Source organism: Macrobrachium rosenbergii, chromosome 56, assembly GCF_040412425.1.
Source record: "Macrobrachium rosenbergii isolate ZJJX-2024 chromosome 56, ASM4041242v1, whole genome shotgun sequence".
In the NCBI taxonomy this organism is placed as follows: Eukaryota; Metazoa; Arthropoda; class Malacostraca; order Decapoda; family Palaemonidae; genus Macrobrachium; species Macrobrachium rosenbergii.
The window spans coordinates 52,520,038-52,592,126 of record NC_089796.1 but is presented as its reverse complement, the minus strand read 5'-3'; the positions used below and the strand labels follow the sequence as shown (position 1 = coordinate 52,592,126).

Here is a 72,089-nt window from a genome sequence, read left to right as displayed (position 1 = left end):
TACAGCCTTTTAACCAGTTTTTGAAAATTTTAAAAATATTCATCAAAATCAAAGAGGAAGCCCCCCTTAAGAAACTCCACTAAAAATTCTATGTCGCACGAGGCGAGAATTTCTAATTCCTACGGGAAACCCAAAATCAAGTCATTTTGAGACCTTATATTAGTGTATTTCACACACATCTAAGCCCTTACGGGACTGATCCTTCCAGTTCGTTAGAACAATTCCTTGATTTCACGCTACAGCCGGCCAAGTCCGAGCGTGACATAAAATCCAGTTACGTCTTCCGAGACATATTAAAATTCGTTCACCACGAACAACGTCATCTTACTCAGACATATTAAATTTTAACAAAGTCTCCTCAGACTTACTATTCAGACAGATCCATTCTCCTGCAGTCTGAACAATTGAGTGTTTCAGATTCCTGCAGTTGAGTCTTTTCAGACAACCTGAGTCTTCTCGGACATATTTGACTTGCTAGAGGGTCCAGTCCATATAACCATTATTTCAAGATGTCTACTGCCAGAGCCCAACAAAATGAGGACTTCAAATTCTTCATGTCCGCTGGAAAGGACATGGGACTATCAGGGCAAGCTCCGAGAGACTGGGTTCAAGAGAGAGTGGACGATGCCAAGGCGGAGAGGGAGCTAGAAGGGCAAGAACGAGAGAAAGAACGGGAAGAGAGAGAGAGAGAGAGAGAAAGAATGGCCCAAGAAAGAAGAGAGGAGAAAGAATGGGAAGAGAAGGAGAAAGAATGGCAGGAGAGAGAGCGGCAGCATGCCCATGACCTCCAGATGTTAGAACGACAGAATGCACCCCTTTCCTGCGGCGGGAATGAGTGCCCTCAGCCAAGCTCACTCATTCATGCCAAAATGGACAGAGGCCGAACCTGAAGTATGGCTTGAGAGGGCTGAAAGAGTCCTGGAGTGGTGCACCCTCTCCCCCGTGGAACTCTCCCTTGTTCTCACTAAATTCCTGGGAGGGAAGGCACTCGTTGCCTACCACGCCCTTTTGGCAGAGGATAGGGGAAACTGGGAAGCCGTACGCCAAGGAGTTACGAAGGCGTACGAGATTACCCCCGAGTGGTGGAGGAGACATTGGAGAGAGCAGCCAAGAGAAGCAGGCCAGACTTGGTCCGATTGGGCGTACCATTCTGAGCGGGCGTTAGCAAAATGGCTCGAGTCTGAAGGAGCCACTAGCGCTGCCGAGGTGCTCGAGAAATTTAAATTTGGGCATTTCCTGCGCTATGCCCCTCCTGCCCTGGCCACTCATGTAGTAGAAAAAGCCCCAGCAACACTCACCTAGTGTTGCCAGATAGCAGACATGTGGGAGACTCACCACCCTCAGGAAGGTTCCATGGGGTGGAAGATAAATCCCCCATCCCTCCTCAGAGCATCAAATTCCCATAAGAATGGGAACTCGGGCAAGCCCCTAACTTGCCATTATTGCAAAAGGACGGGGCACTCAACTGATCAGTGCCAGAACAAGCAAACAGCGCCTCTTTCTCCCAGAAAACCACCTAAAAACTAGCCTGTGCCCTCCACAGGGGCAGCGCGGAAGGACTTTAGCCAAACCTTTTGCGCGGCATACAAGGTTTATGGCCATTCTCCCTTATGGGTGAAATGCCCTAACAATAACAAATCAAATACTCCCACCGTCGTCTTGGCCGTCATGAATTCCAAGTTCTTGGGCCCTCCTGCCGAAGGCCCCATATATGTGGCCCCTCCCCGAGGCAGCTACCCCACGCGCCGAGTCAAGGCATTTGACGACTCTGGCGCGCAAATCTCCCTCATGCAAAGGGACAGAGTTCCCTATGCAGCTATCGTCAATAGGCGAAAACTCGTCGCGATCAAGGGAGTAAATCAATTTAAAATGATACTCCCTATGGTCCAATTGAGAGTCACAAGACCTCATCAATCAAAAATTTGCAATCTTGCAGTAGCAAGCCATCTCCCCGGAGGCTATGATGTCATCCTGGGACAGGACTTTCAGTCCCCACAGAAATCACGACAATCCAGGGGTCCACATTCCCCAACTCATATCCTCCACCGCCTGTTCCCCAGTCAAGACTGGCACCCCCTGGGTACCATGAGGACGTGAAGTTCCTACCAGTGCCACCTGAGTACGATGTACAGTGGCCCCCTCAATCGATTCCCGATCCAATTCCAGTGCCCGGTCCTGCCTCAGTGCCAGTGCCAGGGCCCCACTCAAATCTCCCTCCCGAAGATGCCAAATCCCTGCCAGTGCCACTTGCATGCACCGAGCTGTGCCGAGCTCCGTCTGTCTTGACCGACGAGCACAAGAAACCTATGATAGTGCCTGACCCTGCCTCAGTGCCAGCGCTGGAGCACAACCCCGATCTCCATTCAAGGGATCCAACTCAGGACCCCCTCTTTTCTCCTGGCCTGGCACCGCTACCAGCATTGGTACGAGAGATGGTTCCTCTTGACCACAGCGGAAGTTCACCTAAAGGTGTGGCCTCGCAACCCATGCCTGAGCTGGTCATTGATACCTGCGAGTCGTCCACGCCCCCGCCGACCGTTACTGCTCTCTCACTGCCATCCTATTAGCTGTATAGCTAATAGGCATCCTATTAGCTGTATAGCTTTCTTCTCTGGTATATCTAGCAATATTTATACCTAGAAATGTGTGCTATATGGGACATTTCACTGGGCGACACAGGTCTTCACCCAGAAATAGATTTTCCTTTGTCAAAATCCCTTATTTAGCCTGGCCCTTGAGGGTTAAAGGATATTTATACTGCGAGAGAGAGAGAGAAGGGCGTGTGTTGAACTGGGGTATTTTTACATCGGTCAGCTGTTTTGTGATTTTGAGGGATTTTACTTTTAACATTTTATTGATATTTTGCTGTGTTTACATTAATATTAGTATTTGAACATTAGTGAATAATTTTTTTATCATAAAAAATGTATTTATTCACGAAAACAAAATGAAAGTACAGTAATTAGTGAATATTGCGCTACGAAAAAATCCGCAAATTATTGAAGTTTCCACAACATATTTGGAGATGCGTTCCGCAGAAAAACCCCTGATTAACTGAAGGTACAAATTCTGATCCGCTATCTATCGGGGACCCAATGTTTATGATAGATTTTACTCTTATGAAACATACTTTGGCCTTATTTTTATAAAATAAATGTGTTTTCACATTCAGATTAGAGATAAATATTGAGCATGTTAGCTTTCCAGTTTGTGAATTTTGAACAAAATCGTATGTAGTCATTTAGTATGACTTATGAGCATGTTAGCTTTCTAGTTTGTGAATTTTGAACAAAATCCTATGCAGTCATTTAGTATCACTCATGAGCATACCTGTAAATGAGATACATATATGATGAAATCATGTTTATGGGACGAAATTCTAAGCCACATGATACATGAGATTGAATGATACATGAGTGTATACAACATACTTCATTTGTTTAATCATTTTGCCCTATCATGGAAGGTGTGTTTGTGTAAAGCACCCTGCATTTACAAAGTTCATATGGCATTTCGTATTGACGACTGTCCAAAGCAAATGAATTTTGAGAATGCTACTAAAAAGTAGCTGATCGTTTTATGTTTCATTGGAATTAATAATTTTTCATTTCACCTCAATATCACAGAAGTTTTGCTTGTATGCTTGTGTGTGTCATGTGTGTGATTGCCTCTACATATTGCATATCATCAATGTTGACTTCATCATCTCTACTTAGTGTGTGCATTCATGTGTGTGTGTTTCTTAGTGCAGTATCACATTTGCCCATTTTTCTTTTTAGCTTTGCTTGATTTATTGTACACTACACAAGAGAATATTTTATCACTGTTGATATTTCATTTGTAATTTTAAAAAATTAAAATGCAAATTTGTAGATGTTGGCAATGTGCTATTTATAACTAAGTCTTGCCACAAGCCAAAGTGAAGGAGTATGTGGATACATACATTCCTTATGCATACAATTGCATTTATCTTTTGTGTTGTAAAAATAAAAAGTGAGACAATATAGTAAAAAAAATGAGAATAGCTTAAATTGAAAATAAGAAAAAGGGAAGGAGTGTGTGTGTGCTTGTGTGTGTGCGTGTGTGTGTGTGTGTGTGTATGTGTGTGTTACAGGCTTCAGTGTAAGTGATACCTCAGTTGTTGTTCTCTCTCTCTCTCTCTCTCTCTCTCTCTCTCTCTCTCTCTCTCTCTCTCTCTCTCATTTTTTGCTTTGTGCTTGATGTATTTCATTATAAGTTCCAGTACAGTAATTTACATATATATATATATATATATATATATATATATATATATATATATATATATATATATATATATATATATATATATATATATATATATATAAATGGATGTGTGTATGCGTGTGTGTGTATGTTCATGTGTATGTTCCATTACACTCTGTCTGAAACGCATCTAGCAATTTCAACCAAACTTGGTAAACATAATGATTTACTATCTCAAAAGAACACTGTGTGGGTAGGACATCACTGGCACCAAAGGGGGTGGGAAGGGGGTGACATGTAAAAATAACTGAAAATGACAGATATTAGTGTCTAATCCATAGATTTCGAGGTTGCTGAGATGAATAGTGACACTCCCAATGCCCTTTAAGTCCAAATTCAGCCCTGATAGGAAGGGGGGTGTGGGAAGGGGGTGAAGTAAAAATAACCGAAAATGACAGGTATTGTCTAATCCATAGTTTTTGAGGCCGCTGAGATGAATAGTGACACTCCTGATGCCCTTTAAGTCTAAGTTCAGCCCCGATAGGAAGAGGGGGTGGGAAAGGAGTGACATGTAAAGATAACTGAAAATGGCAGATATTAGTGTTTAATCTATAGTTTTTGAGGTTCCTGAGATGAATGTGACACTCCCTTTAAGGGGAGCACACGCTTACATAGAAATAATGCTCCGATTTTTATGGAATTTTTATATGTTATACATATATATAAGGTGATGTTCCAGGAAAAATTTGAGAGTGATCGGATGATTATTTTGGATTTTATTAAAAATAAAAATAAATAAAAAAATTAAAATGATTCACCTCCTTCATTTTTAGAGCTATTGCAATGCGGCTTCATACACAGAAAGTATATCACTGTATGAAAAAATAATGGAAGAGGTTTTCTACTTTTCCTTTTTTTTTTTTTGGATGGGGCGAGGGGATTTTCCCCAAATTTGTATAATTTGATTATCACCGGTTCCTCGTCAACCTAAGAAAAAATCTAGCCCCAAACAAATATTCGTCTTTCTTTCCTCTTTCCAATGGTATATTTAACTTTAAAATTGGCCTAAAAATAAAAATGTAGTTTGCGTTTGAAGTGCAAAAAAGTGAAAACTGAGAAAAACGACCGTAAAGATCAACAAGTGGTTTTTTTTTGGCACTCGTGGAAAAAACTTACCTTAGAGCATTATTTTGGTTGATTTCTGGCTCCAGGTCACCCCCTTCCCTCTATAAAAAGGGGTATTATTCGCTCGAGGCGAGGGTATCATCAAGTACCACCTGACTCATTGTTGCCTTGTTTGAAACTAAGAAACTAGAAGTTTAGTAGCTACCAGGCTGATATTCTTGACTCATTTTCAGTCGTTTTTTTCACTTGTTTGGTCTTTTTGGTCGTTGGAGTTTGATTTTCAAGCCTTTTTGTCTCTCAAATGAAGAACTTCTTCTATACTTTCACTTGTGCCAAACGGATGTGTTAGCAAGTTGAATTTCTCATAGCCAAAGTTGTGTTCAATTCCCTCAATATTTATCTCACTCAATTGATGGTACTGAGATTTTCCATTGCTAATTCGCTTTGCTGGGGCACTAACTGTAAACCTACACGATTGGCACTTCATTAAAATATCAGTATCCCATCTATTGGCAGAGAATTCGACCTGAACTTTACCCCTGCAATTTCCTACCTTGCACCTAATACCCGACACTATTTTATCTAACCGAGATTTGATATAATGAACTTGTCATCATATACTCCCTTTTCATCATCCTTTATTCATTTTATCAACTGTGAGCGTATTTTTGAAGGTGAAAGTATATAGATTGTATTTAGAGTTACTGGATGTAAAAAGACAGCAAAAACACATGAAATAGTGAAAAAATTGCTCAGAGTAAAAGTGTCCCACCACCCGCTTTCAACGTATGGTGGCAACCCTGTCTCCTACCACGCATTCACCATGGAACAAGCCATTGTTGTTGCTAGACACTGCCAGACGTAGGAGATAAGGTGATATAAAAATCAAAATAATGAATAAATTAGGCGAATAAAGGAAAAAATGACAATAGTCATTAGGAGCCAAACGTCAGCCCTACCTCACCGTGTGGGGGGCGAAGGCCCAAAACCCCATCAATTTTAATATTTCGAAAAAATGCTTTGGTCACGTGATAACGAAGGTGTTGCTCATGTCTTACGGCCATTTAACCATTTTTTTTTTAATTTCAAAAATATTCATAAAAAATCTAAGAGTGCGCTCCCCTTAAGTCCAAGTTCAGGCCCGATAGGAAGGGGGGATGAGAAGGGGTGGGAAGGGGGTGACATGTAAAAATAACTGAAAATTACAGATATTAGAATCCATAGTTTTCAAGATCACTGAGATGAATAGTGACACTCCCAATGCCCTTTAAGTCCAAGTTCACCCCTGATAGAAAGTTAGGGTGAGAAGGTGGTGACATTTAAAAGTAACGGAAAACGACAGATTATTAGTGTCTAATCCATAGTTTGTTTATGAGACTTACCTGTCAGATATATATATATAGCTGTATTCTCCGAAGTCCGACAGAATTTCAAAAAACTCACAGCATACGCAGTGGGGCCAGGTGGTTAGTACCCATTCCCGCCGCTGGGAGGCGGGTATCAGGAACCATTCCCGGTTTCTATTCAGATTTTCTCTGTCGCCGGTACTGTCAACATCTGTTTTCAGTACCTCCGTCTTTGGATTTCGTAAACTCGTTATTTTTCACTTAAGTATTCGATTTGACTTTTGGTTTTATCACGGCTGCATCGTGATTGGATTGTGAATTGGCATACGCTTTTGTGGACTGTTTTTTGGATTTGATTTTGATTGCTCTTTGAATGATGTCTGGATCTAGTTCTGCTAGCTTCAGAGTATGTTGTGCGAATGAGTGTAAGGTGAGGCTACCGAAGACTTCGGTAGATCCTCACACTGTATGCACGAGGTGAATATTAAATGATCGCTGCAAGGAGTGTGAGACTTGCCGGATGCAAGCTGGAAGGTGTTTGTTGCCTATATCTGCAAGTTGGAGCGTGATAGGATCTGGAGGTCTTCCTCCAGGAGTGCTAGTAGAGTAAGGATATTTATTCCTCTCCTGTAAACCTGAGCTTCTGGGGGGGAAAGCAATTAGATCCAAATTTAAGACAATTTGGAGCGGAAGGTGATACTTTCGCCTAATTTATTTTTGTCAAGTACTTGCTTCGGCAGTACTTATACTAAAATTGGAACGTTACAAATTATAAACACCATCCGTGCTCTGGAATCGAAAGTGATTTCTCTTTAAAGTGCATTAAGTGTTGTGATCCCCGAAGTGCAGTGGAGGGGGCGTCAGATCGGCCGTATAATGCCTCTAGGCCTGGACCTCTGTCGGACTCCCAGGACTTTGGGAGTGGGCAAGTCGAAAGCCTCAAGAGTGTTACGCAGACCCCCACCGATCTGGTGTCCTTCGGCAGGACCTGTTGACGCTTCCCAGGCTGCCAGGATCGATCGTGCGCGTGGTTTTATCCTGAAGGACTGCTTTCGTCCTCTCAGATCGCCCCATAACGCTTCTAGGCCTGGACCTCTGTCGGACTCCCAGGACTCAGGGAATGGACATGTCGAAAGCCGCAAGAGGGTTATGGGGGCTTCCCACCGATCTGGCGTCCCTTCGGCAGGGTCTGTTGACGTTTCTCAGGCTGCGAAGGATCGTGCTCGTGCACGTATCCTGAAGGTTTGCTTCTCGTCCTCTGAGGCGTCCTCCCCGTGCAAGGGGTGGAACTCTCGGAAGGACTCTCGCCCGCTTTAGAGAAGCTTCAGAAAGAGGACGCTTCACGTCCTCTTTCTCAAGGCGTATTTTCGTCTTCTTTGAGTGTTTCGACGCTTTTCCATCGGCTGCAGCGTGACGCTCCGCAAGCAGCTATCCTGGACGCTTCTGTAGCTGCTCGTCAGGACGCCCCTCTCGCTGCCGTGCACGACGCTCGACAGGACGCTCATCAGGACTTCTCTTTGGTTGCTCGTCGTGACTCTTCAGAGCAATCAAAGACCGCTCGCTGGATCGCCATCGTGGCGATCGGCTGCAGCCTGACGCTCCGCAAGCAGCTATCCTGGACGCTTCTGTAGCTGCTCGTCAGGACGCTCCTCTTGCTGCCGTGCAGGACGCTCGGCTGGACGCTCATCAGGACGCCTCTTTGGTTGTTCAACGTGACGCTTCAGAGCAATCAAAGACTGCGGGAATCAAGCTCCCTTCTGCATGTTGCACCTCAAGGTCTTCGTTCTCCCAAGGACTTGGGAGACTCTCTGGTTTCTTCCATTGAAGAGAGAAGTCTCTTGTGAGTCGGAGCCTGCAGACCTTGAGCAGCCTCCTACTTCCTCGTCTCACGGTCTACCAGGTGTTAGCCGGTCTTCTCAAGGACTTGTTTGGCGACAAGTTCAAACCCTCGGCTCCTCTCTCTCTTCCTTCGCAGTTAACTTCATCCAAGACGATGAGAGCGTCGGGGTTTGTTAAGATGACTTTGTCTCTGGCGACGAAGAAGGCCTTCAAGAAGGTTAACACCTGGATTGAGGAAAGAAAGACCCAAGGCAAGACTTCTTTTACCCTGCCTCTGTCCAAGCTTTGCGACATGGCAGGTTTGTGGTACTAGACCGGAGAGGACGTCGGCTCAAGTGTTCCTTCGTCGTCCCAGGGGTCTCCGCTACCTTGGTCGACGCGCCTAGAAGGTCCTTCCTATCTGCAACCAAAGTGTCGTGGACTTTGTCGGAGATGGATCTCCATTTAAAGGGACTTTTTCGTCCCATGGAAGTCTTTTATTTCCTGGACTGGTGTTTGGGGACTCTAGACGTTAAGATTAGAAGTTCCTTCTCTATCAGCCTGAGGGAGCTGTCCAGCGTCTTGATCTGCTTGGACAAGGCCGTCAGAGATGACTCGGAGGAACTGGCTTCCCTCTTTTGTACGGGCCTCTTGAAGAAGAGGGCCTTGTACTGTAACTTTACACTAAGTCAGTTTCTCCGTCGCAGAGGGCAGAATTGCTGTTCACCCCGTTGTCGAGCCATCTCTCCCCCCTGTCTTTGATCAAGGATCTCGCCGCCAGCTTGAAGGAGAAGGCCACTCAAGATCTCTTGGCCCACTCGTCAAACGCCCGGCAGTCCCTTTGTCGTCGTCGTCTGGTCAGACCTCCAGGAAACAGAAGCCCTTTCATAGAGGAGCTTCTTCCTATAGATCCTCTCCCCAAAGAAGAGGTCTTTCCAGAGGCAGAGCCCCGCCTAAACCTAGGGGCAAGAAGTGACCTGCAGCGCCTCCAGACGCCTGTAGGAGCCAGGCTTCTTTCGCTTATGGAGCCTGGAGAGCAAGAGGGGCGGACTCCTGGTCCTCCTAATTATCGAGAGGATGCAAGATCCCCTTTCTCGACACGCCACATCTGTGCACGCCACCCAGGGATTTGTCGCCCTTCTACCATCAAGAGAAGCAACAGCCCCTTTTCGAGTTATTAGTGCAAATGCTCGAGAAAAAGCTGTGGAGCTAGTCCTGAGCTGGACTCCCAGGATTCTTCTGCCGACTGTTTCTAGTTCCGAAGCAGTCGGAAGGATGGAGATCAGTCCTAGATGTCAGCGGACTGAACCGTTTCATGGCGAAGGGGAAGTTCACGATGGAGACGTCCTAGTCTGTTCTAGGAGCATTTAGACCAGGAGATTGGTTGTCTCGCTGGACCTTCGGGACACCTTCTTTCACGTCCCCATACATCCCCAGTCGAGGAAGTTCCTGAGGTTTGTATCGGGGACGAGTGTTCCAATTCAGAGCTCTTTGCTTCGGGATAAGCACAGTCCCTATAATCTTCACGATCATCATGAAGAATGTGGCGAGACGGCTTCACTTAGCGGGCATACGGATCTCGCTTTACCTGAACGATTGGCTCTTTCGAGCCTCTTCACAGTCAAATTGTCTGGAGGACCTGAAATCGACTTTGAAGTTGACGAAGTCCCTAGGACTTTTAGTAAACGTAGACAAGTCCCATCTGATCCCGACGCAGTCCATAGCGTTCTGGGGATTCAGATGGATTCAGTGGCTTTTCAAGCTTTTCCGTCCCAGGAACGGCAGCAATGCTTTGGAAAAGTCCCATCCTACCTGGGGAAGGAAACATGCCTGGTGAGGGAATGGTTGAGTTTGCTGGGGACCATTTCCTCGCTGGAGAAGTTGGTTTCCCTGGGAAGACTGCATCTCAGACCCCTCCAGTTTTTTCCTGGCAGAAAACTAGATAAACTAGGAGGATCTAAAGGAGTCCCTGAGGATCTCTCCCGTAGTCAAGGATCTCCTGAGGTGGTGACTCGTCCCCTCAAAGTTGGCAGAAGAGGTTTTCTCTACACCTTCAGAGCCCCGATATAGTGTTGTTTTCCGACGCGTCCAGGGAGGGATGAGGAGCAACACTAGGGGGGAAGGAAGTGTCAGGCACCTGGAGAGGGGAACAGGTGTCCTGGCACATCAGTCTCAAAGAGTTTAGGGCAATTCTGCTGGCCCTGCTTTTTCTTCGAGAGCCAAGCTTCAGGCCGAGTGATACAGGTAAACTCGGACAACACCACAGCCCTGGCATACCTCAAGAAACAGGAGGAACTCACTCCCAGTCCCTGTTTGCCCTGGCAAAGGATTTCCTGCTTTGGGCGCATGCTCGGGGTATCACGATCCTTTACGAGGTTCGTGGCAGGAGTGGAGAATGTCCACGAGGACCTTCTCAGTCGGGCAGCGTCATCTTCCGCCGACCGAGTGGACCCTTCATGAGGAGGTGTGTCAGGAGCTGTGGAGATTATGAGGAAGTCCCTTGGTGGATCTCTTCACGACATCCAGGACAAGGAGGCTTCCTCTATACTGCTCTCCCGTACTAGATCCAGGAGCAGTAGCAGTAGATGCCCTCGTCTGGGATTGGAAGGGATTGGATCTTTACGCCTTTCCTCCCTTCTAGATTCTGGGAGGTCATCAGGAAGTTCTGCAGCGCCGGAAGGGACGCCAATGATGTTGATCGCCCCTTTTGGCCAGAGGCAGGGTGGTTCACAGAGGTCATGACCTTCCTGGTGGACTTCCCAAGAGCGCTTCTCCTTAGAACCGATCTGCTCAGACAGCCCCACTTCGAAAGGTACCACAAAACCTCCCCGCTCTGAGTCTGACTGCGTTCTGACTATCACGAAATTGGCGAGAGGGAGGGGTTTTTCATGAGCAGTGGCAAGGGCTATCGCCAGCGCCAGGAGACCCTCCTCCAATTTGGTGTACCAATCTTAGTGGGCCAATTTCAGGAAAGGGTGCAGAAGCAAGGGGATTTTCCTCAACCTCGATCTCTGTGCCTCAGATAGCAGACTTCCTTCTTCATCTTGGGGAGAAGGAAAAGCTGGCAGTCTCGACAATTAAAGGACGTTGAAATTTGCTCTCGACAGTCTTCAGACAGAGTTTTAGACTTAACCGACAATAAGGATCTTCACGATCTCTTGAGGTCCTTTGAGACTTCTAAGGTACCTCATCCGTGGACGCCTTCCTAGAACCTGGATATCGTCCTAGAATTTTTGAAGTCGGTTACATTCGAGCCTCTTCATTCGGCATCGCCCAGGAATGTGACAAGGAAGGCTTTTTTCCTAACTGCTCTGGCTACAACGAAGAGAGTTAGTGAAGTTCAAGCCATCAACAAGCACATAGACTTTAGAGGGCATAAGGCCTTATGCTCCCTTAGCCCTATGTTTCTCACCAAGAACAAGAACCCTTCTACCCCTTGGCCCAAGAGTTTTGAGATCAAGGATATAGCAGAAATTCTTGGGCAAGAATAAGAGAGAGTCCTGTGCCCTGTCAGGGCTCTCAATTTCTTCTTAGACAGGACGAAAGGAGGCAGAGGCCCGTCGGACAATTTGTGGTGTTCTGTCAAAGGCCGGACTTTCCGATGTCCAAGAATGCTCTGACATTCTTTTTAAGAAGTATGTTCAGGGAGGCTCATTCTACCTGCCAAGACAGACCTCGGTGGCTTTCCAGAAGAACATGTCCCTTAGCGATCTTCTGGGTACCACCTTCTGGCGAAGCGATTCGGTGTTCGCCTCACATTTCTTGCAGGACGTGAAGACGACATTTTGAAAACTGCTACTCGCTAGGACCATACGTTTTCGCATGCTTGGGGCAGAGAGCATTACTCTTCCTATCCTTTAGAGGTTAGGAAGTATTTTTTAATCTTGATTTTGTGTTTTTATGGTTGTTGGGTTAGCCACCGGAGGTGGACATCCCAGTCTTTAGCTTATACTAAGTTTTATTACTTAGATAGGCTCGGTCAGGTGGTTGGTCGTTGCTCCTTTTGCCCTCACAGTATGGTCTTATGATCTAGTCCCATTGTGGTCACGCCCCCGTGGACAGATCATCTAGAACTCACCAGCTATATAGGTCACTACCTTGCTGGAGACTCTAGTAAAGCAGAAGCAGGCTTGGGTGACAGTATCACGAAGTCAGCTATGCCAACAGGTAAGGAACCAAGGCGTCAATCGCCTACATATTTTTGTTTCCTAAATCCTATTCTCTCTTCCCACCTCCAATGGTGGGATTCAGCTATATATATATCTGACAGGTAAGTCTCATGAACAAAATGATATTTTAATAATAAAATAAAGTTTGTTCATACTTACCTGGCAGATATATATAATCATAGTGCCCACCCTCCTCCCCTCAGGAGACAGTGGCACTAGAAAATCTGAATAGAAAACGGGAATGGTTCCTGATACCCGCCTCCCAGTGGCGGGAATGGGTACTAACCACCTGGCCCCACTGCGTGTGCCGTGAGTTTTTTGAAATTCTGTCGAACTTCGGAGAATACAGCTATATATATATCTGCCAGGTAAGTATGAACAAACTTTATTTTATTATTAAAATATTTTTGGAGGTCGCTGAGATGAATAGTGACACTCAGGATGCCTTTTAAGTCCAAGTTCAGCCCCAATAAGAAGTGGGGGTGAGGAGGGGTGGTGACATGTAAAAATAAGTGAAAATGACAGATATTTGTGTCTAATCTGTAGTTTTCAAGCTCGCTGAGATGAACAGACACTCCCAATGCCCTTCAAGTCCAAGTTCAGCCCTGATAGGAAGGGGGGGTTGAGGATGGGTGAAATATAAAATGGCAATTAACAGGAAAGGGAGAGAGAGAGAGAGAGAGAGCTTTAGAGGGAGAGGAAGTGAGAGAGAGAGTAGAGAGGGTGTTGGGAGGAGAGAGATTTTATTGGTTATACAGAGTTTTCCCAGCCAGCTCCGGGTTGGTCAGCTAGTCCTTTAATAAAATGTGGAAAAATTATAGATGTAAAAACATAAAGCAAAACAAGCTCTAGCAAGTCAGACATCGACATAGCCCTCCTCACCCATCCAACACTACATCCCTACCCCTCCCAGCTAGTGAAACTACTCCCCAGCTCCACCCACCTATCTAAACAACCCCTTTCCAAGTGTGTTCCTGTAAACAGCTTTACTGCCCCTCTTCTCCCATAGTGCCCAACCATCTGACTCCCCTCCCTAACCTTGGAAACTTCTCCGGGTCTCCCCCAACTCCAAACCCTTTCTTTCTTCATGAGTGTAAGCAGTGTTACCAACATTTTCCTGAGGCAGCGCAGCATTGCCAGCCATTGGAGAGTGGTTTATTTATTTTTTAAAATATATATATGTGATATACCATTGGTCCTTGGCCCCTGATCAGGGTATGTTGGATAATGAAGATCTGCATAATGGAAGGATTACTGTATTGAAGTGTTTGGGGCACCAGAAATTGGCTTTTGCCCAGTTCTAAAATGTTTCTTAGCATGTTGCCATAAAAGTTGTTGAGTGATCTTAAAAATGAGGTCAAGGTCACTCACGCTGGTATCAAATAATGACTCAGTCAAGAGTCCAGACCTGTATTAAATGAAAAGATCTGAATACAGTAACAGTGCTGTTGGAATTATTGTTCACATGCTGTGGGTGTGGCATCTTTTGTCTTATCCCTTGGTGCAATTGAATCAAGTGAATTTGTGTGATCACTGACACTGCCAATAATTACCTCCTCCCTCAATTCTCCTAGTGGAGCATGGCTTATCTGTCTATATTCTGTAATTACTATTTCAGCTACTGTTCTATTGAGTTAAAAGAGAGAGGTGTTCCTCATGTCAGACAGCCTCAAAATACGTCTGGTCACAACTACCCAGATTTACTTAATAGTAACTAGTTATCCTCAAACTGCATGTCTCAGAGCAGTGTTTCTTTAGCTCTGCTGCCAAGATTGGGAGCTCACTTTCTACTTCTGTTGTCCATGAAACTGGTAACCTTCCTTTTTTAAATTGAACATGTTTGTGAAACATTAACACATAAATGAGTTTTTATAGAACTGTGTACTTTACTGTCTTTCCTTTGGTTGTTTATGAGACAATTTTAAATTACATGTGGCATAGTTATATTTTACAGTCATTGAAAGAAATGTTTTTTCATGTTGTGCTGTATATATGACTTAATACTCAGGATGATCCATCTTTTTTAGTTTTGTTGAATATTATTAATTGATCATCTAATTGCTTTGAAGATGACAACTTTTCATTATAAAGGAGTAAAGTTATATAATTTACAAGCTGTTTGTGTGAAAATTCACAGCATTGATGAGTATCTCATATTTCATTTCAGGAGAAAAATGAGAGTGAGAAGACCTTCCTCTTAGAAACTATACCAAGAACCCGTGAAGTTGGCCAGTCTTGGTTGTCAACTATAGTTACTACTCTCTGGGCATCGATCTTCAGTCTTGGTATTATAGCTCATCACCAGCCAGGTTTAATTCTTACTAATGGTCCTGGCACTTGTGTACCCATATGCCTTTCTGCTTTATTGTTTAGAATTTTAGGCATCTGTCATAATCGAATTGTTTTTATTGAAAGTTTGTGTAGAGTTAAATCCCTTTCCTTAACTGGATTAATCTTATATAGACTAGTTGATGATTTTTTTGTTCAGTGGGATGGATTAAAGGAAAGGTACCCTAGAGCAATTTATTTGGGTCGCTTAGTTTGACTTAGTTTTTGGTTTTTAGATAATAAGCATAGATCCATTGTGTAGCAAGTACAGCATGTACAGGATGTACTGTACTGTGGATGAACCTGTATGTTGCATAAGTCTGGTGTTTGAAAGCCAAGATCTACCAAGTATTTAGTATCTTTGATACATACTGAATTTTTTAAAAACCAGATCAGCTTTTCCCTAAAAACTCATCACTCATATATGCCCAGAAATTCATGGTTTTCAAACATTCCCAGACACTGAATTCTGTTGTTTAATGGATGGATGAAGGTTGCCTATCAGTCACCTTCCTCACTTTTCATGTAGTCCAGTTATGAGGCTGAAAGATCAGAGGGGCAGGGAGGAGGGAACCTTGTATATGAACAGTGAGTTTTTGTGAAAAAAACTAACTTGGTTTTCCTAAAGAATTAATTTTGTTTCATATCAACCTCAATATTTTTATATTCTCTAATAAGAATTGTTCGTAGGAGGATACATACCTTTGTCTTTTATATGAGGTAGTTTACTATCAACAGGGAAGAGATTAAGGAAACCACTCACTTACCTGACTGTCGACCTTTCTGTTCCTTCAGCCATTGTCGTCACAGAATTCAACTTGGTTATGAAGATACCACTTCTCGACCCTCCCAAAGTCCATTGAGAAAGGCCTTCAAAGTGAATGCCATCTGGATACTATCCCCATGTATGACCAAGGTATCCTATGCATGACCACCAACACCCTCCAGCCCCTTCTACCTGGAGTCCTCACCAAACGGATTTATAACAAAAGCTGTATCACTGACCGATGTGCGAGGGAAGCAGCTAAGGAGCTGCTGGAGAGAATGTCACTATTCCACACTGACAAGTATCACGAAAAGCTAGACGAGAGTCTGATGGACAGCAGTAAATTTCAGTGCATCTCTAAGATCCTTGTGGACAACATGAAGTGTGAGACTTATAGGATAATCAAGATGGCCAACACCACTCCCAGTACCCTTCTCCTCCCTACAATTATGCAAGACTATGGCCTTGGCTATATTTATGGGAATGAGAAGATGCAAAAACCAGGTAATCCTTGGCATCCCATTACTAGCAGATTCCTGCCCTGATGAATGCCATTCTGACTGTATTATCCTGATAGTCACAGCCCAAAGTCTTCCGTAGCACCCCCTAGAGCAGAAGTGGGCAGACTACAGCCCCTGGGCCAGATGCAGCCTGTGACACACTTTTATCCAGCCCTTGAGCGTTTACAAGAAGGTTTTAATGTTTAGGCTGCTTGCCATAATTTCCCTGCAATTACACAATATACCACTAAATGGCGCACACTGTACACAATGCAGCCAACCATAGACCTATCCAGGGTTCCCAGACGTACCATAATTATCATAGAAATATGATAATTTGACCATCTGTACAATAAACAATGCCATATGTATGATATGCGATAATTTCCATTATTTGGCAAATAATATTCTGGAAATGCATGATAATTTGAAAATTTTGTACACAGGGAAAAATAAATATGTAAACTGTGTTCTCTCTCTCTCTCTCTCTCTCTCTCTCTCTCTCTCTCTCTCTCTCTCTCTCTCTCTCTCTCTCTCTCTCTCTCTCTCTCTCTCTCTCATCAAAATCAGTGGTTATGAGTCTTGGAGGCTGGGAACCTCGACACGTTTTGGAGCATAAGCTTTGTTTTTGTTAAGTTTGTTTCATGTCGTGAACACATTTGAACCTATCTAACGTTAGTCAATCTTGCCCCACTCGCCACTGTAGTGTAGATTTGAGATGAACAATGAAACTATGAATGGTCAAACAAGTGAAAAGTCGATAGCGAGTGCCGAGTGTTTAACAAAGAATGGACAACAAAATATTTCTTAAGTGAAATGTGTTCAAAAGCCATATGTTTGATTTGTAAAGAGAGCATTGCGATATTCAAGGAGTATAATATCAACCGCCACTTTTCCACCAGGCATGCTAACTACACTAGTAACCTTTCCAGTGATGAGAGAGCCTCCACTGCTACAAAGTTAGCAGCTAGTTTACAGGCTCAGCAGAACATTTTTACCCGTCAATCCACAATTCAGGAGTCGTGCACAAAGGCAAGCTATGTATTGGCATACAAGTTGGCAAAGGCAAGTGAGCCATTCTCCAAGGGAGAATTTCAGAAGGAATGTATGATTGAGACTGCTGCATTTCTATTTCTGGACATCACAAGCAAATTCAAGAACCTCAGTCTATCTCAGAGAACAGTGACTCCCTGTATAGAGATAATTGATGACAATTTGGCCAGTGGATTAAACAAGAAAGCAGAGTCTTTTGTGTGGTTTTTGTTAGCTCTGGACAAGAGCCATGACATAAAGATCACTGCTCAACTCTTAATTTTATCTGAGGGATTAATGAACATTTTGAAATTGCTTAGGAATTTCTAGCCATGGAGTCCATCAAGGGCACAACACGAGGAGTGGACTTGTACTAGAAGGTGTTGCAGGTCATCAAGAGGTTGAAGCTACTTTGGAGTAAACTCCTCAATATCACCACAGATAGATTGCCAAATTTAACATGAAAAAATGTTGGATAACTGAAAAGAATTCAGGATCGGGTGAAAGAAGATAGGCCTGAGTTAGAGATAATTTTCCTACATTGTAGTATCCACCAGGAGTCCTTTTGTAAGTCTGTTTTGCATTTTAATCATGTAGTGAAGGTGGTTATAAAATGCATGAACTTCATTCAAGCGAGGGGGCTTACTCAGAGGCAGTTCGTTAAATTCACTGAAGAAACTGACACTGATCACCAGGACTTATGTTACCATTCCAGTGTTCGTTGGCTAAGTTTGAGAAAAGCATGCCAGCTTGTAAGGAAACTTGGAGAGGCCATCGAGTCATTTTTGGTGTTAATGGGGAAAGTTGATGATTTCTCCAACCTGAATGAGGCCAAGTTTCCAAAAATCCAACAGGTAGCACAGTGGGTAATGGTGTTTTTTGAATCAACCTATGTGTGCGTGAGCAGACTTTCAGCATGATGAACCTCAGGAAAGGACGTCACAGAACCTAGCTCACTGATGAACACTTGGGAGCTGTCCTGTGAATTGCCACAAGTAAAGTGTCACCAAACTTTGATGCTGTCACAAAAAGGGGTGACCAACTGCACTGTTCTGATTAAATGGTGAGTTTGTTTTCTTTACCATTTTCAGTAATGGGTTACATGCAGAAACAGGTAATGCTATTATGCAGGGTAATGTAGGCCTAATTTTGTCTTGTGCTTGTAGCCCGGCCTGTCTGTCAATTTTCAAAACCCAATGTTGCTCTTGAGCCGAAAAGTTTGCCCACCCCTGCCCTACAGGAATCATCACTTCAGTGGGCGTGGAGTCCCTTTTAACCAGCATTCGTGTAGACGAGACAATACAGATAATTCTCATTCATGTCTACAGACTCCACCACACCACTGATAATCATCCCTGAGCATGCGTTCCATACTGTTCTCACCCATGCCCAGAAGGATGATGTAGCAGTGGGTTCTCCCCTTGGGAGTACTCTTTGCCAGTTTCTACATTTGCACCGTACGACATGTATGTTCCACCATGAAGAAGCTGTCTACGTCACTGCCACCTCTGAAGAGGAAGTAGAACTCCTTTAACAAGCTTTCCACATCCACAGCTGGCTCAACTTCACCATGGAGTACAACCATGACAGTTGCCTTCCCTTCCTTGACATCCTTGTAGAACAACAAGAGCAGTGCTATTACTCAGGTGTACACCCATCTGATGAACTTCAGCATGTGTCTGAATGGGGAGAGTGAGTGCCCCAAGAGATATATGCACACCACCATCAGTGCCTTCATCAGGAGAGCCCTCTTGCACTGCTCTTCTTGGGTGGACATGCATGCAGAGCTGGATCATGTTTCCCAGGTCTTTATTGACAGCTGACACACTAACCGAGAAGTCATGAAAAGCATCATATGAGCCATGGAAAATTGGTAAGACTCAGAATGCTGTCCTGCTACCCGAGAAGCTCTTGTAAAGATATATTCCATGGGATTATGTAACATTGTTCGAAAACAATTAATCGAAAACAATTATTCGAAAACAGTTATTCGAAAAACAATTATTCGAATGGAAAATTGTTCGAAAGAAAGTTATTCGAAAGGACAATTATACGAAATGGTAATTATCCGAAATGTAAAATTCTTTATTTAAACAAATGTGTAAAAATACCAAAAAGGATGAAATCTTTTAAGTATGAATGTTATTACTAAAACTATTAAAATAGATTCATGATAAAACAGATTTACTTATAAATGCAAGTTATGCGCTACAGCGCAATAAATACTCTAATACTGAGTACTCTTCAAAGGTTGCCACTAACTTTTTATCCTTTCATTCAAGTCACGATATTTCTTGAACTCTTCATATTTGTGCTTCCTGCTCTTACTTTTGCAATGTGAATTTCTTGTAAACCCTGCTCTCTTTTTAAAGCATCTAGGAACTTCCATATTGTTGGATGATGAGATGACATTTGCTGTAAAAAAGCTCTGTGCCATCCTTCAAGTGCGTTGTTAGTCCTAGGCAAATCAGTATTGACTCTCTCAAAACAAGACCACATACTTATTTCAAACATAGGACTACGTCGATGACGTCTTGAAGGACGACCAATCCATGAATCTTCAAAATAATCTAAAATAGGATTTACATCTTGAGGATATATATCTGAATCTAGTAAAGCTTCAAATGATTCAGTAACTTTGTCAACGAGGACAAAGGCTAGGGCTAACAGCATTCGAATTTTTAAAGCAAATTCGGAATCTGTATCGTATCTCACTTTCAGACCACAATCACATATCTTTCGATACAAGCACTGGCCTAAGTGGAAAAGGCATCCATAATGAGAAGCTGTGCTGAATTCTTCTTTAACGGCAGTTATAGCTGCAAGTTCAAAGTCTGAAGTTATGGTTGAGACTTGTAAATTTGGAACCATAGACTTAATTTGAGCAAATAATCTTCTATAAGTTTCAGCCCTTTTATCTGGAAGTAAGGCGTAGACCACAGGAATGGTGTAATTATTCTTCACAGCATGTACAGTATATAATTGTTCAAATAACTGAGGTACAGTTTTAAATGTTCCGTCCACTTGTAAATTTCCACTCTTCTCAAGTAGACTCAAATTATTCTGAGTTGCAAATATAAGCACTTCTGTATTGACAGCATCACTGGAATGGTTATGTTCACGAGGAACTTTAATCACTTCACCATCATTGGTAATTGTTCGGCTTTTGCAATACGATGCGAACTTATTGCACTTCCAATATATCTTGTTACCAACTTGCTTGTCTTTCACGAATAGGAAACCATCGATTTTAAGCATAGGCTTGCCTTTTTCACTTGAAATGTATTCGGCCATCACTGAAGGGCTGCAGTATTCGAAGAAATGAAGTCCTTGGTGCTTGATGTCCTTCACGACGTTTATTACCACTAAGAAAATCGGATAACGTTCAAACAAACATTTGAACTAAGAAAATCGGATAACGTTCAAACAAACATTCAAACAGTTATTTGCCTATTTGAACAATTGCTTATTAGAGTAAGGTTCAAACAACATTTCGAATACTTATCATTTTCAGTATAATTGTCCCTTTGAATAACTTTCTTTGAACAACTTTCCATTCGAATAGCTGTTTTGCAAATAAATGTTTTCGAATAATTGTTTTCGATTAATTGTTTTCGAATAATTTTCATGATACGATTCCATGGGAAATACAAGGGAAACAAGTGTGCCCTTCAGACCATTGTGGAAGGGAACATCTGCCCCACAGACTCGGGAAAGAAATTGAAGCCCCCTGATCTACTATAAAAACAGAAAAATTACCAGCCTGGTTTTAATAACAACTTGGTTCCCTCCATGCAGGATCTCCTAGAGAGAACCAATGTGGTCTACTGTTACAGATGCCTTTTCTGAAGATGCATTGGCTCCCACATTGGTAAGACCATTGTGCTCCTCTCTAAGAGGATTTCTTACTGTGTTCAAGAAGGCCCTATTTATAACTGTGCCTGAGCTGCCCATAATACCAGAATTCAGTAAAGCGATATAATTTTAAATACAGTATTGAAATCATTGATAGCACAGCACACCATTGCTATCTCCTCTGCTGAGAAGTTATATGCATCAAGGAGAGACCCAGCCTCAGTACTACATAGGAGACTCTTCCTCCTGACAGTGGCATGTAGGGCCCTGCTTGCCAGCATTCCTGAGCTGAGCAAGCAGACCAGTCAGGAGCTTCTGTCTACCAACTCCGACTTTCCCAGGACTCTTTCCCAGGACTCCAGCTCATGCACATGGAGGGCAGAACCATCAGCATCCGGGAGAAGGCTTTGTTCAAACTCCCTAATCACCTGGCAGTCAGAGAATTCAGCACTACTCTCACCGATGGCACTGGACCCCTTATGGAGTCCCCGTCCATCAGAACTGCTCTGCTTATTCTTAAGATACCTTTTGAGACAAGTGAAATGTTTAAATCTCAAGAAAAGGCCATACTGCTAACTTCGGACATCTAAAAATGACCCTCTGGATACACCTACTGGATACCCCTTACCCAAGACTACAAAATCCAGTCTCCGCAGTCAACTACCATCTTAACTATATTTCTTATTGCCTGCAGTATGGAATAAATTCATTTGAACTTAGAACCTCCCTGTTATTCCTTTATAGTGAAATTTGAACATTGCACAGATTATATTAAGCACTGATATTAAAGAGAAATGAATCATTTAAAGAACTGAAAAGACATATAGGATCAGTTCACCCAGTACAGCTATTGTTTTCAAAAACACATCATCATTGTTGTTATTATTATTATTATTATTATTATTATTATTATTATTATTATTATTATTATTATTATTATTATTATTATTATTATTGTTTTGTTAAAGAGGATGGCAGTGTGAGAGAGCTCTCCTGATGAAGGCGCTCTCTCACATTGCTCCTCTTGGAAGGACACACACGCAAACACACACACCAAATTAGAACGTGTTGCCCAGGTTTTAATTAACAATGGGTATTCCAACCAGGACATCGCAAAATGCATTCATAGGAGTATGGGCTGTCCCCGGTTATCAGTGGGGGTTCCATTCTGAGAGATGTGATGATAACCAAAAATCGGTGGTTTTCGGAGGCTATTTTAGCGATTTTCGGGGCTTATTGGTGCCAAAAAGAGCCAATTTTCGGTTATCAGCACCTCGGTTAGGTATGTGTCAGTGCCAATACCCAATTATCGGCGCTGATAAGCGGAAATCGAAAACTGGATCACCGTTTACCGAGCCCACCGTTAACCGGGGACTGCCTGTACAGTATTGACAAATGGTACCAGCAGGAGCCTCTCCCCGCCGCCCTTGAAGACGTCACTCTCTTTTACAAGAGAGTGTTCCAAAGGAAATACAAAGAGGACGAGCGAGCTCTTCACAATATCATAGAAGAAAAAACGTCTCCCATATGGACCCTGCAAAAAAGGTTAAATTTGTAATTTATTACAAAAGCAAGAAGACCAGCGGCTCGATCATGAAAAACAACCTGGCCTTGCAGTGCAGGATCCCCTGAAGAAAACCAACATGGTCTACCAATACAAATGCCCTGTTCAGGAATGCCCCAGCGCCTACATTGGGATGACCATGATGAGATTTTCCAAGAGGATCTCCTGCCACGCTCAGGAAGGTGCCAACCATAATCACGCCAGGTATATCCACAATTTTAGAATAACCTGAAAGGACATAATTCCTAATATCGGAATTATTGATAAGCGACAGACCACCGCCGCCTCCGCCTCCTGGGGGCCCTACACATCAGAAAGGAGAGACCTAGCCTCAACACCATGCAGGGGACATCCCTCTTCCCGACAATGGCATGTAGGGCGCCACCCGCCAGCCCCGCAGAGCCAGACGAACGAACCAATCAGGTGGTGCCCCAATCCACCGACAGTGACCTTCCCCATACTACCCTCCCAGTCTCCAACGTGCGCACGCGGAGACCAGTGCGAGCATTGACCTCTGGGAGGCGGTTTGGCCCAGGGGCTTAATCCCCTGAAGCAGTCAATGAAAATTCAGCCCCCACAACACGGGACACCCGGGACGCTATAAATACCGTCTGACGACCCGATTCCAACCAGAACAAGCCCACCCTTCCTTGAGAATGAACCGATGATACGGTTGGAAACGTTGGGATTCCACTGCGCCCTTAGAACAACGACGAAGATTCTGCATGAGAATACAACAAATCCCAATTTCTGGAAACTCTACGGCGATCAAACGCCCCTTTTGACTTCCTTTTATATTATGCAATAAAAATTAATACTTCAAGAAACCAGTCCCTATCCAGACTATGAACATTGGCCAGTTATTAGCAAATATCAGCTCTGATGAGGAGAAAATAATAAGAATTGAGAAGACTATATATAAAATCAATTCCACTGATGCTGCCATCCTCTTGAACAAAACATGCTTGAAAGAGGGTCTGTTACTTTCATATATTATTATTATTATTATTATTATTATTATTATTATTATTATTATTATTATTATTATTATTATTATTATGTTGTTTGTTGTTGTTGTTGTTGTTATAAATCTGGGAGATAGAAATGGCAAAGTTTTTTCAGAATGATATTAAACAGGAGAATCATTGCTTCAAGAAAATATTAAATAAAGCCTGTAACAGAATTAGTTTTAAGTTCAAACCAGTGCCTGTGTATACAGTGTGGATTGAGAAAGGGAAGGAGAAAGAACAAGAGAAGGAATTCTAGAGATCCTATATATTCATCAGGAACTACCTTTGACTTGGCTTCTGACAAAAATTAAAAAAGTGATGGAGGATTATTTTTGGGATGAGGAAAACTCAGGTGATTTGAAGAATTTGGTCAGCGAAGCCTTGCAGATTTATGTTTAATGTAAAATGCCAGTGTGAGAAATTTGCCTCTGGAATGGAGTTGGCCCCCTAGTTTTTTTGCATATAGTTTGCATTGTTATTCTTAGCAATGATTATGCTTTTTATCTTTCCCAAACCTGAATAAATAGGCAGGGTCAGAGTCTGAAGGGCATCCATCCATAAAACATCTACTAAAAGAAATAAAATGAGCAGTTCAGTGAGTGTTGGAAGCTCATGGGAAGAGGCTCATTAAAACAGTGACCCCAACTAGGGATTGAGCTGAGGAGAAGATTTTAATAAATCTGTACTTTGTTGTTGGTCCAGTTTAGTCTGTCATGGATACTTGAAAGAATTAATTTTTTTTTGTTTCTCTTTGGCAGCCTGTTGTGTTCAGATATATTATTATTTGAGCCTTTTTAAGTTTCACCAGTGTTTGTACAAGATACGGACAGCAAGACATTAGGGAGGAATTTGCAAGAGAAACATTAATGAGTCTCTTATGTTCTTTTTCTGCGGAAGTGTAACTTCTACAGAAAAGCACTTATGGTTGCCATCTCCTCCTCAGTCTTTCAACTGCTATGAGATGGGGGCTGTTGGGAGTCTTCTCCTGCGGGTCATCCTTTGGAAATTCACAGTAGCATTCCTTTTGCCAGTAGAGACGCTGGTCTTTGGCCCTTCACTGAGACTGACACACAGAGAAGCTTAATCGTGAACCTTCTTGGTTTACCTTCAGCATGATTTTAAAGGATCTTCAGGGAAATCCCTCATTAGGCTTATTTAAGGATTAAAACATCTAGCTTTTGTCTTTGGAGGATATGGCAGGCTAAGAGAGATCTTGATGGAAGGCTGAAGAAGCACAGGCTCTTAAGCTACCTCTTTCTTATCCAGTCACAAGTTTGGTCATGCCTAGTCATCCTGTCAGCTTTCAGGGAACAGTCACTTTCATCCAACTCTCCCCTGGTAACAGTCAGTGCTTGGGAGGATGTTTGGAGAGTAGGGAAGTTGCGCTCTGTCTGACTTCAAGGATGGTGATCATGAATGTATCTAGACAGTCTGTTTCTTCTTGGTTGTCTTGGCCCCTACAGTAACTGATATTTTTTCTCAGCTGATTCTGAGTGTTTGCTGGAGCTTTCTATGGTGAGTCTGAGTACAAAACAGTTATTCTCCTTTGAAGAGTCTTTTGACTTCAGGTAAGAGACATCTTCCTTTGGTTCTTTCTTTAGCACAAACCCTTCAGTTCCTTTGTCTTTTGGTTGAGGGACAGCCAGGTTTGAGAAGGAAACATGTTTACTGTCTCTCGCCCTTATGTCATCCAGTTCTTCTCCCCTTGTTTCCATCCTCTGGTACCTGGCCTGCAGGCTGTTAAGACAGATATTTTCCATGAGTTTTGTTATGAGATTATGTTTTCTGTTTCTCATTTTATCACTCCCTAAGTGTTGCTGAAACAGACATGATCAGGAATCTCCCTTTGCCATTCTTATAAGGTTAGAACCCTTGGAGCAAGACAAACTGCTGGAATTAGGTGCCTAGTGGCTACAAATCTTCATGACTAATGAAAGGTCATGAAAGCAAACAAGTACAGTACAGCACCTTGTTAATCTTTAATTTGTACTTGTCAAAACTCTTCAGGATTTTACCTGAAAATAAATATACTCACCTGACTACATACAGTAGTGCCATGGAAGCAGATACAGTACTCTTAGAGTTCCACACTAAAGATTATGGCTAGACGGTTATGACATTTTCTTGAGTTTCCTAAATCACAGATGAATGGCAGTAACATTCTCTTGATTTTCTTAAATCATAGCTTGCAGTAATACTTCATTAAAAACATGAGGCAGTAGAACTGAGAAAAGGATAATCCTAAAATGAAAAAGCTCAAAACTATGTAATTTTCTAAATTTCAGTTAAGTACAATGAGAACTAATTTAAGCTAGCCTCCTGGCCCAGGCTAAATTGTCAAGATTATCTGTAGCATTGTCTAGTAGCTTGCTCGTAACTCCAGCTGCAGCTACTAGCATGTTTAGAAATTTCTCATTAGAATCAAGCCGAAGTTTCAGTTCCTGGAGAGGTTTGATGGCTGTGGTGAGTAGTCAGCCAACTGATAACATCTTGAGTTTGCATCTGGAAGGGAGAAAACTTGTAGGGTATCCAATACTTTACTGAAATATACTCTAGAGCTCCTTCCTTGCATACACCATGGAAGTTACTCTTGAAAGTTTTGTCTGCCCTTCTAATCCCATTATCTTGCAGGTCCAGCCTAATGTTTCATCCTTTTGAGATATTTTAAAATCCTCTCCATCATCTGACAATAATTTCCAAATCCTCCCATAGTGTTGTCTTTTAGGTGCAGAATTTAAATCTGAAGCTTTTAATGAGTTGTGAACCTGTAGTTTATCCTTCTGAGAAGTGGTTTTATTTGTTGTTGGAAAATGAGAACTAGTTCTCTAATACTTTTGGGAAGATTCAAGCACCATGGCTGGTGCTGTTCAATGCTAGATGGAGGAACATTATACTGAGAGGGGCCCATCTTCTCTGTCTAAGTAGCTTGAGAAGAAGCCATAAAACCTTGCATTCAGTCATCTTTGTGCCTGTCCCAGTTACAATAGTCTACCTATTCTTTTTCTAGGTAGACTAGAGTAGTCTACCTTATACCTAGATTTATTAGTAAGATGTGAGCAGCCTGAGATTGATAAATTGAGACTCGTCAGAGTTAGCCTTATAGCTCATCTCTTAATTTTGGGCCCGCGCCTAGTCTTCACTTAAGGTTGAATTGTGAACTTGTAGAAGTGTGTAACTGGGAGTGAGGCCTTACTTAAAGAGGCATTCTTCAGTGAGCGGGCTCTCACACAGAATAACCATATCCACTAAAAACAAGTAGTAAAGCTGCCTGAGGAAAGAGGAAGGCATTCCAGTAATCCATGATCACTTGACCTTGAATGGCAAGAGTTGTTACGAACTATTTAATCTTTAGGCTACCTGACATTGGGTAAGAAATTAAATGGGAGCACAATTTTGCTTAAATCTTTTTCACAGTGCAATGATAGACTCAACCTGTAAAGTAGAACTTACCCTATAAGAACAGTCATGCTCAAAGAGCCACTTGCAGAAGATTGAATACCTGCTCAACTACTGTCTGTATGAGGAAATCTTGCAGATTACTGGCCACTCTTAATAATATTAGTTCTTCTCTTAGGAACTATTCCTGGAGCAGGTGATTTATGTATGCATGAATGATTGCTAGTGCTAACAGAAGCATAAACCTGTGGAGTTATGAGCCGCCATGTAGGAGAGGAAGTGTTTCAAGAATTCTGCCAGCAATAACATCCAAACATTTAACAGGAGCAACAACTGAAATAGCTCTCTCCATGTGTAATTTCTTGTTGTTAGCATTAGCTACATCTTTAGGCTCATTTACATAAGTGGATGGGGATGCTCTTCCACTTCAGTCCCCCCTGATGAAGTTAATTTTCTTCAATGTGAAGAGATGGGGATTTCATTCATTCACATCCAGAGGCAAATTCATCAGGTAAGTCCTGTAAGAGCATATGAAAACAATCTTCCAATTTTTGTATTCATTTTCCACAGAGAACAAAGCCTTGGTACAGATGTCAGTGAGGTAAAATGAAGCAAGAGGGGACACTGAGACTCCTGTAAAGGAGTGTCTCTATACAAGGTACAAGAGTACATGTAAAGCCTCTTTTTGTTGTAATTAGGTAAGGAACTAAAAGTTCATTCTTTCTCTGGAAGGTATGTATTTGTATCTACTTGGACACAGTTTATATGAAGAACTCAATTTTTTATTTGACTTTATTTAATCAATTTTAATCAAGTAACTTTAGAAAATATAGGTGACCAGTTGATTACGTACAGTGCTGCAAAAAATTTCTAGGCACACATTCATTGGCTGTATTCAACACCTCTTACACTCCTGATAATTATAGATTTTTTTATAGTGTAGTCGCTTGTTTCATCCTCAAGAAGTTACCCTTCCATGGTCTGCCAGAGCTCTATGGTGACCAAACTAATATAAAAAATTCTCTTTTAGTTGGCCTCATGGCCAAGTATTGTTTTGTAGTGATAAATGCTATAACACGTGATGGAGTATTTAATGGACTCAAAGATGATAGGGCACTTTCCCTTATCTTCAGTGAAACTGTACCCGGGTTGTTTCCATTGTCAAAGCATGCTAGAGGAAGAAGTGATTGATGCTCATGCGCCGTCTGCCATATTGTCGACAAACATAACCGCACGGAGACCAAGAATCCATTTACAGCATTCTTCTTGTTCAACACAGTACTGTTTAGTGCAATTACCAGTGCTCCAAAAACTCGGCTTTTTCTTTGATTTCATTAGCGAGGATCACAGAAACATCTAAAATAGCAAGTCAAGTGTTTAATTTTGAGTTCCAGTTAAAGTTTTAGATTTTAAATTTCAGAATTGGTAGTTAATTTGTGTGTGAAAGCCGGAAACCCAGCATTTCTTGCCAACAAATGGTCGGCGCTTACTCAAGATTGCTGATTGCTAGTTTTGAAAAGCCCAAATTGTTTTAAAGAATTTTGTCATTCTAATTAGATGTTTTAACTAAAAGAAATGTTCCACAATTTATCTTTAATATAGAAAATCCTTTCAGATTATACGATGTCTACAATAATCTACGCAGTAGCCTTCATCAGATTAATTGAGAATAATTTAGACTAGATTAATAGTGGATGTCGTCTGTAGACTATAACGTAGGATTACTTATCCGTAAGTGTGAACTAAATAACCTGGATTAGGTAGTAACCTAAATTAAGGACATACCCTATTATGGACTTAAGCAGTAGCTTAGCTTAGACCAAGGACCTAAGATTAGATAATAATAATCTGGGCAAAATAAAATGGTAGAATAAAAATATATAAATAAATAAAAATGAATAAATAAATAAAAATAAATAAATAAACAAATGAAAAAAATAAATAAAAATAAATAAATAAATAAAAATAAATAAATAAAAAAAATAAATTAAAAAATAAATCATATTAGTAAAATTTTTTCCTTTTATTATAGCTTGTACACTTAAGCATGATCTAAATAACCCAGGATTAGGCAGTACAGCACATTATATTAGGTATTGGACTAGGCATTAGCATAGACCAAGTAACTTAGGACTAGCTGAAATAGTAATCTGTGCTAGTTGAGATGGTAGCCTAGTTTTAAGGCCACATATTAAGGTAACTGTGTTTCATGTAACCCATACCCCTGAGTGTGAATTGAATAATCTGGATTAGGCAGTAGCCTACATTAGAGTGATAGGCTAGCTATAAGGTTACACATTAGTGAGTTACTGTTTTATATAGCAGACCAAATAGCCCAGGATTAGATATAAACAAGAACCTGGGTTGGACAAAAATGGTAGACTAGCTGTAAGGCTACATATTAGTAAGTTTTTTTTTTTTTTTTTTTTTTTTTTTTTTTTTTTAGCCTATATGTACAGAGTGATAAAAAATGATAACCTAGTTTTAACAACTTGTTAGTCTATCTGTAAGGCTACATATCAGTGGGGTTCTTGAGTAGCCTGTATCCTTAAAGGTGATATAAACCTAGACCAGACAGTAGCCTAACCAGATTAAGTAGGAACCCCCTTTTTTAAGGGAATATCCTACTATTAGCCTAAAACGGTAGTTCAAGTCAAATAAAGCAGTGGCCGAGTATCAGATAAAAGGATAGTTTCAGCTAGATAAAACAGCAAACTAGATTATAAGAGGGTTCTTTCCTATATTGTATATATCTTTAAGTCTTTTAAATAAGCCTAGAATAGGCAGTGGCCTAGAATAGGTTAAGCAGAACCCTCTAAGAAATACTCCATTCTTAGCCTAACATAGATTATGCTAGAAGCATCAACCTAAGCCATATAAAACAGTAACTTGGGTTATTTAAATAAGTTAGTGTATAGCAATTAGTCTTAATGGCATAGCATTCAAAATTAAATGTCACATAGTCTTTGCAAAAGGACTAAGTGTATAAGTAATACAGCCATATATGTACTGGTGTCAAAACTAACCTAAATCGTAGAGGGTTTAAGTTAACATAGATATTTAATCAATTATATTACAGCGACACACTTGTAATCAAATTAGCCTGTAACACTGACTATACTATCTAATAAGGGGCTACAGACAATTAGTACTAACTAGTTTCTAATAACAACTTGTTTTATATCACTACAGTGCCACCGTTATGCAGGACCCTCAGCTCTGTTGTTCCGCAGCAAATTGCTCGGTTCGTTTTTTGCCAGTGGGTACGGCCCATACCACCTGCCATGAGCATAGTCCTTGCAAAAAACAAGGAAAATTTGGTTGGTCTCCAGGTATGTGCGAAATTTATAGTATTCTCCCACCAGCAAGTTTTAAGGATGAAACAACTCGTTTCAAGCTGTCTTGGTGGGTCCTAGTGTTCAGTAGGGGTGAGGAAGGGGGAGATTATATCTTTCCGGTAGAACTCTAGCAGCAGATATTTAACCCTTTCTCAGAACAAGATCTGTGTTTGGGCCAAAACCCAGTAACATCAGTCTCCAGTACCTCCCAGGTTAACCCCATGGAGGAAGTAGAGGAATCTTTACATGGGGGTGACATTCTTACTAATGAACATGAAGTGGACATTGCCACTGAAATGGCCCTGCTGAACCCAGAAGGATCAGGGACCCAAATTTCACATAATCATGGAAGAAACCTTCCAGAAGGCATTCTAACCCCCATGCAGCTATCAGATGCTGAATAGGACCTTTCCCCCAAAAAGGATACTAGGATCCACCTATCCCAGCTGAAATTACTACATTTTCAGAGGGGTATATTAACTCACCCAGGACTTCTGCCCCTTGGTTAACAGAAAGTTACAGTTCAGTTGCTGAAGCTCAGTCAGATTGCACAAGCTCCCCCAAAAAGCATTTGATCAATTCCATAAGGAAATTATGAGTAACATCAAAGATGTCCTTTTTCCACAGAATGGTATTATATAAGGGACATGATACATGATTCCAAAAATGAAATTAAGGAAATTAAGTCTGTCATGTACATCTCAAAGTGTAAAAGTACTGCATCATGTAACTGAAAAGTGAGAGTGGAATACAAATTTTGCTCAAACAAGGTCTAATGTTAGAATTCCGACTGGAAACAACAAAATGGCCAGTTCGGACTACAAAACTCCAGATCAAAACATAATAGGGGCTCCAATACTCACCCTTGACAATACTGATAATCCTTGGTGAGATGCCTCAGTGTGCATTTTCTCTCCCAATGGTATCTAATTAATCAGAGAAATCTATGATCAAAGTTGTACATGTAGAGTTTAGAGGCTGGGCAGCATTCCCTAATACAGAGGAGTGTCTGGTACCATAGAAGACACCCTTTACCAGGCCAAACGAAAAATGGATCTCTGCTTCCATTTTGAATAAGACCCAAGTTGCTCACCAAGTAGCCCCATCCTTCTGTCCCTTCACGTTCAGAATAATTAATCATGTGAAGGCAGGTATTTAGAATATTGTAGTGACTAGAAAATGAGAGACAATGGCAGAATTAAACCCATTTGCCACAATCATCCCAGTTTCAAAAAATCCCACCAAATAGTGGGTAATACTACAAGTCCCTTTTGAAATGAAAAAGCTCCCTTTAGATATAGCTACTCAGCAGTTTGGGACCCCTGTGAAAAGAATCTTAGAGGGGACAGCCTCAACAGAATTTCGTGCCAAGATCCACCTCCGCAGTATTATAATCTCTACCACCTTGCTGGAAGTTGCCACCAAAAGGCTTCCAGAAGATTCCATAACAGTTTTTGCTGTTGTGGCCAAAAGTCTTATGAGAACCCTATGGGAAGCACTCTATGACTTTCTAGAATGGCACATAAAAGCGCAAATGGAAACATTGGAGGGATTCAACAAGTCACTCCCCAATGTGACTTCATTATTACACTCTAACCCCTTCTGTAAGGATGTGTTTGAGGAGTCTGTTGTGGCTCAACTTAATGAGCAAGCTTGCCAACAAAATTGTACAGTGTACGCTTTTCTGGGGAAAGGGAAATTCAGGAAACAAAAAACCTGAAACTTCCTTTTACACAGCCCAAAAAAGGCTTGCTATGATCAAAATTCATATAAGCCTTCAGTCACCCCCAAAAGTTTTCCTCAAAAGCAGGTAGGTAGTTGGAAGGAACAACTCCCTACGAAGGGACAACAACAGCAAGGACATCCTTTTCACAAGGTTCAAAGACCTTCTTGTAGGGGAAAAGGAAAAGTAGCACCTGGAATTCCTACTAAGGGCAAAGGCAGAGGAAAGAGACAGATGCCAATAGGAATTGTATGGTCAGGGGTTGGCATCGATGATACCACAGGCAATGGAAGTCTTCCCCTTGGGGGCACAGCGTTATTTTCAATGGGCCGGGGTGGAAATGGTCTCATCCTCCCCCCCTCTTTTAAAGGGGTTCTTCCAAAAACCAGACCCCTCTCTGGAATATTACATGCAGAAGGCCCTGATAAAGGGAGCTGTAGAGAAACCTGCATATATTCGCCACCAAGCACTTCTCTACAGTGTCCCCAAAAGGATTCCTCCGAACAAAGGAACAAGCACATTGTTTGCCAAAAGAGACATGACAGCTTTTATAGATCTGAAAGATGCATACTGGCACGTCCCTATTGCAGTTCCCTTCCGCCCCTTCCTAGGGTTCCGGATAGGGAAAGATATGTATAGGTTCAAAGTCATGCCCTTTGGGTTAAACATTGCCCCAAGAGGTCGGGATCACATTCACCTCCTCTAAACATGATAATGGCAGCTATCCTTCAGATGGCACAAGCTAGGAAGTGGCACTTGTCTGCAATTCACCTCACAGGGTCTTTCAATGTAATAGCAGACTCTCTATCAAGGAAAAAGACAGCCTCAACAGAGTGGATGTTGGACAGCCACGCTTTTCAAACAATAGCCAACATGCTTCTGCAATTGGGAGTGGACCTGTTTGCCACATACGAGTATCACAAACTCCCACTGTATGTGTCTCGGAACTTGGACAGCCAAGCAACAGAAAGAGATGCCTTCCAACAAGACTGGAACAGATAGAGGACAATATGCCTTTTTCCACCTTTGTCCCAGATTTCGAAGGTTTTGAGCAAGCTTCTAACCTTCAACGGAACAGCTTACATCATAGCCCCAAATTGGCCAAACAGGCATTGGTTCGTATTATTCCAACAACGGGCGAAGAGATCAATTTCACTACCGTCCGCTGTTCTATCTCAGACAGTAGGGGGAAGGGGGAAAGTGTCTACGCATCCTCCTTTCTGAGCCGAGACCTTCACGTGTGGATTTTTTAAACATTGTCTACTGTGAAAATTACTCTCAACATTACTAGGTACCTAGTGCAAAAACTACGGACATCATCTATCTAACAATACCAGTCTGTATGGAAGATATGGATAGATTATATCCTTACTGAGAGCCAATTGAGATTTCTATGGAAACACTTTTAAACTTTCTTATATACCTTTGTGAAGACAAATGCCTTGCAGTTACAACAGTCATTGCATACAAGGCAGTATTAATGGAAACCTTACTTTATGGATTCGGTATTGACTCTAGTATAGAAATTGTCACTTCCCTTCTGTGGTCTTTTGCACAACAAAGACCCGCTCCCGCAAGGCTTCCAATTACTTGGTCCGTGGACAAGGTGCTTAGACTTCTATCAACCCCTCAACTCAGCGGACCCAATACAACCACAACTCACATGCTGCAAAAGGCGATCTTCTTGATTGCGTTAGCATCAGGAGCTCATATTAGTGAACTGGACTCTCTTAGACGGGGACGATACATCACACAAACAGCTGATCATTAATTATTATTGTCCCCTGGCCCATCATTCCTGACCAAGAATGAGAATCCTTTAAGAAGGAAATCTGTTCTGATAAGAATAGGGCTTAAAACTTGTGGCTTGACCTGTGATCAGAAATGTTTTTTCTTTGGGTTGTTGGGATTAAAATTTGAAAGCTTAAACCTTTTCATAACCTTTCAATTTCTTTGTAAAGCCCCTTGAGGACAAAACAAGTGACTACACTATCAAAAACCAGGTTTTGACGTAGGAAAAACCCATTTTTGGTAGTCACTGTTGAGTCCTCAAAATCCTCCCACTTCCTGATGAAAAGGCATGGGATTTGGGCAAGGGATAAGACCAGCACCATTGCCCTCTGCTAGCGCAAGTGATTCGCACAACCCGTCAGTGCTCCTTACTGTTTTCTAGAGAGTAAAAGCAGCAAGTATTATGGAAACATCAAACACGAAAGTTAAGTGCTTATTTTTAAACTAGAGTTCTAAAAATTGTTGGTTTTAACTGTGGAACAAATGTTTTTTGTGCATGGAATCCCGAAAACTGAACTTTGTTTTTGGAGCACATGGTCGGTGTCTTCAGAGCACATGGCCGGTGCCCTCTCATGATCCCTGTTATTTGCGAAAGCTCTAAAAATTTTATGTTTTGATCATTCAGTTTAAAATGTGTAGCTAAAGAAATGTTCCACAATTTAGTATTAATTTAGATAATCCTTTCAGATAACGGTGTCCACAATAACCTAGGCGGTAGCCTACATGATTCAGTAGCCTAACAAATTCAGTCAGAATAATGTAAATGTAGTAGATGTTGTCCATAGCCTATATACTAGGATTACATATCCTAAAGGTGATTTAAATAACCTGGGTTCGATAGTAACCCAATTTAAGGTAAGTAAGAACCTTTTAAAACATATCCTTTTATTGAACTGGGCAACAGCCCAGTTTACACCAAGGATCCTAGAATTCGGTAAACAGGAAACTAAAAATTTTCCCGTCTGTATAACCTCGGTAGATGCTTATGATCTATATAATCTAGGACTAGGCAGTAGCTATATTAGTTTAAGTTAAACTTACAAAAACACCCCATTATTGGACAATCACTATACTAGATGATAATCTAGAACTAGATGAAAATAGTAACCTGTGCAAGATGAGATGGTAGCTTAGCCTCAAGGCCACGTACTAAGGCATTTGTGTTTTATGTAACCATACCCTTGTGAAATAATTAGCCCAGATTAGGCAGTATCCAAGATTAGAGTAAGTGATCACCTGAGTATAAGAGTATACATTATTAGCCTACTACAGTATATGATATAATAGACCAAATAACCTAGGATTGGACAAACATAGTAGCCTAACTGTGCTTACTTATTAACAAATTGCTAAGTTTATATAGCCTATATATATATTTGTAATCTATAAAAGTCTGGATCAGCTAATACCCTAACTAGGCTAAGAAAGAATAAGCCCAGTAGTGCATATAAACAGTATTCTAGGGTCAATAACATTAGTAAGGTCTTATGAAGCCTATTCCCTTACAGGTGATATAAACTTAGAACAGACAATAGCCTAACCAGATTTAGTGGAAACCCCTCAAGGGAACGTTCCGACTGTTAATTTAGAAACAGCACGGCTGAGTATCAGACAAAAATGTAGTCTCAGCTGCACGAAACAAAAAACCAGATAAAATTAATTTTTGGTATAGCTTATATCCTTAGGTTCTTAATTAAACCTAGAATAAGAAACGACCTAGAATAGGTTAAGTGAGAATCTTCTAAGAGATCTTCTATGCTTAGATTAAAGTAGATTATACTAGAAGTATTAAACTAAGCCATTTAAAACAGTAGCTTGGTTTAGCTGTTAAACAAATTAGTTTATAGAATAGTCCTTATGGCATGACAATTAAGAATTAAAATCTCACATAATCCATTGCAAAAGGACTAACAGCTTAAATAATGCAGCCTTATATGCTGTCAGTCAACGTAAAACCTAAAACAGTTTAAGTTAACTCGCATATTTTATAACGTATTACATTTACGCATGGTAACCAAATTAACCTGTAAGATGTAATATATTAATGGCACAAGGTTTTTTTTACAAAGTGTCTGTTCTTTCAGAAAACAATTTATTCTAAATTAGTTTCTAATAACAACTTTGTTCTTTCACTACAGGGCCACCACTATGCAGGACCCTCAGCTCAAGTGTTCCATAGCAAATTGCTTGGTCCGCTTTTTGCCAGTGGGTACGGCCCATTCCACCTGCCACGAGCATAGTCCTTGGAAAAAACAGGACAGATTTGCTTGGTCGCCAGATATGTGCAAAATTTGCAATGTGCTCTTGGCAGCAAGTTTCAAGGACAAAACAGCTCGTTTCAGGCTGTCTCGATGGGTCCTAGTGTTCAGCAAGGGAGAGGAAGGGGGAGATTATATCTTTCCGGCAGAACTCCGGCAGCATATATTTAACCCATTCTCAGAGGATCCATATTCGGACCAAAACCCAGTAACATCAGTCCCCAGGACTTCTCAGGTAAACTCTGCGGAGAAAATGGAGGAAGTTCCTCTTGGAGGTGATCATCATTTAGATGAAATTGATATTGCTACCGAAATGTCCTTGCTGAGCCCAGAAGGACCAGGGACACTACCTTCAGCTCACCGGGGTAGAAACTTTCCAGAAGGAATTCAATCCCCCATGCAACTTTCAGAAGCTGATCAGGATCCTTCCCCCAAAAGGGATACAAGGATTCAGTTAACCCCAAGTGAAATGACTACATATTCTGAGGGATATAGTAACTCACCGAGGACTTCTACTCCCTGGGCTACAGGCAGTCACATTTCGGCTGCAGATGCTCAGTCAGAATATGCAAGCTCCCCCAAAAGGGATGCACAGATTGCAGTATTTGATCAGTTCCATAAGGAAATTATGAGCAACATCAAAGATGCCCTTGCCACAGAACTGCAGTACATAATGGGCATTTTGTATGATTCCGAACAGGAAATTAAAGAAATAAAGTCAGTGATGTACACTCCAAAGTGTAAAAGTACTGCATCCTGCAATCGAAAAGGGAGAGTGGAAACAAACTCTGACCAAACAAGATCCAGGGCTAATTATAAAGCTTCAGGTCAGAACACAACAGTGGCTCCAACATTCTCCCCTGATGATGATGCTAACAACCCTTGGCGAGACGCTTTAATGTGTATTTTCTCTCCTGATGGTAAGTATCTTATTAACGAGAGAAAAACCATGATTGAAGTCATACATGTGGAGTTTAGAGACAGGGCAGCATTCCCTAATACAGAATGGCGCCTGATTCCTCCTTTACCGGACATGGAGAAACCTCAAAAGGAAACAGTTCTCTTATCTGGGAATACGACATTAAAAGCTGTTGATGGATGCCCTTTACCAGATCAACAGTAGGTGGATCTATACTCCCATCATGAATAAAACTCAACTAGCTCACCAAGTACCTCCAGCCTTCTGTCCCTTCACCTTTAAAATAATTAACCATGTGAAGACAAACTTCCAGAATTATGTAGTAACTAGAAAATGGGAGCCAATGGCTGAACTAAAACCATTTGTCACAGTCCTCCTGGTTTCGAAAAATTCCACCAAGGAGTGGGCAACACTTCAACTCCCTTTTGAAAGGAAAAAGCTCCCCTTGGATGTTGCTACTCAACAATTTGGGACTCCTATGAGAAGAATCTCAGATGAGACAGCTTCATCAGAATTCCATGCTAGGACTCTTCTCCTTAGTATCTTGACCTCTTCCACCTTGCTAGAAGCTGCCACCAAAAGGCTTCCAGAGGACTCCAGGACACTTTGCTGCTGTGGCTAAAAGTCTCATGAGAACCCTATGGGAAGCACTCTACGACTTTTTAGACTGGCGCTTAAAAGCGCGAATGGAAACATTGGAAGGCTCCAACAAGTCACTTCCTAATGTAACTGCCTTATTATAGTCTAATCCCTTCTGTAGGGACCTGTTTGAGGATTCTGTGGTAACACAAGTCAACGAGCAAGCACAACAACAAAATTGTACAGTGTATGCTCTTCTGGGAAAAGGAGAAATTGGGAAACAAAAAACCCAAAATTTCCCTTTACCCAATTCAAAAAAGGCTCGTTTTGATAAAAAATCATGCAAACCTGCAATCACCTCCAAATCTTTTCCTCATAAACAGGTAGGTAGCCAGAAAGGACAACCCCCTTCAAAAGGACAGCAACAGCCACATAAGCAAGGACATCCTTTTCATAAGGTCCAAAAACCATCTTACAAAGGAAAAGGAAAAGCAACGCCTGGAATGCCCATCAAAGGAAAAGGTAGAGGAAGAGGGGGATATCAATAGGAATTGTTTGGTCGGGGTTGACTCCAAAGACACCACAAGGAATGGAAGTCTTCTCCTTGGGGACACAGCATTGTTCTCAACGGACTGGGGTGGAAATGGTCCCACCCTCCCCCGCCTTTAAAGGGGTTCTTTCAAGCATCAAACCCCTCTCTAGAAGATTACGTGCAGAAGGCCCTATTAAAAGATGCCTTGGAGAAACATGCGTATATTCGCCGCCAGGCACGTCTCTTCAGTGTTCCCAAAAAGGATTCCTCCGAAAAAAGAGTGATCCTCGACCTATCAACATTGAACAAGTACACTCTTTGCCAAAAGTTTCTGATGACTACCATTGCCCAAGTACGTTCAGTCATTCCAAAAAGGAGTTGGACAGTTTCTATAGATCTGAAAGATGCATACTGGCACGTCCCTATTGCTGCTCCCTTTTGCCCCTTCCTAGGGTTCCGGATAGGGAAAGAGACGTGCAGGTTCAAAGTCATGCCCTTTGGACTAAACATTGCCCCAAGAATTTTTACAAAACTAGCAACAGTAGTCGTCCAGGAACTCAGGAAGGAAGGAATACAACTAATAGCTTACCTAGACGACTGGTTAATCTTGGGGGCCACAAGAAAAGAATGCCTAAAAAACTTAAGAGTAGTGATCAACAGACTCCAGTCAAAAAGTTTTATAATAAATTTGGAAAAATCCCGCCTCACACCCAGCAGACGTTTTCAGTGGTTGGGACTGTGTTGGGATACTCTTTAGGGCCTGTTGACTCTCCCCATCAAAACTCAGAACAGAATAAGGAAAGACCTCAAAAGGTTCCTAGACAAGCTCAGACTTTCAAGACGGCAATTGGAATGCATGATGGGTCTACTGCAATTTGCATCAATAATAGATCCAATACTCAGATTGCAATTGAAAAACGTGAACAAATTTTGGCTGTCGCACGAAAGACAAAAGCTGCAAGACAGATCTCACCAAAAGAATAAAAAAGTCGGGGAGATACTTCGGCCTTGGACCCGGAAGGAATCTCTGGCGAAACAGGTCACCCTGACTCTTCCATCTGTAAGAGTGACAATACACACAGATGCCTCATTGACAGGTTGGGAAGGACATTGGGAGGATCGTCAGGTGGCAGGGAGGTGATCAGTTACTCTGAGGAAGTGTCATATCAATTTCCTGGAACTGATGGCTGTCTTTTTGTCTCTCAAAAAACTCAAACCTCCAGAAGAGACACATTATGTTGGTTCTAGACAACACGACTGCAATGTCCTGCATCAAGAGATCGGGATCACGTTCACCTCCTCTCAACATGGTAACGCTAGCCATCCTTCAGATGGCACAAGTAAAGAAGTGGCATCTGTCTGCAATTCACCTCACAGAGTCTCTCAATGTAATAGCAGACTCTTTATCGAGGAAAACGACAGCCTCAACAGAGTGGATGTTGGACAACCACTCTTTCCAAACAATAGCCAACATGCTTCCACAACCGGAAGTGGACCTGTTCGCCACATACGAGAACCACAAACTTCCAGTATATGTATCTCCGAACTTGGACAATCAAGCAATATCAAGAAATGCCTTCCTACAAGACTGGAACAATTGGAGGACGATATATCTTTTTCCACCATTTTCCCAGATTTCGAAGGTTTTGAGCAAACTTCTAACCTTCAAAGGAACAGCTTACTTAATAGCCCCAAATTAGCCAGACATTGGTTCCTATCACTTCAACAGCTGGCGAAAAGATCAATTCCACTGTTGTCCGCTGTACTTTCCCAGAAAGTAGGAGGGAAAATTATTTACACATCCTCCTTCCTGAGCCGAGACCTTCACGTATGGATTTTTTAAACATTATCTACCGTGAAAACTACTCACCCAACATTGCTAGGTACCTAGTGCAAAAGTTGCGGACGTCATCTATCCAACAATACCAGTCAGTATGGAAGATATGGTTAGATTATATCCAAGCTGAGAGCCTGTTGAAACTTCTATAGAAACACTTTTAAATTTTATGATACAGTATATCTTTTGAAGACAAATGCCTTGCGGTTACAACAATCATGTCATACAAGACAGCATTATCAGAACCCTTGCTTTATGGATTCGGGATTGACCCCAGCATGGAAGTTGTTACTTCCCTTCTACGGTCTTTTGTTCTATAAAGACCTGCTCCCGAAAGACTCCTAATTACTTGGTCCCTGAACAAGGTACTTGGACTTCTATCTACTCCTCAGTTCAGTGGACCAAATACAACCGCAACTTACAAGCTATAAAAGGCGATCTTCCTAATTGCATTAGCATCAGGGGCCTGTATTAGTGAACTGGGCTTTCTTCGACAGGAACGATATATCACACAAACTGTTGATAATCAATTATTATTGTCCCCAGGCCCATCATTCCTGGCCAAGAATGAGGATCCTTTAAGGAGGAAATCTCCTATTCTTATAAGGAAACTTAATTTAGCAGACAAAACATTATGCCCAGTTCAAGCACTTAAGGTTTACCTAGAGGTCACGGCAAACATCCCAGAAGGTCCAATTTTCCTACACCCTAGCACGAATAAACCACTCTCTTTACAAGGGCTAAGAATAATTTTAGTGTCCCTAATCAAAAAAGCAAACCCACACTCCTTTCCCAGGTCACATGACATAAGGAAAGTAAGTACATCATTGGCCTTCCTCAGAAATGTCTCCTATGAAGAAGTCTCTGAAAGTACAGGGTGGGCATCAGAGACAGTGTTCTTAAAACATTACTGCCATGAGCTCGAACAAATTCGTCTGCACTGCATGTCAGTAGGTGGTATGGTTAGTCCTGACCCCATAGGCTCTACAGCAGAAAACCAGGGGTCTTCCTAACGGGTGAGTATGCTGACTATTGCTGGGAAAGATACGAAAAGACTGCAACCACACCCAGCATACTTAGGTAAGTCACTACAGAACTTCACCCTAAAAACGCAAGTTCTTGTTTAGTTTCTCATTTCTTGTTTCCAAAACCCCAAAAGGTTTTTTAGAATAAGGAATGGGGCTTGAAACTTGTGGCTTGACCTCGGACCATAAATGTTTTTTCTTTGGGTTGTTTGGAATTTAAAATCTTAAGAACTTAAGCCTTTTGTCACCTGTCAGTTTCTTTCGTAAAGCTCCTTGAGGACGAGACAGCGATGACTCTATCAAAAAACAGGTTTTTACATAGGAAAAACCTATTTTTGGTAGTCGCTGTTGAGTCCTCAAAACCCTCCCACTTCCCTGACAAAAGGCATGGGATTTGGGCAAGGGATAATCCTACATTGACCAGCAGAGAGTAATGTAGATGGTCTTTTTGCCTGCCCAGTCATAAACAAGATGGCAGACGCGCATGTGCAACAGTCACTTCTTGCGGTTTTGACGTAGGAAAAACTGGGTTCAGCTTCGCTGAAGATAAAGGAAAATGCCCTCTTATCTTTGAGTCCATTATACTCTATCACGTGTCATAGTGTTTTCATTACGACACAGTACCCGGCTACAAGACCAGGCTATAAAAATATTTCTTTGATACTAGTCTAGTCACCATGGGAGCCTTGGCACACCATGGGGGGTGACTCCTTGAGGACTCAACAGCGACTACCAAAAATAGGTTTTTCCTACGTCAAAACCTGTTTTTGGTAGTCGCTGTTGAGTCCTCAAAATCCTCCCACTTCCTGATGAAAAGGCATGGGATTTGGGCAAGGGATAATTCTGCATAGACTAACAGAAAGTAATGGTTTCTTGGTCTCCATGCGGGTCTGTTTGTCGACAATATGGTGGACTGCGCATGCGCATTAATCACTTCTTCTTCTAGCAGGTTTTGACAATGGAAACAACCCAGGTACAGCTTGCTGAAGATAAGGGAAAGTGCCCTCTTACCTTAGAGTCCATTACATACTCCATCACTACCTCACAATACCCGGCCAATGAGACCAACTGAATGAGAATTCTTTGATATTAGTTTGGCCACCTTGAAGCTCTGGTAGACCATGGTAGGGTAATCCCTTGAGGACTCAACGGCAACTACCAAAAATAGGTTTTTCCTACATCAAAACCTGTTTTCTAAATACTGTAAAAAAATTATGTTTTAGTCTTGGTCAATCTTTTAAAACAGAAATCCATACCCTTTCCTTCATCAGATCATCACTTTAATGAAATGAGGCAATTGGTCATATTTACTGTTCCATGAAATTTACGCAGTCTCCGGCTGTTTTATAGGTCTCCAACTCATCACTGGCACTTTATTATAGCGATGATAATTTGGTTCAATAGAATTGTACCAAGTGCTGCTTAAAGGCAGTCTTTTAGACAATTGTGAGACCCATAGTAAATCACTGCAATATCAGTGTTCAAGGGGGAGGGAAATGTTGCACTAAATGCATGGGGCATACATATACTGTATGCACAAAAAGATGACAGCTATGCAACTTTCCTTTATGAAAAGCACGGGACACAGAAAATTTAACCGAACAGTTCAGTCTTCAAAAGCATTCCAAAATAAAACAAATAAAAAATGCACCAAAGTTTCTTAAGCACTACTGAGTTTTCTGTACAGCCGCTACAGCTTATAATCAAGGCCACCAAAAATAGATCTATCTTTCGGTGGTCTTGGTATAATGCTGTATGAGCTGCGGCCCATGAGACTTTAACCACGTCCCTTTGTGGCCTATCCTATATCGTTGCCAGAAGCACAATTATGGCTAAATTTAACCTTAAATAAAATAAAAACGACTGAGGATAGAGGGCTGCAATTTGGCATGTTTGATGATTAGAGAGTGGATGATCAACATAGCAATTTGCAGCCCTCTAGCCTTGGTAGTTTTTAAGATCTTAAGGCGGACAGAAAAGGTGCGGACGGCCAAAGGTGGCACAATAGTTTTCTTATATAGAAAACTAAAAAAAAAGGAGTTTTAACAGGTGTAAAAGAGAATTTACACAGTAAAAAAATTATAATTAAAAATTGCCAGTAGTAATTTTTAATATGCAAAACATTGCCTTTTTACTTTACTGTTGTACAGGTTTACAATCCCCTATCCAAAATTCTAAAAATCAAGATTTTTCGTGGAGGGCAGTTCAGTCGTAAAGTCATAAGGTCGATATAATTTAATGCCATTTATAAGTCCACTTAGTGCAAAACTGCATGTGTTTTCTGTATTTACTCATATGCAGTGTGATCTCCAAAACATAATTTTTAACCTAATTTTAGCGGGTCACACCATACCCGATACAAAATGTGCGTGTGTGTTATAAGTGGTGGCCCCAGTTAGGCTGTTATGCTGACAGTATCCATTTGCAAGAGTCAAATAGTACAGTTGTATTTGGAATAATGGCAATTTAATAAAATGTTTTGCTTGCTGTATTAAATTATGTTACATTTATTATATTGTTAGGGTGTTATAAAATATGAGCGTTAAGTTCATGCACAATTTGCCTTCTAGTATTTTTACATTCTAAAAATCATCAGCCGATTAACCTTTACCCATAGTCTTTGCCATTATTTGCTGAGTGAAACATTATTTGGAGATACTTCTTTGTAAATTAACAAGATTGGGTTGAAAATGTTAGCTTACCTTTATTTATAATTGCAGTAAATTTCAAATTAAGTACAGTAAAGTTTTTTTTCCTCCAGTTTTGGACATTGCTTTTACTTATTCCAAAGCATTTTGCTGCCTGCGTGTTGTTCGTTTCTTCAGCTGCAGCTTAAATTTAGTGGTATACTTTTGTAAGATCTTTTCCTTTGCATGAAGGGTTTATAAAAATTTATTTTATTTTTACTTATAGAAGTCGCCGTTGAGAATTAGCAAGTTTTTAGCACCGACAGCTGTAAGCAGCTCTTAACAATAGATGTGCAGCAGTGATGGTAACAAACATAAGTAAACAGCTGTTTGTTAATTTGGTTGTAAATGTTTGTACTTTCTGTTGTTTATTTTGCATTAATGAATTATTAGACAAACTGTGTGTTTGGTAATTATGCTTAGTTGAATGCATAACAGTTCACATTTAGCCTACAGAATATTTGCTTTTAGGCCTATTAATTGATCAGCAGCTAACTTAAATATGACAGGAATAGTAAGCTAAGTCTAGTCATAAGCAACCAAAAATGAAGCTCGCCCCAGACCCCACTGGGAGAGCAAGCTTCAGTTCTTAAATCCAAAAAATATCAAAAAACCAAAACACAGCTGGTCCCAAGGGTTTCAGATAAGGCATTGTAAACTTGTACTGATTGTGAGTTCAGAGTATACAAACAGTTGTTCCTTGAAACTCAGAGGCGTGATAGGTGCTAGCCTCCCGTAAAATTCAAAATATTGTGAATAACTTTTTACTCCATAAAGCTTGAATCTTATTGCTGTACAGTGTATTGTGGCCATAAACTTTACCAATATTTTGTATAAAATGTTGACAATTTACCAAGTAATATATGTACAGTACAATACACACTTGGTGAATAGTAAAGTATCCACAGTTTAGTATAGGCTAAGAGAGTGAACACATGTTATACATACTATACCAATAAAAAACTATACTGTATATGTATATTACTGTAGATTATTTTTTATACCAAATGTAAGTTATTAAACTTATAAAACAAAGCACTGATATGTATCCACTTCTGCGTAGGTCTTGTACATGATGACTTGAACAATTTTGATAAAGATGATGAAGCACAAACAATGATGCAGTTCTTGCTGCAGTTGTAACACACACGAAAACATACATACACACACACACAACAGATGGCTGTTTAAAAAATTTACTATGTCATCATCATTTATTCTGTAAGTAATGGTAGATTATCAGGATCTTTTCCCTTTTCTCCAATACATTTTGCATGAGGCGGAGGAGTAGCTGGTCTCCAAACTTGTGTGTTGGCATGGGTGGAAGAGGTGGAGTGGGTTGAAGGAGAGGCCAAGTTTCTGGGTGTGACATTTTGGGAATACATAGTGATTTCTGTCTGACTTTTATATTTTTCATTTCTTGAGAAATTTATTGGTACTCTTCATTTGTTTCTTCTGTCATTTCCTTCACTTCCAAGGCACGTATCATTGATGGGCGAATAACATGAAAATAGTCTGTGAGAGCAGTTGAATCAGTATTACTTAACCCCTTCCCTCTCACATTTTTTATCCCAACTTCCAGTCTTTATGAAGCATATTTTTTTATTGTTTATTTCTAAAGTATATGCTAAAGTGATAAATCACCTCGAATATTTCTTCAAAAAAAAGAAATATTTTTGTCAGGATAGTCTTCAACTATTACATAACTTCTCAAGGCCGAGTTTTCTCAGAAATTATAAGAAACAAGGAAAATAACAAATAAAGAATACATTTATTGCATTTTCATCTATATTTTTATTCTTTATAATTCTTCAATATAACAACAAAATAATTACACATGATAAATGTAAAACTTTATAACATAACTGATCTTCAAAAGAAAATAAAAGGAGCAAATTTTTATTACAAAAAAAAAATCTTGCATTTATGAAAAAATGCAATATGATAAAGTAAAGCCTGGTGACTAACATAGAAGAAAAAAATATGATGACAGAAATATAATACTTTCAGTAGAAAATGTAAAAGGTTTCATTATCACAAAAGGAAAAAGATTCTTGCCTTTATGAAAAAGTAATAGAAAAGGACAAATTGAAATAAAAGGTTTTACCTTCATCATAATGAATAATACTTTTCTTTCCGTATTACCTATTTCAGCTTTATATTTTGAAAATAAATGTATTTATTCCTGTACAGAACATGATAAAGTAAAATAAATTCTTTCATCTTTTCGTAAAAGTTATCCTTCGTGTGATATATCCTAAAGCAAGGAGTTATACACAGTGCTACATCACACACTAAACAGCAGTATCTGCTTTCTTTCCTTAGCCTTTTTCCACTTGCATCTCGCTTTCTGCTACAAACTACACATTGTCTTGTGGGGTTACTTTTCTTTTCTGTAGGTGGCACGACATCTGGGAAATGCCTTTCTGTAAGACGAAGAGGGTGAGGTGCACTACTTGGTCGTCCTACTTTTGATGGCATCATAGATGTATGGTACTTTTTTATTGTCTCGTCTCTCACTTGAAGACAGTACTTTAGAGCTGTTGCTTCTCCTCCTGATTTGAGATACAAAAGATAGGAATTCCACAATGCGAAGTCGACAATATGAAAGAATATTTTCTTGTAATACCTCTTTCTCCTTTTTCTTGTAAGAGGATAATCCTGGAGACGTTGATCTACTTTATCAACCCCTCCCATTGTGTTATTGTAGTCCATAGCTAGTTTAGGCTTCTTCACCAATTTTCCTCTTTTTTTTCTGTTTCTACCATTTCTGTGTTATGGACTGTGGAAAGTAATACATCTTTCATATCCTTCCATTTTATTGCTGTTACTTTTCTTCTTTTGTAAGCCACCATACCGCCTTTCTGCAGTTTTTCTCGTTTCAATCCAGAGGGCATTTCCTTTCTACTAACACGGACAGTGCCATATACGTCTGTTTCATTTTCTGTCAGTAAATCTGCTAATTGGGGAGAGTTATAGTAGTTATCCATTGTAAGGTAATAGCATTTTTTCAGTAATGGCTTCATCAGCATCATAACAATTTTTGAAGACACGGGAAGGTCTTCATAATCATTATCAAACATTGTTCCTTGACCTGTATAAATGACAAAATTCCAAACGTATCCTGATTCTGATTCACACAACATGAAATATTTTATCCCAAATCTAGCTCTTTTTAGTGGCAAATATTGTACCCAACCAAGACGTCCTTTATAAAGTAAAAGACTTTCATCGATAGCTACATTTTGTGCAGGCGTGTACATACTTTTGAATTTGCTAACAATGCTATTATAAAACTTCCAGATTTTGTTGAGCTTTGGGCAAGGATGAGTGGCAGGGTCAAAATCCTCATTATTTGACAAATGCAAATACTGCTTTATTTTGCAAAATCTGCGATGTGGCATAATTTTAGCAAAAATTGGTGTATGTAACAAAGGCATCTTAGACCAGTATTGGCTTTCTTCAGGTTTCTTTACAATCCCCTGTAGCATAATAACACTAAGGAAAATCCTCATTTCTTCCCGATATGTTGGATGCCATTTCATTTTCTCTGTTTCTGATTTTCCACTCAACTTTTGTTCAGCATTCCTGTTCGTCTCTGTAACAATAATGTCTAAAATATTGTCATCAAGAAATGACTCAAAATACTGAATATATGTATTTTCTTCATCATCTTCAGTAGTATATACATAATGAATTATGTTATCACCAATAAAGGGAAATGCAGGTTGTGGAGGAGAGGGTGGTTTATCATCCGAAATTGTTATTCTTTGCCAGCCTTGGTTATCAGGAACATTATCTTCATCATCTTCATCTGAAGTATCATAGTCTGACGTCATATCACCATCACTTTCGCTCCCTGAATCGTCCATTCCATCATAATACTCGGTATCACTGTCACTCTCACTACTCATGATAGTTATATCAATAATAATAAAAGAAAATCCACGAAAAACAATGGAAATCCTGCCTGATGAAAGGACGCGTCTCCAACGGCCAACTGGCGCCAAGGTAGCTACAATTTTCTAAAAAAAAAAGGCACTTATATGCATAGAAAACGGCTTTCTATAGTGGGAGACTAATTTAAACAACAGCTGAGTTTACTGGGAGTTGCTAGGAAAGAGATAACAGAATTCCGAGTATACTCGGGCTTACTGAAATATGACGGTTATCTTAAACCCGAGAATACACGGGGTTGAGCGGGAAGAGGTTAAAGCAAACTTGTTTTCTGGCACTGGTTTATCTTTTCCATTTGATATAGTATCTGTTTGGGTTAGCTCCACCAAGTCATCCCCTGTTAACTTTGGGGTTATTAATTAAATCTGGAATTTCCACAAGCTCTATTATCTTAAAAGTGTTCCCCCAGTCACCTTCTTTACCTTTGTCACAATTTCTCTTGTTATTCCTTGATTGGCTCTGTGGTAAATCTGATGAAGTCATTAACACATTCAGGCCAAAGTTTTTTTTTTTTTTTTTGAGCAAGTGTTTCTTGTCTCAGGCTGGAGAGCTTTCATGGCTTTTCAATGATATTTGTAACATTGGCAATTGTATAAAATTTCCACATCATAATGTTTTCTTCAGTGGGATCATCTTTCATAGCCTGAAAAATTCTCTCGTTAGAGTATTGAGTGTAATGGGCCTTAAATGTCATTGCCCTTCTGATCTGGAGGTTTGATTAGTGACATTGTAATAGATGACTGTAATGCCTTCAGTGTTGAATTTTTGGGATTCTGGGTGGCTTGGCCACTGTCCACCACCAATAAAGCTTTAAAATTGTCTATTGTTGGGGAGGTATCTTCCAAAACCACCCTAGGAAAAGTGTTCTGGTAGTCCATCTCTTCTTATTTTGTCCAGAAGACTGGCAGTTGGAATTTGTTTTTTTTCATCTGTGGGTTGGTAATTAGTAGTTTTATAAAATAGAGCTGCTTTTATAAAATAGGGCTGCCCTGATCATAGACCCAGTGCTGTTAGCACAAAAGAGATTGATGCTGCATCAGTCTCACTTTTCCTTCTTTATAACTACTGCTTGACTTTTGTTGTCTAATAAATGTGCTCTGTGGCATTTTTTTCCATAACAATGCAGTTTTGTCTGCCTTGAGTACCTGCTCTGGGAATTATTCTTGGTCCTCTATGAGTTTCTTCTTAGTATCGTAAAATCCTTAGCTGCCACTTGGTCAGTAGAAGCTACTTGTGCTTTACTTGTCATAATCCAAACCCCATACTGAAATGATCAGACTAACCTTTACTGTCTTTGGAGCCTGCATAGCTAGAGCCTTTGCCCTCTGCTTCCCTTCTGGGTTCATATAAGGACATGGGGTTTTTATTTTAATCATATTCTTACCGGTAGAATCAACCAAAACATTAATAAAGATGTTACCTACGGTAATATATGTTATATATATCCATTATATATTATAAAAGTATGCAATCAAGGGGTAAAATCCAATAAATAAAAATGTTTCCTATGTAACGGCTCGAGTCTCGTGAGCAACTGAACAAAGCCATGTTATTATTCTTAAAAGAGAATGCTAGCACGAGTTACGAAGTATCAACTCAACAAAGCCTTGTTATTATGCCTAAAGAGAATGGTAGCAGGAATTGTCAACCACCAGTTGATCGAAGCCATGTTGTTATGTGTAAAGAGAATGTTAGCAGGAATTGCCAACTACCAACTGAACGAAACCTTGTTATCCGTAAAGCTCTCGAGATAATCACCAATGGGTGGCAGCACACGTACTGTAAGTCTGTAAATGTGGAATGCGGCGATCCGCTGTAGACGACGATAATGATATTAACACATTTTAATGAAAATATCGATAATAACAACGTAGATATTGATTATAATACTAGCAGTAGTAATTGCGGTGATGGTAAGTGTGATAATGATAAATAATTGTAATAAACTTTGTTTTTTAATAGGTTATTAGGATAACACCGAATGTTAGGCTAGGCTACATCTACGTGATGTTTCATGTATAATTTCGGCCAAAATTCTTAAATTTTGAGCCTACATTATGTACATAGGGCACAGGGGGATTTTTTAGGCCATTTTTTTTTGTTAAAAAAGTGCGTCTTATAGGCCGTCAAATACTGTATGTATTTAATTCAAACCTATAAATAAATAAAAGTAAATAATACGTCATACGTGTAGCCAATTGGCAATGCAAATGGCGGATAAGAAAATGTAAACAGACCAGACAGATGGTTTGAATGCCTACAATAAAAATGTTAAATACAGTAATAAAAGTAAGTATTAATCAAGGAGTTCAAGCATGATAAGATTTCATATGCTAAACATAATAATAGGTACTATACATGCACATTTTTGGGATAATATAAAATGTATATGTAGGCTAGTCATACTGAGGATATAATATATGATGGATAATATACTGTGGGTACAGAATACATGTACATATGTGGTTGGTCGACTTACGATGAGATCGACTTACAACCACTCTGTCAGAACCTAATGCCGTCGTAAGTCGACGACTACCTGTATAGGAGTTTCATCCATGTTGCCGATGCACGATAATTTATAGTCATTAGCGCTTGAACATTGTTTGTTTTCTCAGCTTCAGCTACAACTTGCAGCTTAAATTTAGCAGTATATTTCCTTGCGATCTTTTCTCCATAGCAAATACAGGTATATATATAAAATATTTATCAGTCCTATTCTACTTAATGTTATTTGTAACATAACTACAGTAATTGTTTACTTTTGTACAATGGTAGAAATGCAAGCAAAACGGCTGTTTTTATCCGATTTGGTTGTTCATAGCCATGGCCTAGACCATGTTCAAAGCAAAACAGTTGTTTCTTGTTTGGTTGTTTATGGCTGTACTCATTTACTCAACAAGTATAACGTAACTAACAATACTTTTATCATTTGCTTTTGCTTTTTTAACTTATTTAGCTAGAAGATTGGATAAAGAGATGGAGTAAAAGAGGTTAGTCCATAGTAATCTGGTCTCTGAAAAAAAGGAACTTGCATGATACATGAGATACATGTGAAAATAATTTTTTATGGGTGAAAATTTGGGGGTCGCATGACTTGCGAGATCGCGTGTTAACAAGTACTGTATATATGGTAAACGAAATGACAAAGTCGATTCTATATCATGTTTTTTCTACACATGGCGCCTAAAAGGGAAACCATTGTTTTATTTACGTTTCATCGCCAGTCAACGATAATTACACTAGGTTACCGAAAGATAAAGGTTGCTGTGAGCGCAACCTAACTCGATATTTACATTTTGTCAGCTGGCTGGCCTTGCATAAATAAAAGTTGGTTTCATTGATATGGAATTATTGCTTGAATAGGCTATTTATTATGAAGATATGCCAATAATAAATAAGGTAAAAATAGTTTTATTACCTTTATTATCACTTTATTTCATAATGTGAATCATTTCATGTGTGTCAGTGGTTATCGCACCAATGCTGAGGCTAGCATACCAATAAACATCACTTAGAATTCAAGGTTTAATTTTTAGAATGGTAGTATAAGACGACCCCCTGTTTTTAGGGGTGAATTTTATGATTTAAAGGACATTTATATGCAGATATATATGGTATTAATGAAAAATCTTCTAGTCCAAAGCCTGAGGGGTTTACAAGTCTGATCTCAACAAAAACTATATAAGTTTTCTTCCAGTACTGTACTAGACATGAAACTACTGCACTGTTTACCAGCAGTTTCAATACATCAACTCTAAGTCATTCAGTGACCTAGGCTAGGCTAAATGAAAAACCATAAAGCTATGCCAAGGCTAAACTTGTGAGAGGGTGCTAAAGAAATGAGCAGGTAAACGAGTAGTGCTAGTTTATTGAGGAAGCAGCCCGCTTATAAAGCAGCGCGCAGACGTCAGTACAAAGACATACAAGTGACCCGAGGTCAATCATTCATTATGCAAAAATAAGACAGGTACATATAGATAACGTGACAACAAAATTAGTAGATTAAATACAAAGATACTCTGTAACATACACAATAGAAAGGGCAAATATGGATTGGTAATGAATGTACAATTACATAGAAAAAACAGGGCTAATTATCCTGACCTAAGGTCAGGCGAAAGGCACCGTAGAAAACGGGAGGTTCTTCACAGAAAACCCGTTTAGCGGGGACTTTACAATACTCCCCCCCCCCGCCCCAAGACGTAGGTAACATCTGATCACAGCAAGTATCTGCTGGGGCGGTGGAGAGGTCCGTGACTCCTTGACGTCAGGTGGGGGTTGCGTTCGGCTCTGGTATGTTGCGTGCGGGAGTGGTTGGTAGACTCCCTGCCTGGGTGCGGGCCTTTCCGGGGGCGCCCGCACGACTTCCTTATGAGTGGGTGGGGCGACGTCTCCTGCAGGGGGTCCCTGGGGAGTGCCGTCAACGTCCTCCTCCAGGATTGCGGGCTTGAGGCTGTCTATCGACACCCAGTCGTCCTTCCCGTGGATGGCCACCCGGAAAGCCTTTTTGTTTCTCTCCAGCACGAGGAAAGGGCCCCCTGTAGGGCCTTATTAAGGGCAGGCGGACGGCATCGTTCCTGACGAAGATGTGGGTGGTGGAGGACAGACCGGTATACGTCTGCTGGCAGGGGGCGAACTTTCCGACCCTGTCGCGAAGCCTCTGTGGTGTTTGGTTGTCCCGGTCCTGCGTGATGAGTTCGCCCGGACAACGAGGGACTCCCAGTAGACTTTTTCTGCTGCGGACGGGTCGCCGTTGGCTCTGGGGGGCGGTCCTCAACCCGAGGAGGACTCAGGGCAGCTGATACTTCCAATTTTCACGGTGCAATGAGCCATGAGGGGTGCTTTCAGGGACCTGTGGAACCTTTCCACCAATCCGTTGGCTGCGGGGTTGTAGGCGGTGGTGCTGTGGGGAGTGGTCCCCAGCAGGCATGCCAGGGCGGTTCCACAGCTTGAACAGGAAAGCTGGACCCCTGTCTGTAGTTATGTGGTCCGGGACACCGAACCGGCTAATCCAGCTGGAGAGGAGGGTCTCGGTGCACGCACTGGCGGTGGCTTCTTCCATGGGAATCACCTCGGGCCACCTGGTGGAGCGGTCGACGATTGTCAGAAGGTATCTGGCTCCTCCTGATGGGGGAAGAGGACCCACAACATTGACGTGGATGTGCCCGAACCGTCTTCCTGGCTGAGGAAACTCACCCACCCCCGACTCGGTGTGACGCCCTACTTTGCTGGTCCGGCACTGAATGCACTGCCTTGCCCAGGACGCTGCGTCCCTCTGTATGCCATGCCATACGAACTTCTCTGCCAGCAGCTTGGCCGTCATCCTGCCGGAGGGGTGGGACAGTCCATGGATGATGTTGAAGACCAGACGTCAGTGGGAGGCGGGCACCAGTGGGCGGGGGTGGCCAGTACTTACATCACTCAGCAGTGTTGGACCCCCAGGGGCGAGGGGCACATCCTTCCACTTCAGCGACGTGATGGCGGTATGGTAGGCTGGAATCTCTGGGTCGGTGGCTTGTTCTTGGGCGAGGTCCTCGTTGTCGATCCCGAGCTGCACCGCATTGAGTTCGATTCTCGAGAGGGTGTCTGCTACATGGTTCTTCCTGCCGGGGAGGTATTTGATGGTGCAGGTGAACTCCGCGATGGCCGCAAGGTGCCGCTGCTGCCTGGAGGACCATGCATCTCCCACCTTGGTGAAGGTGTGGACCAGCGGCTGGTGGTCCGTCCAAACTGTGAAGGGCGTTCTCTCCAGGGGGAACTTGAAGTGGCGCACCGCTTGGTACACCGCGAAGAGTTCCCTGTCGAAGGTGCTGTAGCGGGACTCGGTGGGGCTGAGCTTCCTGCTGAAGGAGACGATGGGGTGAGGGGCTCCATTGACGACCTGCTCCAGGACAGCCCCACAGGCAACGTTGCTGGCGTCCGTTGTTAGCTGGAGGGGGCCGCTGGGGTCCTGGTGGGCTAAGGCTGTTGCCCTGGCAAGGGCGGCCTTCGTCAGGGAGAAGGCCCGCTGGTGGTTGGGGCCCCACACTAAGGACTCCGGATGGCCCTTGAGGATCTCCGTTAGGGGGGCCATGGTGTGCACGACCCCGGGGATGAACCTCCTGTAGTAGTTGACCATCCCGAGGAATTCTTGTATGCCCCTGACGGAGGTAGGGGTGGGGAACCGGACAATGGCCTCAACCTTCGATACAAGTGGGCGGACGCCTTCTGGGGATATCTCGTGGTCCAGGAAGTCAACTTTTTCGACGCCGAAGGTGCACTTGTTGAATCTGACAACGAGGCTGTTCTCCTGCAGGTGCTGCAGGACCTTCCGGATGTGCTGCAGGTGTTCTTTGTGGGACCTGGAAAAAAAATAAGGATATTGTCAATGTAGCAGATGCAGAGGTTCAAGTCCCCCAGGATGCTGTCCATCAGTCTCTGGAAAGTTGCCCCTGCATTCCTCATTCTGAAGGTGGGGAAGGTGAAGACACAGGACCCGAAGGACGTGATGATGGCGGTTTTGGGAAAGTCTTCTGGAGCTACTGGTAACTGAAAATAGGACTTTAGCAAATCTAATTTTGAAAATATTTTGGCCCCATGGAAAGAGGCCGTGAGGTCTTGCATATTCAGGAAGGGGTAGTGATCTGGTTCCGTAGCGAGGTTGAGCCACCTATAGTTGCCGCAGGGTCTCTAGGAGCCGTCCGGTTTTTGCACCATGTGAAAGGAGAGGCCCACGGGCTGGGGGCCTTTCTGCATTTGCCTATACACTCCATCTCGGCAAAAGCATTCTTGGCCTCCTGTAGGCGCTGAAGGGGGAGGCCTCCGGAACTTTGCGTGCGTCGGGGGGCCCCTTGTCTTGATGTGGTGATAAATTCTGTGCTTGGCGGGGGCTCCAGGTACCTGACGAAGTTTGGGCTTGAACACCTCAGGGAATTCCTTCAGGAGGGAGGCGTACTGGCGGGGAGCGACAGAACATACTGTGTGCGCGTTGGGGCCTGGCGCTGGGGACAGGGACTGGCAGGACTCGGCGTCCAGAAGGCGTTTGCAGCCGACATCGACTGCCAGTCCGAAGTGGGCCAGGAAGTCCGCACCCAGAAGTGGGTTCCTCACGTCCACGACGATGAAGTTCTACATGTACCTCCGGCCCAGGATGGAGACCGACAGAAGCTTGGTGCCATAGGAGAGGATGGGGGACCCATTGGCAGCCGTCAGGGAGGCAGCCGGGGCCAGCGGGCTTTTGCGGTCCTCTCTGGAAGGCGGGAACACTGACCGCACGACTCCCATGTCGATCAGCATCATCCTGCCGGAGATGGTGTCGCAGTCGTAGAACCTTACTGGTGTGGGGCTCCTGGGTGCTTCTGCTGCCATGGTGGCCTGTGAGGGTGGCCGCCACCTCCCCCATTTTTTGGATGGGCGAAAAGGCAGGGGGCTTCGCAATTCTGAGCGTCCTTGCTGAACTCCCGGTGGTAATAGCAAATCCCCGGCCTTTCTTTATTCTGGTGATAGGGTGGCCGCCTCCTGGCGGCGACTTTGATCTCCTCCGCGTTGTGTTCCCCCGACTGGAGGCAGTTGACAGGGTGTGTGGGCGTGGATGCCCGCTTCGCTGCCCTTGTGGAGTCCGTTAGCTGCTGTGCCGTTCTTATGAGGTCCTCAACCGGCAGGTTATAGGGCTCCTTAATCTGACCCCGAACCTCTGGGAGGAGCTGCCACAGGAGGATCTCCCTCGACAGGCTGATCTCCTTCGACAGGCTGATCTCCTTGTGCCTGCCCCTGCTGTCCGTCTTGGAGAGGAGGAGGAGGTCCTGGAGGGTGTGCCACGTCTCCAGGAGGTTCGTGCCCTGCTGGGGGTTGATGGCGAGGTCGAGGGTTCGGGCATCTCTCTCGGAGACCGGCAGGGAGCAGGTCTCAATGAGAGAGGCCTTCAGGTGCTGATAGTAGGCAGGGCTCGAAGGCGAAGTCACCCATGGGACGACCTTCCTATATATCTCCTCCGGTAGGGCGTTGATTACTATGTCCGCCTGCAGCACCTCGTCAGTCAGACCTGCCACCCTGAACTGCCCCTCGACCCTGTAGAGCCATGATGTCGGGTTGTTATGGGTGAACGGCGGCAGCTTTATGGTGAGGGTGGCCCTTGGTTGATCCGTCGGGAGGCACATCACTCGAGGAGCGGGTACTGGCGTGGAGGAGCGCGCGGGTTTTGGCGTGGGGGTTGCGCGAGGGAGATCTCCATCTCTGAGAAGTTTGTGGTTATTTGTATGAGGGAGGAGATGTCCGCTTCCATGCTCATTTCGGCGCTCTCACTTGGAATATGAGTTAACACTCGCGTCAATACATGCTTGGGAGCATGTCATGTGGGTCCACTAATGACACTGGTGATTTGCTGACGAGGGTCGATAACGCCCGGACACTCTAACAGAGCGCCGTAGTTAGTCCGTTAGGGGCGTGGGGTGGTTCATGGGGCCAAGACTGAGTTGCAGTTTGAGTCCGTTAATGGCTCCGGGAACCACTCCGGGGGTCACCACTGTGAGAGGGTGCTAAAGAAAAGAGCTGGTAGACGAGTACTGCTAGTTTATTGAGGAAGTAGCCCGCTTATAAAGCGGTGTGCGGACGTCAGAACAAAGACATACAAGTGACCCGAGGTCAATCATTCATTATGCAAAAATAAGATGGGTACATATAGATAACGTGACAACAAAAATAGTAGATTAAATACAAAGATACTCTGTTACATACACAATAGGCAAGGGCAAATATGGATTGGTAATGAATGTGCAGTTACATAGAAAAAACAGGGCTAATTAGCCTGACCTAAGGTCAGGCGAAAGGCACCGTAGAAAACGGGAGGTTCTTCACCGAAAACCTGTTTAGTGGGGACTTTACAAACTCACTGATTATAATGTGGTAATGTTAAACAAATACAGTAACATTAAGAAAATTTCTTTGTAAGCATTTATGCAAAACTTATGAAAAGTTATATGAGAAAGCATCAGTCATTCCACGTGAAATAACTGTGCTCCAAACAAGAAAATATTTTTTGAGTTGTTAAGCATAACTTGATGAACCACATTTGCAAAGAAAATTCAGTTTATGAATAAGCAAAGCCAGGTGAATAAAAAATACTGTACCTAACAAGCCTACACTATTATCATACCAAACTTAAATTGTTATAAAAAGTAAAACCCAGGATAGCTTATAGAGCAGATGTTCAAAAAATGAAGGACACCACTTACTTTGCCAGCTTCCATATCAAAGTGCTCCATACTTATTTTGATAGTTTTTATGGAAAAATATGAAAAACCCCATTTCTAGAATGAAATGTATGGAGAAACTAGTCTAATTATAATACCAAAGTAGAATTTAAGTGAACTGAGTACAAAACATTTGAAAAATCTGGTAACCAAGCAAGTGCTCTTGAGGTGACAGAAGCAGTTGGAAGGGTTATGCTATTATTAGATAGTGCTTTGGAGACCTGATGTGTACAACTGAGTGGGAGCCCTTCCACTTTTTAGCTTGCCTGGAAAATGAGCTGGCACATTTTTAAGGCCATCATAGGGTGGTTATTTATATATATATAAAAAAAAAAAGTTACACCCCAACCAAGTAAAGACAATCAAACTTTACTCTTTGTTCGCAGTACACCTAAATATCTGCAACCTAAAGTCAGGTAATGTGTACATGGAAAGTTAGTTAACCACTCATTTGCTGTTGACCAGTAAGCATTAAACCTGTTAAATAGGCATCTAAGCTTACAGTCAGCACTGGCCACCAGCAAGACCAGTGATCCAAAAAGATAGCAACCAATTAGTTGATAACTACGAGCCAAGGTGTAAAAATCACTGTCACATAAGGAAGGTGAACAAGAAATGAAAGGCTGTAACAAACGCAGTGAATGAGGAATAATTGTAATGAAAAAGAAATAAAGAATATTTGCAGTCTGTCTCGAAACAGTGTAGGGATTTCTGCTCAACTGTTAACAACCCTGAAGAAACTACATGGAATGTGAGAATGGTGACTGATAGGTATCTGGGGTGCCAGATGCCAAATAAGCATTAGTATTACTGATCTGTTTCTGTCTGTAAGATAAAATTACATTGTTTTAGGACATTTTATGATAAAAAATATTGGCATATATGTATGAAATGTAAAGAATTTATGTATTGCTTCTTGGATGAGTTTCCCTTGTTGCCAGAAAAAATCCTAATTTGCAGTATTTATATAGATATGCATCACTTTATGTCTGACGACTCGTGTCCAGATTCCCATAAAGCTGCAAGTTAAACTGAAAAATGTCAGTTGGTTAGGAATAAAAAGACATTCAATCTCTCAAAATACAAACTAGATGTTGTGACACCAGTTTTAATAGACATAATCAATCAATCAAATTGTAAATGCCATATCTACAGTAAATATGAATATGTGTGTTACTTATTTATGTATTACCAGTATATTATAGCTTATATTATCATTTCAGTGTGAACTTGTGTTTCATCATTATATGTTAACCCTACTAAATAAAGGTTTACCATGACTTCATTTTGTAATTAGCAGTTTCACAGTTGCCAGTTTTTCAAAATAATTTTAAGCCTCAAGGATAATATTAATTAGCAATTGAACTGAGTACTGTATGTATTTTACTACTGTTGTATAAACTGACAAAAAATAACATGTAAACTATTTTTAAACTGAAATTAAAAACTTTTTGCTCTTTGTTTTTTTTTATTAAAAATGTGAACAGTTCAGAAGCATCTTATTTTTTGATTCATGGTTCTCTGTTAACAAGAAAAACTCTCTCCATAATAGGATATATATACTAAGATTGTTCGGGCATCTTTAATTGTATTATTTTATATTCTGTTTTCTCCAGTACTGTCTTCATAAAATGCAGAATGATGATTCTCAAATGTTAATGAACCTGACAGTGATATAGTAGCTAAAGTAAGTATACCTTAGTTTTACCAGACCACTGGCATGGCTACATATGTAGTAGGGTACTCCGCCAGAGTATCCCCATCTTACGTTTGATTGTGTAGACTGAGTTTAAAATGCAGTCAGAGAAATTGTTTTTGCATCTTCAATGCTGTTCCCTGGTTGTGACATGAGTTTATCGTCTTGGGAATAGTAAAGTTCTTCTGTAGGATTTAGACAAACTCCATAATGGGTTTTCTTTGTATTCTGGAAAGGTTTGTACAACAGAATAACAATGGTCTACACAGGATGGCTTCCCATGTTGATCTCTATCTAAGCTTTCATACTTGCATCACAACAAGACTTATCACTTACACACACACGAACACACACATGACCTCGTTCCAAGGATTCTCACGGCTTACGTGACAGCCCACAGCTTCGACCAAAAAGAGGACGCTGAGTTTATGCTGACATACTGTCTATAAAACACTACACGGATGCTTACTGATGACGTTTGCGTCTTGGTTGACCAAACTGTGATTTCACAATAGCACTCTTCTCATGTGCTTACAGAGATATATATATCAGTCCTAAGTTCACTTAATGAATGGAACTATGATTCCATTTTTTAGTATGTCATACTTAATCATGACATTTGCTCGGCCACGTAAAACACAATAGGAACGAAATCATCAAAACAGGCACTCACTAGCTAAGCATAACTACTCAGAAAGCAAAAAAAACTATACACTTTCAATATTCATTATACTCACAGCGTGATGAAGATTATGTAAAAATCACATAGTAAATATTCATATGGTAAATATTGAAACAGTAAATACTGAAATAGTAAATACTGAAATAGTAAATATTGAAATAGTATATACCGAAACATGTTTCATAGTTGTACTAACATGATTTGTGAATACAATGCAAAGATGAAGATTAAAAATCAATGCTTAAAATGTATCCAAAATAATAATAATCATATGATGAGGTTATTTAAAATAGATAATTATAAACCAAATAGTTATCCTGATAGATTAATCATGCAATCCAGATAGATTATGAAATGCATATCTTGATTGATCCACATGCCACTACACGTATATATATATATATACAATCCTGAAATGCTTATAATCAAATATATTCATCAGAAATTATATATACGGCAAAAATATATCGTTATGCGATCCGACGGAAGAAATATATTAAAATGGCAGAATAATCATTTTATTTTTTGAAAATATCAATATAATATAGTTTATATTATATAGCATTAAAAGTAAGGTTTAAATATATATAACGGGTTACAATATATATAATATATATATATATATATATATATATATATATATATATTATATATATATATATATATATATATTAATCATATATGGACATATATATATATATATATAAAATATATTATATATATACAATATATGCTATATATATATATATATATATATATATATATATACAGTTGATATGTAGTATAGTTTATTAAAGAAATAAATGTAGCCATTATATAAGATATAGTTAATATGTTATCACCAGAAATGTTCATCCCCTCCTCACATTTATTACCCCTGCAATAAAAACCTTTTCAGTCTTTCTCTGTGTAGTCACGTTTTAATGAAAAAATGGCCAGTAATTCCATTATTGAACCCTGAACACCCACTGACTCAAATCTAATGGGGACCTTTGAGTATCACAGGATTTCACAATGTCCTCCTTCTTCAGTCCTTGTGCTTTTTTCCAAAACGTTACGCTGGCGATTACGCCCACGGATCCCAGCAACATACCAACGGCAATTAACACGTAGAGGAGAATAAAGTCGTGGTGATCAGAAGAATGGCTCACAGGAGATAGCAGGTCCAATGATGCAATAGCGTTTTCGACGGGCCTACTGTAGGGAATTGTCAGACCTTGCAGCCTTGTGTTCCCCACGATGTGTTGATGAAGAAATTACGCCCACGGATGATAGTAACCATAGCTCGGATGAAGAGCGACGACGTTGTTGCAATGCAGCCATCATTAACGACGAACATGTGTCCTGATGCCCTAGTACCATCTGGGCAAGTGACGATGTATGCTTCCGCAGAGAAGACGAATGCCGTGCCATTCAAGAGCCTGTGACGAAACTGATTGTCGTGATACCTGATTAAACCATCCAAACAATGTTCACATGTATGGGAAGAGGTTTTGTTAAGTACTAAGTCCAATTCGCATGAACCCAAGGACATATTTGATACATTCCTGAATTCAAACAAATCGATCCTGCACACCACATTATCCATAACATCATAGCAATCATTTAACAGTGCTTGGTCTCTGACTACCGTAAAAGTTTCCTCATTGGCGGAAACCAATACTAGAGCTGACAGGTTATTAATAATAGGTGTCGAGATGTTAGATACATACGTAGGAAAAGGCGAAATCTTATATGCTTTCCACGCATCTGATGGGTTAAAAGGAATGTCGATTACGATCTTATCAAGGTCAACTTTAACTGTGATCAAGCTGTAATAAAATTCAACCTTATGAAAATCTACTACTGGAACATAGCGCATTCTATCATGAGCATTACTGATAATTTGAGCAAGATCTTTAATTGGTAACAAATGAGGAGACAATACGCCTTTAGCAGCAAGTGTTATAGCTTCTACGTAATCTTTTGATTTTTCAATAAAGCTTGAAACTCTCGAGGATACATGATCAATTTTAGCATGATAATACATCAAAGTTGCTAACAAAACTTGAGTGTCATGAACCTGATTGAAACGTCGTGACTGTTCATTTACTTTACTGATTACGCTGTTCAAAGCTTGAATTTGCTTGTTTAGTTCTCCTGCTAATACCTCTTGTTGATGTTCCAGATTTTCGATTTTAACCCGTGATCGCGAAGTTTCCAAACGATTTGAAATCCCCAAACCAAGACCAGCTACGGAACCAACCAAATTTAATGCCGCTAAAACAAGTGGGTTACGCCTTTCTGTAACGTCATGAGGCATTGACCACATTAAGCAAATCACGAGCCAAGATTTCAGCTTCGCATGTTTTATTCCTTAATTCCCAGAAAAGCATATTAATTGTGTCACTGACTTGATTAGGCGACGTTGGATCATTGCTAGATAAGAATGATTTATGCAAATCTTCAAGGGATTGATAAAAAGAGTCAATTCTGATTTCAGAGCCAGTACATCATTTTCGCTAGTAAAAATAGCGTTCATATTGACTTCTAAAACTATGTTACTGTCAGTTAGAAAGAAATTATTCATTTCCTCTACTATAGAACCATGATGTAAAGTTATTTCAGAACTCTTCCCAGCCACAATAAACATTGAGAGGAATAGTGCATGGTATAATTTGACAAGCTTCATGTTGGAGCCTGTAAAAAAAAAAATAATTTGTAAATAATGTAAATAAAAACATTGCACCACTCCAAATGATGTAAAAAACATTTCTCACAATAATTAATTTTTCCATAACAAACCATTGTCTTAAGCTCTCACATGAGAGATAGATACTGTTCGAACATCCGTTGAATCGGACTGATTCGAATTTTAAGTCGGTTACCTATTAAAACTTCTATAACTGTGAAAGGACCTTCAAATTTAGGCAATAATTTCCAATTTAGCCCTTTTCTAACATAGACCTGTACATATACTGTATCTCCTTCTTGGTAAGGCTTTGTGACCTTAGCTTTTTATCATGTGCATTCTTCATTAACACTTGAGCCTCTAAGAGGTTTTGATAAAGTGTTTGAAATCTACTTCGGCTAACATCTATTATATCCTTCAATGGATCTGATAAACTAGTTGTCGGGGGAAAATGTGGAAAGGTGACCTAGCAGGTATCCCATAAACAGCTTCATGGGGAGACATACGGATTGAAGTATGATAATTGTTATTTAGGTACTGGACACAGTGGGTATTGCAATATCCCAGTTTATCCCAGTTTATGTCTTTCTATTAACGCACGTTCTACCAAACCATTAGATTCAGGATGGTAGATCATCGTATTGATTTTTTTTATTTGCAGAATCTCACACAATGAGTTAAGGAAGTGATTATTGAATTCTCCACCTGAGTCAGAGATTATCATATTTGGGATCCCATGTCTGCATATATAGCACTCATAAAACTTCCTAGCACACTCAATGGCTGTTTTACTTTTTAATGGTATTAGTTCAGTATACCGTGTAAGAGTGTCAATTATAACCAAGAGGTTTTTATTCCCCGGTCTGTCTCGTAAAAACCTGTCAATAAATCAAGGTGTACCCTTTCAAAAGGTTTGCTAGGCACAGGATAAGTTCCGAGACCTACAGGATTCTTAGTATGGCCCTTGTGACGGAAACATATATCACAGTTTTTAATATATGTCCTAATATCTTTTAACATAGTAGACCAGTAAAATAATGACTTGGCCTTTTGAGAGGTTATTTTGAACCCAGGATGACCATGCAAAGGATGGTTGTGAAGCCATTTCAGAACGATTGGGATTAATGTGATTGGTACAACCACCTGGTCGTTAGTTAACTGTGTTGAACTCCTGGTTTTCCTAGCCACGGATCGGCATAGAATGTTATCCTTAATCAAGAAATATTGTAAAATTCTTCGGGCCAGTATGTTATTTCACATATTCTTATCATCTGGATTCCTATTTAATGCATCTATTATTACTCTTAATTTCTGATCTTTCATTTGTTCTTGTCGTACTGAATCTAGATTCCATTCTATATCTGTAATATTCTCTGTTGTTTGGGCTAAAGATTGACCATTTTCGATAGCAATTTTCATAGCTTGCGAAGGAATTGGAATTTCTTCTAGATCAGCGAAAGGTATTGATTGAGTTGGTACTGGGTTACGAGATAACGCATCTGCTATTACGTTTGCTTTACCGGGTAAGTATCCAATTTTAGCTCCAAAGTCCTGGATAATCATATGCCACCGAGTTCTTTTAGGACTATGATTGAAACCTTTAAAAAAGGCAGTAAGGGGCTTGTGATCAATTAGAACCTTGACACTATACACATAGATTATATATTTAAAATGTACCAACGAATTAGCAATAGGATGCCAGGCAGTTTTTATCTATTACTGCATATTCTTCTCTGATGTTTTTAATTTGCGAGAATAAAAGGCAATGGAAAAACTTATTGTCATGCCACTGGAGTAACCAAAACCCTCTGATCTGATGCGTCGGTTGCAATAATAAACCACTTTAGTAAAATCGGGAAACTTTAAAATAGGATCAGAACTGATTTTTTTCTTTCAAGGTATCAAAAGCAATTTGATTTTTGTGGTGGATTCCCATTTTATTTTCCTCCTACGGATTATGAGATCAGTTAAATGGCTGCAGTTGATCACTGAATCTTCTTCGTTGATATTCAATTTTAATGTTTTGAAACCCGATCGAGAAATTGCTGTATGGTTTATTATTTAGGAACGGAAATTTACTAATAGCCAGAGATTTTATCATGGACTACTTTAAGACCTTCCGAGATACCAAGACGATTGAATATTAAATTTCGTTCTTTAAAAACTGATATTTAGAAATTTTTGCTTTAGATGATGCTTAACCTTTGAAGGACTATTATTATTATATCTTAGAAGTTGGAAAGATTGGGCCTAAAGCTTTCCTTTATAAGCATGGAGAATGTTCCCTAGTAGGTACAACACTTAAATGTGTCATTATACCATTTCATTTAATTATGTATCAGTTCTTGAGTCTGTTATGGGTGGTGTTTGTAGTGAGCCTAGCTGTACCAGTTTGGCTTTACTATCGATTCTTAAGGGTATCTGGTGAAAGCCTTTAAGTAAGTCCAAGGAAGTCTTCCTTCCTTCTTTGGCTTATAGGCCTGAGTAGGTACGGTTTTCTTGGGTGGTTTGTTGAGTTTGAGTGCATGCCCTTCCTCCCTGACCAGTTGATTCTTCAATCTCGGAAGGTGGGGTTTAAGGACTGTTAGATTTCTTTCTCGTTCCTTTATTTTGGTGAGCCCTAGCCTACATATCCAGGAAATGTCTTCAGGTAGGTTAGGCATGAAGGCATCAATGAGAAACAATGTTTATTTTTTTGTGACTTTTTTTTCTCACCCCCTTTATATCAAGGAAATTGTCTTGGCTCTCCCTTTAGGTCATTTTATAACTTAGCTCATTTAACATGTTTCGGTTGAGATGACATTTCATTGGAGGTTCATCTAGGCACCTGACCTGGAATTAATCGCCATGCTTCTCTCCCGCTGTTTTCCCTGTTCCTTTATCGGACTTTTCCGGTGGCTATTGTTGTTCGCTTTAGCTTAAAGATTAAAAACTTTTAGTTGAGCTCGTTCAGAATTTTGTTTACAAAAACATTGGAGAGGAGCTGTGATGAATTTTGTTAAAAATTAATTTTGTTTTCTGCTCCTGCATCACTTTTTCTAAGATCGTTGCTCGATTTAGTTCTTAATAAGACTTTTTTAAAAGCGTCGTTGTTTGTTTGCTGAATTGTAGAGGAGTGGAATGAATATTGTTTATATTACTGTTATTATTATTTCTGTAGTTTCTGTGATATGTTGATTTTCATGTGAACTCCTTCTGTTCCAAAACAGTCCTTTGGTTGTTGATTTCTGTGTGTATGGTTAATTTTTGACTTTTATAATTCACTGTGTTTTTCGGCGTGATCTGACTCAGGTTTTACCTGTTTAGGATTCCATTGGAAAGTTCCTGAGTATCCACAGTTCTTTTAACCTTGGCGTGAGAGAAGGTGTCCGTATTTTTACTTTAAGTTTTACTAGTTTAGCCGTTCCGCCACTATTCTAGAGTTACTCATGTATCAATTTTTATTGTAGGTGGTGCATTGAAAGTGAACCAGGCTGTAACGCCTATCTTGCAGCAACCCTGTGGCTACCTGAGCATCAAAAAACAGCATGCTGGAAATGTGTCGATGTTCTAAACGAACTGTCTGGCACCCAGATGGTTTTGCGGGTGTTTCTTCTGAACCACTCTATTCAGACATGGTTGATGATTCGGACGCGTTAACCTTCAACTTGTATTTAAAATTCCTGTCCTCATATATCGGTTATTTCAAACAGTTTTGTTTATATTTGACATAAGTTAATATCTTTGTCAATATTTTATTGACATGGTATTCGATTAACAGGTCCTAATTCTGAAAATTCGTCTCTGGCAACACTGAAGATCTGGGTTGGTTGAATTTTTGAAAATAACGTTGGTCTTGGGCATCCTTATGTGCTGGCAGAGGATATCTGCAATATCTTTACCCTAATGCTAGGGTCTCTGCAGCATTAGCAGCAAAGTGGGCAGAACCCCTGATTTGGACAAGATTAGGCTTGAGACCCAGGTCTCACCAGAAGATCAGGAGCTGTGATGTGGTGAAGTGGCAACAAGGAAGTGGCCAACATCAACCTCGATTTCTGGAACCGATGGCCATCAACCTGGGGAAGGTAGGGATGTAAGTGAGGCAGGTAGACCAGTTAATCCACTGTCTTTCAGTTCACCTGAGATCTTGTCTTCATCCTTTCAAGGATTTCTAAGAGCTCCACCTTGGGACCCTTGGAAGGGTCGGTGATCCCCAAGGTGAAGTCCTCTATTTGACGAAGACTCTAGCCTAAAGTTGTCTAAACCCGATGAAAACCCCATCTGTAACTAGTAATCAAAGGTTCATTGACTCCCAAACCTTACTTCTGCCAAATAAAGCTACTCCCCCTTCTAAGAGGTCGGAACTGCAGGTCTAAAAACCATTGACCCAACCCTGAAGCTTTCACGGAGTCAATGATGATATGCTTTCTGAACAGGTCTCTTCTCAGTTGCAATGTCAAACTGATCTTGTCTCGATGCCTTGAGTCTGTTATGGGAAGTATGTTCATCCAATGGCGGAGAGATTAACGACACAAGATGGAGTCAGCTGGCCGGACTGGTTGGTTTTTGTTTGTTTAGCAACAGACCTATGCCATCCCATTATGCCTCTAAGCTGCCAGCTTATGAGGATTAAAACCTTTGCCTCCTGCAATTTTAATGCCCCTTGATTAATGGTAAATTAACCATCGAAGGCTGTGGCACCCCGCCCTGTGGAAGATTACGAGTTCTTCCCGGCAGATCTTGTTTTTCCCTTCTGTGGGTATGCTCTAATTTCGAGGAAGCCCTGGTTTGGGGAAGATAATTTTCCCAAAACAATGATCTTTCCTCAGGGACCAAGCGCAGTCGGCATGGGTTAGGATAACCTATCTGACTGGGAGTGTTTGAACACTACCATTGACCCCTCATAAAAAATCGATTTCCTGAAAATGTTCATCAGCCTAAATCAGGATGTCCCAACTCCTGCATCTCTAAAGTGGCAGAGTTAACCCTTCAGATGAACAGAGGTCTTATGCCACAAAATTGCGTGAGACAAGAACCTCTCTTCTCTTCCCAGCAGACTTGGAATGCTGGACTGGAGCTTGAAACCTTTACAGTCCCAACCTGATTGTTTCGTCAGATCTTTTCAGTGAGCAATTACCCAGGCTTCGGAGTCCTTGATCAAAGCTGAGTATGAGGCTTAGGTGCCGTCTCAGCAGGTCTATCAATTCCGTCACCTCGGCGGAGTTGGCGTCTGCTGTATATAAGGATGAACCTCTGTTCAGGATCCTGACCAAATCACTTCTGGCCTCTTTCCAGAGTGATTTGTTTGTTGATGTGGCAAGGAGGAACTGCCGAAAATTTGTTCTGGCTGGGCTCATCCGTCAGGTCAGGGGAACAAGCTCATAAAATCCTCTCTCTGGGGAACCAACCTATTTCCGAGAAGGACATGGTCAACTCGGTGATCAGTGAGGCCTCAGGGCCAATCAAAATCTCCGGATCCGTTACGGGCTCCCCTTTAAGAGGAAGTATGTCAGATTTTCCAAGATGCCCCAACCCAAAGCAGGAAGAGGTCTAGGAGGTTCCATCCTGATACAAGGTCTGTCTATAGACCCAGACAATTGTTCAGGCAGTTCCAGTTGGCCAAATTGCCCAGCCTTCCACCAAAAAGGACATCCACACTATGTTTTACTGAACCAATTATGTCACCATCCCGCTGGTTCAACAGAGAAATGTCTCTCCGGCCTTTAACCCTACCTATGAGTCTCAGACTTTTCAGAGCTACCGCCAGTTCAGGGGCAACAGAGGTGGGGGAAGCTTCAGATCAAAGACCATAATGGGTCCCAGGCTCCTATCTCGAGGTAGAGGCTCAAGAGGGCCAGAGACAGTAAGGTCTCCACTAAATGAGCCTCCCCATATCAGGAGATTGCACCTCTTCAGGGACCATTGGACATTCAGTCCATGAACACAGTATTATTTCAAAGGGCCTAGGGTGGAGTTTTGGGGACCCCCTCCACTTGTCAGGTTCTCTCAGACTCCAACACCGGATCTGTTAGATGTTATGCAGAAGACCTTCTTTTAAAGAAGGCAATAAAGAAAGTCAGACATCTAAAATTTCAAGGACACTTGTTTGATTGCCAAAGAAACACTCAGACAAGAGAAAAGTGATTTTAGACCTATCAACTCTAAACTCTTACATTCAATGCGACAGGTTCCATTATGTTGACCAGATGTCTTCTCAGGACATGGATACGTTACTTCCCTTTGGGGCCGTCACCACCTCTATAGATCTTACAGACGCCTATTATCATGTTCCAACTTTCTCCCCTTATCTGGGGTTCAGACTGGGAAGACAGGCTTACTCGTTCAGAGTAATGCCTTTCGGACTAAACATAGCGCCCAGGATCTTCACCAAATTGGGAGAAGCCGTGGTTCAAGAACTGAGATCTCAAGGCATCAAGGTTTGGCTTATCTGGACGATTGGCTAATCTGGGCTTCCAGCGACTCCGAATGTCATGAAAGTCGACCAAGTTAGTCATTCAGTTCCTAGAGTATCTGGGTTTTCAAATAAACACAAAGAAATCTCGTCTAACCCTGGCAGACAAATTTCAGTGGCTGGGCATTCAGTGGGACTTAAGCACCCACAAACTTTCAATTCCCCAGCAAAATGCAAAGAGATAGCCAAAGCAACAAGACAGTTTCTCAAGTGCAAAAAGAGCCTCTCGTCGCACTCAAGAAAGAATTCTGGGTTCCTCTTCAGTTTTGCGTCAGTAACAGACCTTCTCCTCAAAGCAAAACTGAAGGACATAAATCGAGTGTGGCGGAGCCGAGCCAATTGCAAATTCAGAGACAAAGTCTCCCTCATACTTCAGTCTTAAAGAAAAGACTTGCCCCTGGACAACAGCCAAAAGTCTTTCCAAATCGATTCCATTACAATTTCCCCCTCCAGCCCTGATCGTCCCACACGGACTGCATCTCTGACCGGTTGGGGGGGTTACTGACAACACAAAAAGGTTCAAGGACTCTGGTCGAGCCACTTTCGTCACTTCCATATAAACATTCTGGAAGCAATGGCAGTTTTCTTGACTCTGAAACGTTTACGTCCGACCAGGAACATACATGTCAGATTAGTTCTGGACAGTGCAGTGATAGTTCATTGTCTGAACAGGAGGTTCCAAGACAAGTCACATAAATCATGTAATGATAGCAATCTTTCATTAGCAATGAAAAACCATTGGCACCTGTCAGCCACACATCTGTCAGGAGTGAGGAACGTGATTGCAGATTCTCTGTCAAAACAACTCCCCTGGAATCGGAATGGTCTCTGGACAAGAAATCCTTCAATTGGATTTGCCAACAGATTCCAGGGCTTCAGGTGGACCTGTTTGCCACGGAATCAAACCACAAACTCCCGTGTTTATAGCTGATAACCTGGACCCTCTAGGCATTCCACAGATTGTTGGATGTCAATAGACTGGAACAGATGGCAGAAAGTCTATCTGTTTCCTCCAGTAAATCTTCTGTGAAAGTTTTACACAAACTCAGGTCATTCAAAGGTCAAATAGCCTTAGTAGCCCCCAACTGGCTGAAGAGCAATTGGTTTCCCCTTCTGTTAGAGCTGAAACTCAGAGCCTTGCAAATTCCTCATCCAATGTTAATTTAACAAGTAGTACAAACTCAGACTGTGTCAGCTTCCTCAGAATGCTGAATGCCCTAACTTTATGGATTTCATGAAGTTTACGGCTCAGAAAAATGCTAATGTTGATTCTCAAAACACAATGTTTTGGAATCAGATAAGAGAGAGTCTACTCTTCGTCAGTATGATTCAGCAGTTAAAAACTTGCTAACTTTCTGAAAGTCAGACGTTCATACTATGACTACAAATCTTAGCGATCTCTTTTTTTAAATCCCTTTTTGACAAAGGTCTGGCAGCTAGTACCATTACTACAACTAAAATCTGCCTTAAAGAAAGTATTTTTCCATGGGGATTTAATATTGATCTAACGGACTCATATTTTTCATCTATTCCTAAAGCTTAAATGGTCTTAGACCAACAACCCGTCCTAAAACGGTTTCTTGGTTTTTAAATGACGTTTCAAAATTAGCCTCAGACACAAATAATGAATCTTGCCCTTATTCGACTCTTCTTAGAAAAACTTTGTTTTTTTAATAAGCCTGGCTTCAGGAGCTAGAATCTCTGAACTGTCAGCCCTTTCTAGAGAGTCGAATCATGTAGATTTCTCTCCCATCAGGAGAGGTTCTACTCTCTCCAGATCAAATGTTTTTAGCTAAGAATGAAGACCCTCTAATTAGGTGGTCTCCTGGAAGATAATACCCCTTCAGAAGATCCCTCTTTATGTCCGGTGGTTACATTAAAAGCCTACCTGGAAAGGACCTCTCAGAGGTCTTCAGGTCCACTTTTTGTTAGAGAAAATGGTGGAACCATTTCCTTGAATGGCATTAGACAACAAATACTTTATTTTATTAAACAAGCCTAATCCGGATTCAATCCCCCAAGTCCATGATAAATCCGGGCTGTAGCCACCTCAGTTAATTATTTCCAATATATGAATTTTTGGAAATTAAAAAATATACGGGCTGGAAATCCTAGAGTCTTTAAACGTCACTACCTTAAATCCTTGAGGCTCTGAAGTTTTCCACTGTCGCTGCAGGGAACATTGTTTTCCCAGAGTCAGCCTAATATTATATTATTTTATTATTTGTAATTTGTTATTTGTAATTGTAATTGTAATTGTATTGTATTTTACTTGCCCTGCTCTACCCTTTTTGGTACCTCTCACCTACCTGCCTCAGTGTCCTGTTTTTCCTTCCTATCTTGTTGTCTGAGTTTGGGTTTATTTACAATCCATTCCTGGCTTTGTTTTATCATATTTTTTGTATAGTTTTCCCCAAATCTCATTATTCTAGGTGATGGTTACTAGTGTACTTATTAATCTTAATATTGTAACTACTATATTTACTCAAAAGAATCCAAAATAGTAAACATATAGAATATTCAATCAATATGAAAACCTAAATTTACCCTGATTTGGCATATTACCAGGTTCATTAACAGATTTCAAGGATTCTTTTCTGTTCCTTTCATTCAATAAATCGAGAATTTACCAGCCTGCGTTGTGTTCATATATATACAATTTAATTTACCATATCCTGTGATCGTATAAAATCATACAGACACAGGTCTTCCCAGAAATAGATTTTCCGTTGTCAAATCCCTTTATTATTTGTTTGACCAGAAATAGATTTTCTGAGTCCAGTCCCGTGTCAGCCGGTGAAATTCCATTACAGCACGAATTTCTAGGTATAATATGCTAGATATACCAGAGAAAAAGAGCTTTCAGGAAAGCTGGGGTTACTACCCCCAGTTCAAAACGTCTTCTCCAGGAAGACGTCGGTATAAGAAGGGGTGAGTGAAAGATCACTACCACGGAACTTACTCGAAAAGATCTCTCCCTATCAAAACCCCCGAACAGAGCGGTGAGCCGTTACAGCCCCACACCAAACACCCGCCAGGTCGGCGACACCAGCGCCACCTACCTCATTCCATTTTCTAGCACGTGATCGCTACCATTTTTTTTTTGTGTGCTCTTCCATTTTTTGGATTTTTCATCTTTCGCCATGTCATCGAGCAGCTTTACCATCTCCAAGTTAAGTACCATCTTATTGTGGGGTTTTTTGTTCTATATTTTTGGCTGTTTTTGGTCTCGTTTTTCATAAATATTGAGATCTTATTATGACGCCACGGCGTCCCCAGCCAGCCATGTCGATCCGAGGCGACCCCATCAGTTCTTTTCTGTTGGGGTTGTCTCCTTGTCGTTATAGATGTTATTTTTGCCCCATGGTTCTCCTCCTGGCGGGGTTTCCTGCGGTGGCCCCCCCTTTTTTATGAATTTACATATTTTTGGCCTACTTTTTTTTGAAGGTGATGCCCGTCCAGGTACCCCCAGGTTGGGTTCCTTATTATTTTAGTCTGTATTAGGCTATTTATTTTATTTTATTCTGGTGCGATCTTGTGTTTTATTTGTTCATTTATTTTACCATTGTTTATGGTTTAC

At 41.1% G+C, this 72,089-nt stretch overlaps 1 long non-coding RNA gene across 2 annotated transcripts; it reads left to right on the top strand.

The window, feature by feature from the left end:
• The first annotated feature begins 14,636 nt into the window (after positions 1 to 14,636).
• On the top strand, positions 14,637 to 58,498 carry LOC136836307 (uncharacterized). 2 transcript variants are annotated; one of them, XR_010852366.1, is made up of 2 exons: positions 14,637 to 14,967; positions 44,049 to 58,498. It is a non-coding gene; the product is annotated as an uncharacterized lncRNA (long non-coding RNA). The 2 variants fall into 2 exon arrangements; XR_010852367.1 differs by having other exon boundaries at positions 14,880 to 15,009.
• The last annotated feature ends 13,591 nt before the right edge of the window (positions 58,499 to 72,089 follow it).